Source organism: Microplitis mediator, chromosome 5 (genome assembly GCF_029852145.1).
Source record: "Microplitis mediator isolate UGA2020A chromosome 5, iyMicMedi2.1, whole genome shotgun sequence".
Taxonomy (NCBI): Eukaryota; Metazoa; Arthropoda; class Insecta; order Hymenoptera; family Braconidae; genus Microplitis; species Microplitis mediator.
The window spans coordinates 6742940-6815028 of record NC_079973.1 but is presented as its reverse complement, the minus strand read 5'-3'; the positions used below and the strand labels follow the sequence as shown (position 1 = coordinate 6815028).

The following is a 72089-nucleotide window of genomic DNA, read 5'->3' as shown; positions in this document are numbered from 1 at the left end:
AAACGCATTTTTCTATCTCTCCTCTTCTCATCCTCTCTCACAACGTTTCACTCTTTGGTAGTTGGCGACTTAGGCAGTGATTATTGCAATCTAATCCTAAAGTATTGTCGCCAAATATATACTGTTTTTAAGATAAACGCACTCAATCATCACACATTTAACATATTAACAGTTTCGATTTAAAAAGAATGAAAAACACCCGAGTCAAAATCTAAGACATAATTCGAACCCAAATGAGCATTGAATGATATACCTACATTATACTTTTCAGGACATCATAATTATAAAAGCTTGAAATGAACCGACTTAGACTTACAAAAGCATGAATTAGACCTACAAAGACATATATCGTAAAACGAATGAACTCAGAATTTTTTAAGTCGACCCTCTGTTGGTCCCAGGCCTGCGGGACCCAATTCACCCTTGGGTATCATTAACCCACTGGAGAGATGACTGGATCACTTGCATCAATTTCCTAGTAGTCCGCGAATTTCACAATTCTACCTTTTTCTAGTATTCCTTGCAAGTCCTTCCTTCTGTTGCCTAGTTACGTTCGTTTTAAGACTTATGTCGATGTAGGTCTAATTTATGCCGTCATAGTCTAAGTTGGTTCATTTCAAGCTTTTACAATGATTATGTCCTAAAAAGTCTAACGTAGATTTTCAATGCTCATTTAGGTTCAAAGTATGCTTTAGATTGCGACTCGTTCGCCGAAATTCTCGAAAGGTAGGCTGCGGCGTACAATTTTCAGGTAACCGATTCCAGGCTCTTATAGCACAAACTATAAACGATTTATCATACTTAGCTGTTCGATAATAAGGTAGCTCACGGGAATCGTGACGTACATTCTCCTGTGTCCCCTCGGTTCTATTGAACGTAGCTCATCTCTAAATAGCGGTTTTTGAAGCAAAAATAAAGTCTTACAAATTATTGTAGTCCATGATTTAATTACTGGGACAATAAAAGAATTTGTTGGTTACTTTCATTTATGTTTGTATAAATAGGAGACAAAGGGATAATTTAAACAAGTACTGATGTGGTTACCTGGATTGGTGAGCTATAAGAATAAGAAAGAGTGAGAGGTGAATAGAACTCATTATTTGGTTAATGACTATTCTGAGAGTTTAACGGGCGAAGGTAAGCAGGAGGTAGGCAGGCGTGCTTCGGCGTGCATGGAATACAAGATCGTGTTTGAGATGGGTAACGTGGCGTGTTGGTAAGCCCGTAGGATCCGGCTCGACGCTACTGCGCTGCATACCGGACACAGAGTGAATTCGCTTCAAGGCATGTTCGCACATTACATCGCACACATTGGTCTCTGTTGGTCTCTACTGTTGTTGTTGATGTTGTTGTGTTGTTGCTGTTACTGTTGTTGTCGTTGTTGTTGTTGTTGTCGTTGTCGTTTATGCTGCGACTGCTATTAGGGACATATACACCGTCGACTCATTGCCGTATTCAATTAACAAATTTTAACGCTTGGCTAAAGCGATCCCCGGTATAGCTACGGACGATTGGAGGACGCCACAATTGGCATTGTTTGTAGTCAATTTGTATATCTCTCACGATGGTGCTCACGAAGTTCTCGAGTGAGAGAGCCAAAGAAAAGTAAAGAAGACGAAGAAGAATAACTATCGGCGCTTACCTCGATGCAGCATCTCGAGACGGGGCCAGAGTGCAGACGGGCGCCAGCAATATCCCGATTCTTCTTATTCTTATTCTTCATTTTGTTATTCTTGATCTTCTTGGGGACTGCAATAAGTCGAGGGTCATTCTCTCCAGAGACTCGAGTGTCCGGGAGGCGCGAAGAAGACCAGGAAGGTCGTGGTCTCCACGTATCCATGTCTCTTATTGTTAATGTCTGGTTGATGACCAAGAAAAAGATAATATGTATAAAGTAAGTAAGTAAGGAAGAAAGAAATAAAGAAAGTAAGAAAGAAAGAAAGCAAAAGACTAAAGACTTGGTCTCTTGGACAAGGGACTAATATCGCAGTAGCATCGACGACCCAACTCGACTCGGCTCGCGGGATTCGAGCTGGATGTTTAATTAGGTGGGAGCGAGCTATCGAGTGCCAGTAGCAGTATCCGCATCAGGGGGTCGAACGAGATGAATAAAAATAAAATAAATAAGTATAATAAATAAAAAAAAAAGTATTCAATCGACAGAGACGGAGAAAACAAAAAGAAAAGACAAAAAATTAATGGAAACAAAAAACAAAAAAGAAAGATAGAAATATAGACAATCCCTCTATTCTTATCCAGCTTCATCAAGCTCGCGAACTTACTGAACCGGAGGGTGGGGTTGAAGAGGGTGATGGTGGTGGTGTGCCAGTGATACAGCGTCGAGAAGCAAGAGACGAAGGACAAGAGGATAGAAAGCAGCAACGTGGCAAGAAATTGTCTGCGATTTTGTTTTACCCGGGCTACTACTGGTGCACTGGTGGTGATGCTGATGCTGTTGTGTGCTTGGTTCGTCTCTACTTCTCATACCTCTCTTGGCCACCTTGATCGTACTCATCGATTTCTCACACTCGACTGTCCTCCAACTACCATCCTGTCTCTCGCTTTGGCCTCCGATACTCCGGGTTGTAACCTCTACTCTTTTGCTGCTGCGGGGGGACCACGGGAACGCAAAGTAGCTGAAACGACGCGAGAAAAAAAAGGACCGAATGAGAATGAAAGAATACAAGAGCCTGCTGCTGCAAGTACTGTATTGCGATGCTTGCATCCAGCTCTCTCTTAAGCTATATACTGTTTTATTTTATTATTTTTATCTTATTTCTATCTCGCTGATGCTCCGTACCCATAGCACGCTGTATCGTTTCCGCGAGAGGTGAGGGACGTCGAGTGCTGCGGGAGACAGATAAATGCTTGGAATTAGTTCCCCGTATTGTATCCTTCGCAGATCCAACGATCCCTGATCATCCCCGCGATGTTTCTTCTTTTTTTTTATTTATTTATTTTTTCGTTACTCTTCATCCTATTCTTTTCTTTTTTCACGAACTACTCTACTTCTTCTTGCACGGGTATTCATCCGCTCTTCAATCGCCTAAGCGAGATTGCTTGATTCATTACACTTATATAAAACTCCGTTTCGCTCTGCGTTGCAGTAATCGTTAATTCCTAAGAGAAGAAGACCAAAGCACCATAGCTCTCCCTCGAAATTTGGCCCAATCAGAAAGAAAATTGTCAAAACAACTCGTATCCGGTGCTCAAAAGCCAAAAATGAAATTACTCACCCAAGATCCCCCTAAATTTGTTCCATTCTGCGCAGCAATACTAATCCCTACAATAAAATTTATGAATAAATGTTTCGAGCTTTTTCGCGGCCATAAACCGTGAAAGGGTTCGAAAGTAAAAAAATGTAAAAGAGCTATAGATTATACAAAAGATGGAGATGGTTAGAGTGTGGCTGTGGCTCTTGTGGAGCAACTGAACTCTGAACTGTCTTTTTTATTTTATTTTCATCCTTCCAGGCAAAATGTATGAATCGTGTTGCAGAAAGGCTTTGGGAGTGTGTGGGCTAATGGCCACGCGGAGGAGTTTCCTTCTAGCCTTAAATCTACTACCTACTTCCTACTACCCCTTGTATGTATGTTACTCGTCAGCAGGCTACTCTGGCTTCAACTCGCTGCTAACTCACTCACTAAAATTTTCCGTCTCTCATTTTCGTCTGGCTGTGTATCTGTGAATTCTCATATGTATATGAGAACGAAGAAGAGAAAGAATAAAGAGAATAAATGGATATAATAGGATGAGAGAATATACATCTAAATGAGTGAAGAATATATATATATATATATATATATATATATATATATATATATATATATATATATATAAGAGTGCGTTATTCGATGATGATGGTCACACTCACAAAATATCCGTTTTCCTCAGTAGAAATCTCATTTCATGCCGGAAACCCCAAAAGGGATTAACGCCAGCCATTTTGTGAGCTACGAGAGAATGAGAGAAAAAGAGTGAGAGACAGAGAGAGACAGAAAGTGGCTGATTTTAACTTTTGCGACGGCTAACACTATGATAAAGCTCTCAACGGTATAATGGTGGATACTACCATATCTTTTAAACTGATTACCTACGGACAACCAGACCCGAAAAGGTTTCATCACCCTGTACGCTACATGAGGAATTGTATAGACAGAGATAGTATAGGTGTATCCACCCGCGCTCGCTTCGTTAAAAAGGGGTAAAAGCTTAGCCGACAATTTTACTACGTTCTGTCTGCTCAATTGAAACAACTTTTATATCTTTTACGTCGCGGTTACTTTATCTCACTGATAATTTAAATGTTGACCATTTTGTAAAGTAATAAGTAAAGTATTAAATTGAAATTATTTAATGTACAAAATAATTGTCAAAATTTTTCTTCTTAATTACATCAAATATATAAAACAGTATTCAGCTATCGAGTATTATTGTAACAAAAAAGCTACACTCTCCAATTCAATCACGATAGATAACACGACAAGAATAGAACGCGTGTGTTTTATCACTAGTGTCTACATATAGTTGATGATCTAATGACAATAATAATAAAAGGAGCTAAAGGTATTTTTAAAAACTTCCAATAACTGTCGAAATAAAATGTCACTTAGTCAATTCCAATAGTTGCATGAAAAAAGAATCACATATGCCCATATGTGGAGCATCAAAGGAGTACGTATAAAAATCGGCCACATATGAAGCATATCCTGGTTTAGAAAATCTCATAGAATCCAATAGCTCATAAATTCCTATAGAGATTTTATAAGAATGAATGAGTTCTATGAGAAGTGTTATAGTTAAATATAGGACCTTATATATACAACTATAAGAATCCATCGGATTTTTTAAGCAAGGATATGGATCATACATATTCTACACATGACTCATATATTTTTCTGAATTGATCTATAACTTGTCTTATTGAGAAGGTTACTTGGAAGTTTAGGTTTTACTATATTTAAAAAATTGGTGTATTACCGTACGATGGACGGTGTGGCTCAATAAGTTATAGATCAAATCTAACGGAATATAGTATAGTACCGGATAGCTCAACTGTTAGAGCACTCGGCGCGATACCGAATTGGTCTGGGTTCGATTCCCAGTTCGGGCTGTCTATATTTTTCTCAATTTATCTATAAATTGTCTTATTGAGAAGGTTTGCATGTTTAGGTTTCCACTATATTTAAAAAAATTAGACATATATCGATCATATATAAATTATATATGGCGCTTTTCTACAAATGGCCATATATCGTCAGTGCCAGAAGAAAACAGCCAAACTACATTATTTAAAAAACAACTTTTTTGCAGTTCTTGTTGGTAATTGTCGTAACAAGCCCTGCTGATGATTGAATTAAATTTTTTCACACGAAAACCACCTAACTCAATCAAAAAATGTATGAAGGAACCGATACATTTATCAAGAACGCTAGAGTGTGTTCTATCACTAGTGTCTATATATACTTAATGATATAGTGACAATAATAATAATAGGAGCTCAAAGTATTTTTGAAGACTACCGATGATTGCCGAAAAGCCATCGGTCTTACTCGATGATGCTCTGTGAGGACGTCACATATAAAGTATAGATACATGTATTACAGCTATTATCATCGTATTATATATAGTTATTAACAATATACAGAACGTCAGACCTTTGAACCGAACATAATTTTAAAACTATAATGTTTATAAATATTAATGACTTTCTTTAATGAATTATTGACATCCTTCAGTGCCACAATTCGGTTATGGAAATTTTTTTTTTCGGTTTTATTAATATTTTTATTTCAAAAAAAAGGTCAACGTTCTGTAACAGATATGCGTTATAATTGAGTTTCAATGATTTTTATTTGAGCACATAAAAAATAAATGTTTTTAATAAAATGTTTAGTTGGTGTGATAGCTGTTCGTTAAAATACATTCGAAGCATAAAAGAATAAAAATGATAAATTTTATAAATTATTTGTTACTATTACAATTATGCAGTTACATTGTTTCGACGGTTTCAAAAACAAATGGTTATTTTTATTTTTTAATTTTAAAAAATTATCAAATCTATTTTTTAAAATTTATGTTCTTTTTTGTAAGTAATCTAATTATTTTTGAAAAATTGCAGCTGAAGAGATTGATGATGAGTCCATTGAATCAGAGTTATTAAAAAAAGATAATCTGCAGTGGATTTTACCGGTTTTTCAACTAAAATACACTAATGAGTCATCTAGTCTGTATCAATATGTCTTCAAATGTCAGGGAATATTAGTCAAACCTGATGCAGCTCTTACCGCCCGTCTTTGTATTGAAAAGTAATTATTTTTAATTAATAACTGATATTGAAAAATGATTATAATTATTTTTTAACGATAATTGATTATGGATAGTTCACCTTAATTAAGATTATTTGGGATTGAAACACCAGATAACAGTCGCTTTACTTGTAAATGAAAATAAACATATTACTTTACTAATGACCATTAATGACGAAAAAATCTTAAGCAAGCATGAACTCAATCATATTAATCAATATATATTACTCCGCGTTTGAGATGGAATTTAATATTAATCAGAGTAAAAAGAAGTTGAGTAGGTTTGCTGGAATGAAAAAAAATTTTTGTACGACATTATTATTAAAGTCTTAGAATAATTTTTTAAAAGCTAATTATAAATAAAAAAAAAAATTTCTATTAAGCAATTTTAATAGCTGCATGGAAAATGAATCATATATGCCCATGGTAAAAATATTACTACACAGAACACTTATTGGATGCATGTTTGATTCTAATGCACAGTTGAAATCTATAGCGAATTTGGTGTCGGCGAATTCAGGTCGGAGTTTAGAGCAGTACTCGTTCGCTGCACTAATCCAAAACATTTGTCTTGGCGTATAATGAAGTTTAGAAAGTTTTGGTTCTTGGTTATGATGATCAGCCCCATTTCTGTACGCTAAATATGCTTGTTTTATACCTCCATTGTCAGCAATATTTTCGCCATGAGTACTAAAACCTTCCACCTTCACGGAAAAAACGATGTAATAGTGGCAACTCTCTGGGATAGTACTAAGTACTTTCTGTAAAAAAACAAATTCAGACAGTTATTCAAATACATTTGAACAGCAGATTTAGCTTATCCTTCTTTTTCTATGTTCTCTATAGAGAAAAGTATATAATTATCAATTTTTCCCGTTCATGTCACAGTACAGAATCATACGCTATCGGGATTTTCTATGGAACCTCAAGTACAGATGGATTGACTAAATCTCTATATCATCTTCGAAAAAGTATCTCAGATTATGATAGCACTTCCTACGAAGCAGGATCCTTTGTTCGTAGTAAGTTTTGCATGAATTTTAATTATTTTTGATAATTCGTCATACAAAACAAATTATTAATTGTATACAGCTGTGCATGGCGTTCAATCTTCAGGCAAAATAACTATACGAGGTATAAGTATTTTGTTCCTCAAATCACCAATTAATAGTATCAATCCTATTACGATAAATAATTCACCAACAATAAATGATATTTATAAAAATATAAACAAACGCAAGTGCTTACGTATTTCAATTACAAACGATCAAAATCCTCGTAAGTATTTAATATTTTGTTTTTATATAAGTCAAATTTCTATATTTGAATTCTAATAATTCGATCATTGTTCCGATTTTAGAATTATATTTATCGTATTTTGATGAACAAGTAATTCCTTATTTTGAATTTATTAATGGTTGGTTAGATGCTCACTCTGTTTTTGATTTAGATAAAAATTTGATGAATATTTTTATACAACATGAACTAAGTGTATTTGCTACCGTGAAAAATTCGACATTGGCAACTAAGGTTTGTAAAAAAATTGTCATTGATATATAATCTATATGATTGTTGATCAAAGAAAAATATGATTTATAATTATCAATTTATCTAGAGCTTGCTTGGGAGTCCACTAATTTGTAAAATTGATGAAAATGAATATGCATTAACAGGATTACTGATAAATAATCATTACGATAGAATGCTTTTATACGCAAATATAGCGCAAGACTCGCCATGGTTAAACGGAAAATTGAATAATGTTTTTGGCCCTATGATACATTCCGAGTCAAGTACTCACTCCATTAAATATCGATTTTAATTATTATGACTTTTTCTTTCAAAATAATCAAGATTTTAACATAAGAGACTCAATTAATAGTAATGAAAAAAATGTAAAATTTAATAATAATGAGCCGTTTAAAAAAAATAATCTGTTTGAAAATTGTTCTTAGGTTTTGTTTTTTGAAATTTTGGTAGTTTCGAAAATTAAAAAATCGTTGATTTGTATTCTGTGTGATTGCATTTTTGAAATTCAACATTAACTATATGGTTGTACATCCAAGCAAAGAAAGTAAATATTATATTTCTTTTCGAATAAATTTCTTTTACAAAATGTATAATTGATTAAAAATAATTATTGAGTCAAGAAAACCAGTCCTAAAGAGTTAAAATTTTTTCTTCTAGTGCAATAATGCTATCCCAGGCCAAAAATAAAACTTGATTCAGGCTCGCTTCGCCTTATTTTCTTTTGAAGTTATCGATTTGCCGACGATTTTATTAAAGATCCCAACTTTTTTGACTTAAATTAAACTTTCAGAGCTTTTTTCATCTGAGTTCGATCTTATTCGTCTTCACTTCGAGCACGTTGGTCTGGATAAAAACAAAAGAAAGCAAAATATTGTTGGAAAAAGTATATTTTTGATCTATAGGCGACCAAAACTAGACTAAAAATTACTGAAAACGATTCGTCTTCAGTTCGAGCTTGACAGTCTTTCGTCTTACTTTAGATTTGCTGAACCAAGTCAAAAAAAAATATTTATACACCTTATTTCAGACTTGTACAATTGAGTCAAAAGCAAGCAGTATTTTTTAGTGTAAAATATGTTTTTCGCGTTTCTCTTTAGTTTTGATTTCTTCACCTTATCAATTAAGGCCATTCTCAAATAGAGCCCCCCCCCACTTTTTTAAAATATTCAATGACTTTCAAGTGTAATGACTGCATTAAAATTTTGATAATTAATTAAAAAATAGTATAAGCATTAATTGAAAAAAGGGCAACGCAGTTACAATTTCGCCGAGACATAGATTTGAAAAAAAATTATTTATAGTTGACATCAATTAGGAGTTAAACAAAATTTGTTAAATAAATTTTAGTAAAATCTTCATGTCAATATTATAATTTGGAATGTCAAATTTTTTAGCCTAAAATTTATTTAATAAATTTCGTTTAACTCCTTATTGATTTTAACTGTGAGTAATTTTTTAAAAAATCTATATTTATGCGAAATTGTAACTGCGTTGTCCTTTTTTCAATTAATCCTCAATTTTTTTTAAATTAATTAATAAAAATTTAATACTGTTATGACAGTTCAAAGTCATTGAATATTTAAAAAAGTGGGGGGCTCTGTTGGAGAAAACCCTTAAGTATATGAAATAAAAGTGTAACGATATTTTTTTAACTTCCCGCTAAGAAAATTGTAAATTTTCAAAAATTCGGGAAGTTATTGGTTTCGGTCCGATTTACGAAAATCGAATTTCCATCAGATGTCGACGTTTCGAGGTCCTAGGAAGCTATCCTGACTAATTTCACGATGATGTCCGAGTGTATGTATGTATGTAAATATTCATAACTCTTGAACGGATGAACCGATTTTGATCGTTGAGGTGTCATTCGACGCGGCTTGTTAATGTCTTGAGGCCGTATAAATTTGAACTTAATCGGTAGGGTGCGTTCAGAGATATTTCAAAAATAAAATTTTTTCGAAAATGTTTTATTTGGATAACTTTTAATTTGCTCGATGGATTTATTCCAAAATCTAATCAGCTCTAAAACTCTATAAGCCGCGTCGAATGCCACCTCAACCATCAAAATCGGTTCATTCGTTCAAGAAAAACCGTTGACGAAAGAATTCAAAAAAAATTTTTTCCTTGGTTTTTTTGAAATTTCTCAAAAACGGCTGAATAAATCAATTTCAAAATTCGACCAGCTTTAGAACTTGATAAAACGCGTCGATTGCCACCTCAACCATCAAAATCGGTTAATTCGTTCGCGAGATATCGTGGAAGAAAGAAATGCTAAAAAATGGTTTTTTACAAAACAATGGCATACAAAAGTAATTGCGAGCTCGAAAATATATTCACAATAATGTTTTCGAGCTCAGCGAGCTCGGAAACAGCGGGAAGTTTTGGGGCTGGCCCGCAGGGTCAACTGACAGACCGATTTTTTTTTTTCGTTTGCTTATACAATTAGCTTTACGATTTGAAGTCATTTAATTTTGATAAGATTTATTTTTACCATCCATTATCCCTTCTCGCTTATTATAAAATTAAAATCATTATCACACGAACATTAAGTGTTGAAAGTAATTAGTTTTCATTTTTTAAAAATATTATTTCCCCTCCAATAATGTATGATAAATGTTGATGTATTAATAAATCGATTTTATCAATAATAAAAAGTGGGAAAAACCTATAGCTCTATTCTTACTATAAAATACCTAACACTCAAATGGTTCTCTCAAATCTCGAAAACTCTACAGAGAACTCATTTTTATAATAAAAAAAATAAAAAAATAGAAAATAGTCCAAAAATGAATAAATTAATTAATTATCTACCAGCATTATTATTTTTATCATTCAATATTGTTTCGAATTCTGCTACAGATGGTAATTATAAATTTTTAAATATGTTTCAATTGTAAAACACAAAAAATAATTATTGTTATTAGTTTGTAATCAATACTGACAAAAAATTGGCAGATGCTTCCAATTGTATTATAATTTTTATTAAATAACCACAATGGTAGTAATTATTTTCTATTCCATATAATTACAAACAGTGGAGTCACATTTATTTTAACTTTAGTGCACATAATCTCTAGCTTGTTGTTTACATTTAAAAGAAATCCCCGATGAAAAAAGATTTTATACAATTGTATAAAATTATATACAAAAAATGGCCCGATCCAATTCTATACAACTGTATAGAAATTGTATACAACTCTATACAAATTGTATACAAGTCTATATAATTATATACAATTTTATACAAATTATATACAATTCTATATAATTGCAATAATAGAATTGTATATAATTATATAGAATTGTATACAATTTGTATAGAATTGTATACAATTGGATCGGGCCATTTTTTCTATCCAATTATATATAGCCTATATATAATTATATAGTCTATATATAATTATATATAGTCTATATATAATTGTATAAAATCTTTTTTCATCGGGTCAGAAAAATTTTGACTTAATATCGAAATATATATTTTTTTTTTTCGTTAATTTTTTGGGAAAATTTGAGGATCGCCAAAAAAATGGTAAAATTTTTTTCTCGAAGCATCAACAAAATTTGTAACATATAACGACGCATTTAGAATTTGTCCATGAACATTTGTAGGCATCCGGTTGAGTCTGATTTTTTTTGCAAATTTGATAATATTTTTTTTTTTTTTTTTTTTTGGACAAAGGTCGGATAATTAACGAAAACCCACATCAAGGAATCGACAATATAGTAAATGAATCGATGAAGTGGATAAACAAAACTCGTTTTCCATACGCACTGCCAATTTTTCAATTAACGAATTCGAGTACATCATATAGACGTTATGACCGCACATTCAAATGCACAGGAGTTTTGGTCCATCCTAATGCAGTTCTCACTTCTTCGCTTTGTATAAAAGAGTAATTATCTTCAAATAAATTTACACATCAAACAAATAAATGTATTATAAAATATATAGGGTAGAATCACTGATTTTGACGTTACACAATTTTCGGACACTTTATATTTCATTTTGAAATATGAAGTGTATTAAAAACGAACATTCCCACTTCAATAAATATCATACACGTAGTTTTGTATACGGTAGAAATATCTGTGTTTTTCGTACTGATTAAATCACTATCCAATTAAGACGGATTATGCGGCAATTGATGCACGTTATTGAGTTTTATATCTGATTAGATTCTGAAATCGATTAGTTAAGTCGTTTTTTAGAAAAATTACAAAAAAGTACGAGAAATTTTTTTGTTTTTGTTTTTCTTATACATATCAGAGTCGATATCTGATCGATTAATATCAAATTTACAGAAAAGTCCTTCCGATTGCGGCTGAAAACATTCGAATTGATTGATTAGATAAAAATTTATAGAGATTTTATATACATACACACACTCAGGCATCATTCTGAAAATATTCAGAATAGTTTCCCAGAACCTCCCCATCTGATACGAAATAAATTTTCGAAAATCGGAGTAAAAACAGTAACGTTCCGAAATATCATAGTTATAATAAAAATAATTAAAACATTGCTCCTAAATATTTAATTTGACAAGTGATAAAATATTTATAGAAATAGTTACTTACCTTTAGCGTTGTATATTAGGTATATCAGAGTAACATTATTTTCTTCAATTAACGATAATTCTAACAAATTATTATTATTCTATTATAACGATTACTATAATAATCACAATTTTTTCATAATCATGGGAACTTTTCCCGGAAATTGCGGGCTTATATCCCATGATTCCAAGTAACTATCACAGTAATAGTTTGGGATGATATTTCGGACAACGTAATAAGAACGGATATCATAATTATCTCTCCGTATATCTCACTTAAAAAATCAATTAATTTTTTTTGTTTTTAATTATGAATAGTGATGAATCGTATGTAGTCGCATCTAATATGGTACGTATAAGCGCAGGCAGATATGAAAGACTTCCTTATGTCAGCCATCACAGACTATATCCTGCTGTACATAACGCATTCTACGAATTAGCATCTATTACAAGTGGTAAAATTTTCTTTTCATTCTATTCAAACTTTTATTGAAACTTTCATATGCTCAATAAATTAATTTTCTCTTAATTAATTTAATAGAATATAAAAACATTACTACGGTTGAAAAGGAAATAATACCTGGTATGGCTATTTTATTTTTTGACAATGCAATAAGAAATGTTCGACCTGCTGCAGTTGATCAATCACCAAAAAGATATAAAATATATTCAAAAGAAATTGATAGAATGTGCGTGAGAGTTTCTTTGATAAAAGATTCTAAAAACAGTAAATATCTTGTGTCTTTTGTTTTTTAATGTCAAATTTTAAACTGATTTGAGTATTCAATTGTGTGAATAATTATAAATTTAAATTTTACAGAAATATTTTCTGAAAAATTCCCAGAAAAATTTTCGTCTTATTCTGAATTTGAAGGTGCATACATCCGTTTTGAAAATAATTCAATCGACAAAAACATTTCAGACATAACCGTTAATGATTTTGTGACTGTCATTGCTACTTTAAATAATGAAACATCGAGCTCAGAGGTAAATGTATATATATGTATATAAATGTATACCTATATAATAGGATATGTTATCTACAACCTTGTAATGCATTGATAAAAAAGTGTGGTTATCGTAACCATCTAAAGTATTGCTATCCCTTATTAAAAGAAGCGATTTGAAACTACTTGCAATGTTAAATGTCGCTTCTTGAATAAGTGATGGATTTTAAGAATCTATTCACGGAGATATTATTCTTGTTTGAAACGCTATGGTGTCATTGTAATGCCAGACTATATTGGTCACCTGTCAGAAATTAAAATAAACACACGCAGAAATTACTATGACCAGAGTAAAGTTTCGAATGGTTACAGTAATTTGTGATATAATCATCGTTGATTTTACTAAGATCATAGTATTGTTTGGATGTGTTTATATCATTTTCCAATAGCTGGCCAACATTACTACACGAAAAGATTGGAACCCGACTGGTTACTGATCTGCACCCGACTTAATACGGTGGTGGAAGGAAATGCTCAGTTGTGATGCAGCGCCACACTTGTTACTGTGCGGAACCTGATTGAGTGATATGCGCAGACGATTCAGTCAGGTTTCGCACAGTAATCAGTGTGGTTCTGCACCACAATCGAACATTTTCTTCCAGCACCGTATTGAGTCGGGTGCAGAACAGTAACCAGTCGGGTTCTAATCTTTCCGTGTATGACATCATACCATTTTAACCAAGAATAATTTCTCCATAGTAATACGCACTGTAAATATAGCAATATATATTGTTAATATAGCAATCAAACCTTTGGCAATTAAAGTATTGCTATACTAACAATCTACAATGATTCAAACTTTAGGTGGTTAATTACAACCCAACGGTATTACTGTTGCAGTAATATCTTTTTTTGAGTGTAGTTATTTATTACAAATTATCAATTTTCTAAAATCAAATGAATTTGTGTAGGCTCTCTTAGGAAGTCCTCTTGTTTGCCGAGGTGAGGATAATGTTCCGGTAGTAACTGGATTGTTAATAAATACTTCATATGATGGATTGAAAATGTACGGAATCGTCGGAGATATGGAACGGTGGATAAACTCTAAAGTAAATGAATTTAGAACCCGCACTGAGCATTTACCTTATTCACAGTTTGACGTACAAGAAATAATGTATGAATATGATTTGTAGTCATTTTTTCTGTACTTTCATTCTGGTATCATGTAACAAAATCAATTAATAAATTTTATAATGTATTGCATTACACAAAAAAGAATCTGGAATATGATTGACCTTGCGGGCTTCCCTAATCTTCCTGCTGTTTTCAAGCTCCTTGAACTCGAAAATAGTATAGTAAATACATTTTCGAGCTCTCGGTGTTCAAATGGTGATATGTCTTGCCTTTATTGTAACATAATATTATACAGTTTCTGATACCCTATGAATCGTAAAGTAATATTCATTATTCCCTGGTAGAAAGTGCCCGACAACCGCCCGACTGTCGACCAGCACCCGATTGGGGAGTCAAAGTAAGGCCTGATGACATTTACCTGAGAAGGTGCTAGACCAGGGACGATTTTGTTGCCCGAACTATCGAAAACCCAGTTAGGTAACTAGTCAGGGGGAATCTTGTTAGCCTTATTTCTTATAAGTTTGGAAATATATATATCCCGAAAACCATTAACCCGATCGGGCAACTAATCGGGCAAAATTTTATGGACCCAATTATACCAGCCCGCTTGGGTATCCGAATTGATGATCCTTGTGGCGACCCGACCTATCTACGTTAATATAGAGAATTTTTACATATTATAAATATGGTATCTAAGGTACCGGTGGGTAATAAGGCCTAGCTAAGGGAGATTTTGAATAGAATCGAAAATATTGCATTTAATTATCGAAATGTATTATTAATCTTTATTTCAATACATTAGCCATAAAATATAATGAGGTAATGGTAATTTTTACCATAAACAAACAAAAAAGTAAAGTTTTACAAAAACCATACGAGCAGGCCTTATTTTACTACGATAGGGTAATAAGGCCTACGGGTTAACCAAACTGTAGTAGTTGAACTGTACTTAATGAAATTTGTATTAGAGATAAATCATCACTTAAATTTAGCAACAATACTTTTTTAAAGACAGAAGACTAGATTGCTTTGCTCCACAGCACTTAAAACTATCAGTATCCTTTTTAAGAGTCAAAAGGCTAGATTGTTTTTTTATAATTTCTTTTGCATTATGACAGCATATGACGGATGATGAAATATAGAAGGCAGGGAACATGGTATCGGGGCTCTATAAACTTGTCGTAACATTTCTATGCAAGACCCTTCTACTAGAGTTGCCTTTAGCGGAGGCGATTATTTTGAATATCATTTCTGTCACTTAGGGCTTATTACCCGACAGGCCGCATTACCCGCGGGTACCTTACTTAAATTATAAAAAAAAAAAAAAAAGTAAATAAAGTAAAAAACTATACTAACTGTATAAAAAAAATTTTCCTCAAATCACCTATAGATTATGTAGAACAGCTAAACTCAGTTATTAGGATCGGTTGCATAGCCAAGTCTTTAAAGCGTCGGTCTTTCGTACGTAGGGTCCCGGGTTCGAATCCCACTAATGTCTGTGCGGTCGTTCATAAGTTTAGTATTTTTTCTCCGAATTAAAATTCCCCCATTCGATTAGAAATTAAATTATCCGCAAACCTGATAGTCCCTGCATCGTGAAAACGATTGAATGAAAAAAAAAAAAAAAAAAAAAATTGTTTTTTTTTTAATTTAGTTAAAATTTATATACATCCTTTCAAAGCGCATTGCATTTTGACCAGGTAAATAGTGGGGCAATTACAAAAAACCCAATCAGGTTTCTACATTCTTTCCTGATCATGTAGTAAAACGTATGCCCTATCGGATGATTAACTGTCTACCCGATTATTTACCCGACCGGGCTCTTTTGCCGAGGGTATCTCGAAACGCATTACATTCTAACCGGGGCGATTTCTCGGGCCCTTATTTCAAATCGGGCAAATTATATAAAGCCTGGTCAGGTACCCGGAATCATTTCTACCAGAGTTGAACACACTTTTAATCATCAATTAACGGCTTATGAGTATTTAAAAGGAATTGAAACGTTTTTAAGCTTCACCAAACATATTTTTTAATCTGAATTTAAGACTTTTCAATTCTCAAATAAGTAAATATTATTTTACGATTATAAACGATTTGTGAGTATTAATAGTATATTACACACCGAGGGAAGTAAAGTAAGAAATGTCTCAGATCACATGTAATTGTTGGCCGAGGCGAAGCCGAGGTCAACAAACATGTGATCTGAGGCTTTCTTATTTACTTCCCGAGGAGTGTATGCTATTTTTCTCCTCGACGGAGGCGGAAAGCGCCAACTTCGTTTTGCACAGCGGGACGAAAGTTGACGCTTTCCGCCCGTCGAGGAGAAAAAATATTTAACTCTCACCAATACTCAGAAATCGTAAAATATTGTTACAATGTCCGATGACGCACGAGAATACAAAATGACCGATTCGTGAGCATTAAAAATATCTGGTTATCACGAAAACTCACTAATCGTAAAATAATATTACAATTTATGATCATGCGCAAGCATGTTACATGACTAACACATTTTTATTGCTCATTAATCGTATTTTTCAACCAGTATATATACATATATATCACGAGTTTTTCGTTATCTATATCTTAAGGCAGAACTTTTTTGATATAAATTCTTATCTTGTGTAACGGAAAGTTATTTTTGTCAAGAATGGTAGTAGGGAGAACTCAAATTCTAATCATTTCTTTCCCTACCACCCTGACTTAGTCTTAGAAGGGGGTTATTATATAAAGCACCAGACTTGACACGCTGTCATTATAACTATAAAAATCTTCGATCATCCGGCAATTAAGCTAAAAACAATTTAAGAAATGAATAAATTGATTATATGTATACTGTTATCAATTCTGTCATTTAATATTGTTCTGTGTGATGATTCATGGGGTAATTATCATTTTTTCTTATATTTCAATTGTAATATACAAAAAATAATTATTCTGGCACTAAGTATATATCGATGAATATCAGTGAATATATAGCTATATTATCTACATTATTACGAGCGAATAAGAGCATAAAAGTCTTGACTCTAATTTAGGCTTTAGTTCCAAATGTTTTTATGTTATTGTTAGTTCAATGTCTTAACGTTTTATAAATACTTATGAACAAATAAAAATTCCGTCGTAAAAGATGTCAATATGTTATTATAAGATACTGACATCAAAATTCTTAAATATTTTGAGATGAGATACTTCATTTGTTTCTGTCAATGAAAGACAACACTCTTTTAGAGAACCAACAAAATTTAATTAGCTTTTTTTTTACAGTTTTTCGTAGTTGGTACGTTTAAGAAAAAAATATATTAGTCCTCCCGTGAAAAAATATTCTGATCAGACTATATCAGGCCTGATATGGAAATTGGCCATATCAGACTATATATGCTTTGATATAAATTGTCTATAAATTGACTGTAAAAAATTACATCTGTAAAAGACCAAATTTATTTAAAAAAAATATGTAAAAAATAAATATCAATAAACTTTTATTGTGTATAAAAAAATCTATCGTGTTCAACTTTCATGACACATCTTTTCGAATACAATTTGAGGTAACTTGATATTTTTAACCTCTATAAAGGCTTATCAAATTATATCAAGTCTGATCAGGATTTTTATTCACAGGTATATCAATTTATATATACACTGGTCACAGAAATTAAGGGATAGAAAAAAAATCCGAAATTTTTAGGTGATTTTCAACATGCTGTAACTCGGTGAAAAATGGTCGTATTAAAAAACTAAAAAAAATCAAATTGTAGCCTCAAGTTTCTAGTTTTCAGATCTGGACCTCAAAATTTTTTATCATGTACGGTTCCGGAGTAATCATATGAAAACCAACGAAAAAAATCGGTCTGTCAGTTGACCCTGCGGGCCAGCCCCAAAACTTCCCGCTGTTTTCGAGCTCGCTGAGCTCGAAAACATTATTGTGAATATATTTTCGAGCTCTTCGAGCTCGCAAATACTTTTGTATGCCATTGTTTTGTAAAAAACCATTTTTTTGCATTTCTTTCTTCCACGATATCTCGCGAACGAATTAACCGATTTTGATGGTTGAGGTGGCAATCGACGCGTTTTATCAAGTTCTAAAGCTGGTCGAATTTTGAAATTGATTTATTCAGCCGTTTTTGAGAAATTTCAAAAAAACCAAGGAAAATTTTTTTTGAATTCTTTCGTCAACGGTTTCTCTTGAACGAATAAACCGATTTTGATGGTTGAGGTGGCATTCGACGCGGCTTATAGAGTTTTAGAGCTGATTAGATTTTGGAATCAATCCATCGAGCAAATTGGAAGTTATCCAAATAAAACATTTTTAAAAAAATTTTATTTTTGAAATATCTCTGAACGCACCCTACCGATTAAGTTCAAATTTCTACGGCCTCAAGACATTAACAAGCCGCGTCGAATGACACCTCAACGATCAAAATCGGTTCATCCGTTCAAGAGTTATGAATATTTACATACATACATACGTACGTACGTACGTACGTACACACATACATACACTCGGACATCATCGTGAAATTAGTCAGGATAGCTTCCTAGGACCTCGAAACGTCGACATCTGATGGAAATTCGATTTTCGTAAATCGGACCGAAACCAATAACTTCCCGAATTTTTGAAAATTTACAATTTTCTTAGCGGGAAGTTAAAAAAATTTTCAAAATTTTTGCTGGTCTTTCAATACCTCTATGGGCGACAGTAAATTTTTTTGAATAATCCGACTGTCTGACTTTTCTCGGAAATTTTATGCCCTTTAATTTGGTGGGCTTAAAAAGTCTCTACGACGATTTGGCGCCGAGTTATCATTGATCAAAGCAAAAAAGTCCATTTTGGCTTTGATAATCAATAACTCCGGATGTATTGGTCGTACAGAGAATGGAAGCAGGGTTTTAAAAACTGGAAAACATTCTCTATAAGGCAAAATTAGTGGCATTTGATAGAAAAATTTTTTTTAAAGCAATATTGTTTGGTAAAAAACAGGTCAAAATTCACAAATTTAAGGATATTCGGAAATCTTGCTATAACTTTGGGTAACTCTAATGCCGGCGGTAAAAAAAATTTTAGGAATTTTTTTTGACAATGATAAAGCATTGCGGATACAACAAAAAAAAAAATTTGAAAAAAAAAATTTTTGAAAAAAAAAATTTTGAAAAAAAAAAAATTTTTTTCAAAAATTTTTTTTTTTTCAATTTTTTTCGATAATCGATCTTTTTGATGAAAGAAATGAAGATTATCGGTAAAAAAACCATTTTCAAATCGACAAAATGAACAAAAACCGAGAAACTACCAATTATGGTGATTTTTGACAAAATCGATAAATTTAATAAAGCTTCGGGGCACTAAGAAAGAAAAATCGCAGCGATTTGAAATTTTCAGGGTTTTTTCAGGACACTTTGAGGTTGAAAAAAAGTCGAAGTTATCCTTTGTTCATCCGTTATATCCAAAGTTATAGCAAGATTTCCGAATATCCTTAAATTTGTGAATTTTGACCTGTTTTTTACCAAACAATATTGCTTTAAAAAAAAATTTTTCTATCAAATGCCACTAATTTTGTCTTATAGAGAATGTTTTCCAGTTTTTAAAACCCTGCTTGTATTCTCTGTACGACCAATACATCCGGAGTTATTGATTATTAAAGCCAAAATGGACTTTTTTGCTTTGATCAATGATAACTCGGTGCCAAATCGTCGTAGAGACTTTTTAAGCCCGCCAAATTAAAGGGCATAAAATTTCCGAGAAAAGTCAGACAGTCGGATTATTCAAAAAAATTTATTGTCGCCCATAGAGGTATTGAAAGACCAGCAAAAATTTTGAAAATTTTTTTTTCGTTGGTTTTCATATGATTACTCCGGAACCGTACATGATAAAAAATTTTGAGGTCCAGATCTGAAAACTAGAAACTTGAGGCTACAATTTGCTTTTTTTAGTTTTTTTATACGACCATTTTTCACCGAGTTACAGCATGTTGAAAATCACCTAAAAATTTCGGATTTTTTTTCTATCCCTTAATTTCTGTGACCAGTGTATATATATCAGACTATATAAAGTCATATCAAGTTATATCAAGCCTGATCAGGGATTTTTTTTTTAAGTATATCAAAGTATATATAACTTTATAAGGTTATATCAGGCCATATCAGGACCTATTAGAAATAAATATAACATTATATATGAGCTTATCAAGCTATATCAAGTCTGATATAGACATATTAAATTGATAAGGCTTGATCTGGCCTGATATGGCCAATTTTCATATCAGGCCAGATCAGGACCTATCAAAAATCAAATATGGACATTAGGGTGCTCCGTTTGAAACGAAGATTTTTTTTTTTCGTTCCCCATCGAAAATCTTGTTCTACATGTAAAAATAAAAATTCAGTGAAATTTTGAGCTCTTAATAACAATTTTAAGAACTGGAACAACGTCGTTGAAGTTTTCCCATGCTAAAAGCATGTAAATTTTGATTTTTTTCATTTTATCGAATAAAACTCAGCCCCATATTCACGTATCTTATCGGTTCAAAGTTTTCTTGGAAGAGAATTGTATGCTCTTTGAAAAAGCCTGTATGTGCTTAGCAGTACCTTCAACTACAGCCCTCGTGGAAGCCTTGAAAGTCTAATTTCCTACGAAATTAGTGGTTTTTTGTTGTTAACTTGTAAACGGTTGACTTTTGGGAAAAAAAGTACATGACATTTTTTGTAGGAAATTTAGTCTTCTACAAAAAAGTTCTTCAAAGTCAAATCTCTGAAATCAATATTTGAAAAGATATGTGAACTTTAACTAAGTAAAATTCGAAATTTTAGCTAAATGTCAAGATTAACGGTTTTATAATTCAAAACCATTACATAAACCATGTTTCTTTTAACATAATCCATCTGTTAGGTCCCGAGGACATCGAAAATTCGAACGAGATTCTTCAAACCTGTGTTTTAATCATTCAATATTTCAAAAGAATTACAAATGAGGTTAGTACTTAAGAACAATTTCGATGAATAATTACGGGCATTTTATATTTTATATAAATATATATTAATTGATACTTACCATAAATTAATAACTGAATATATTGTATAGTATTGAACATTGACATTTAGCTAAAATTTCGAATTTTACTTAGTTAAAGTTCATATATCTTTTTAAATATTGATTTTAGAGATTTGACTTATGAGAACTTTTTTGTAGAAGACTGAATTTCCTACAAAAAATGTCATGTACTTTTTTTCCCAAAAGTCAACCGTTTACAAGTTAACAACAAAAAACCACTAATTTCGTAGGAAATTAGACTTTCAAGGCTTCCATGAGGGCTGTAGTTGAAGGTACTGCTAAGCACATACAGGCTTTTTCAGAGAGCATACAATTCTCTTCCAAGAAAACTTTGAACCGATAAGATACGTGAATATGGGGCTGAGTTTTATTCGATAAAAAGAAAAGAATCAAAATTTACATGCTTTTAGCATGGGAAAACTTCAACGACGTTGTTCCAGTTCTTAAAATTGTTATTAAGAGCTCAAAATTTTACTGAATTTTTATTTTTACATGTAGAACAAGATTTTCGATGGGGAACGAAAAAAAAAAAAATCTTCGTTTCAAACGGAGCACCCTAATGGACATATCAGATCATATCAGGCCAGATATGAATATATCAAAAATTTTGATATGGCCTTATCAGCTCATATCAAGCCTGATCAGAATATTTTTTCACGGGCTGGTGGCTCCGAATTACGGTAAACTACCGTAATTTACCACATGTGGCCGTAACTTACCGTAACGTACTCTCTTAAAATGAACCAGTGAAATTTCACTGATTTTCCAGTGAAATCCACTGATTTTCCAGTGAAATCCACTGGTTCAACCAGTGATACGCCGGTGTACTACATAAATATAAACACAATAGGTTAGATTAATTTTATTTTATTATAAACGTTTATTTATAAACAAAGTGAAGTCAAACAAAAAGAGTCTTAATAACAATTATATTTAATTAAAAATTATTTAGTAATAAAATAAATAATATTTATTAAGATTTATAAATATTTAATTTGTTTCCATTTTCAATGGGCTTTTTATATTGTTCAATTTTAAAATTATGTCATTCATTTTTGAGGTTAGCTCCAAGCTATTGAAATTACTCCAAAGTTATTTATTTTTAAACTCTGTAAAAATTGTGTCATATAATTATTATTGTTATATAAAAGTTAGTTAAAATATTACATGAAGACAATCAATAAATATTACTTATTTATTGACATAATAAAACACTTAAATATACTCATGTGTAGAATGCTGCTGTACCCGCGCGCTTACATATTTTTAGTTCACTGGTTGAAACCAGTGAGCGCGACGTTCACTGATTCAACCAGTGAAATTCACTGGTTCAACCAGTGAACTTTTAGTCACTGGTTAAACCAGTGAACTTCACTGGTTGAATCGGTGGAATTTCACTGGTTCATTTTAAGAGAGTATGGTATTTCTACGGCAAAGTTGCTGCATATAATAATTACTATCTAAACTAATAAACAATTTAAATATCGGCGTTACAGATCGAATGATGGCCCGGGTCAAAAAAATAACTTGATTTTGGCTACACTTACTATTTTTAACTTCATTATGACTTTTTTAACTCAACGACTTAAGTTCGAAATCAATAAATTTGCGGATTAACGACAAGATTTGTCTTATTTAACTTTTATGATCGGCTTCGCCTCGGCTTTCATATCACATCCGCCAGGAAATTCAACTTTCTGGTCTAGTGTTGCAATATACTATTTCTTGCTCTGACTGCACCATGTGGACTTTAGACATTATTTAACGAAGTTTTTCTTTACCCATTCATTGCATTGTAACTATTCATGATACAAGTCGGATAAGTAACAGATTATGGCATGGGTCGGTTCGAAAATAAACCAACGGGTTGCGCTGTGACACAACACAACCATTAACTTAATTTGGAAAAGTCGTGAACTTATCAGAAAATCGTCGGCAAATCGATAACTTCAAAAAAAAAAAAAAAGGTATTGCGAAACTGAACCAAGTTTTAGTTTTGACCCGGGTTCTCTAAAATTTTGTTATTTAAATATTTGGGTATCCCATTTTGACCGATTTTTCTTACAACTTTGATCATTTTTTCTGTTTTATGAACAAAGAGACAGTATTCAGTGTCGGAGACGTTGAAGATTTCGATGAACCAGTGAATTGGTTAAACGAAGATCGTATACCATGGGTACTGCCAATTTTTCAAATAATAAATTCGAGTATACCATCTAGGCGTTACAACCGCACATTCAAATGCGTAGGAGTTTTGGTCAATCACAATGCAGTTCTCACTTCGAAGCTTTGTATAAAAGAGTAATTATCTTTAAATAACTTCACACATTAAAACAATAAATGTATTATTAAATATAAAGGGTAGAATCATTGATTCAGACATTATACTATTTGCGGATACTTTATATTTTATTTTGAAAGTCATCGTGCTTCCAAAGATTCGTACCGGACAATTGATAGCACTAATTTTTTGGATTAAGGGGTTAGGGGTAGTCAGAATTTTCAAAAAATCGATTTTTTTTTTTTTGCATTTTCTTAAAGTATAATATTTTAAAAATATTGTGTGAAAATTTGAAGTGAATCCGACAAATTCTTTTCGAGTTATTTAACAATGACCAAAGGACGCTCGGGTGCTACGTGGCATTCGAGTGCAGGTAGCTAGAAACAGCTGCAAGCAACCGACCTTTCGGGTTTCATTGTCATGAATATCTCCCCATTTTAATGTATTTATAATTATATATATATATATATATATATATATATATATATATATATATATATATATATATATATATATATTCACAATTTGTAGGTAGTACAAGAACTGAAAAATAATTTTTGGTTGCCAGTATACCTGTAGTCGTTGCACTGATCAGTCGATAGTTTTGTGATAAATTATTTCTCAAGTGAATTAAATTATTAACCATGGGACGTGATTCTAGAAAGGTTTCAAGAGAACTTCGGAGTTCTGAAAAAATTAATAAGTCGCGTTCAGTCAAAAGAAAGAATGTTTTTAATCCGAAAACAGCCGAACGTGATGAAAGTATTCAGAGTACATCTTCTAAAAAATTAAAACAAAACACTGAAGATGATGTACCTGAAGACAGCAGTACTGAATTTCGAATAATAAATTTTATTCAGGTATTCACTGCAATTTCTGCTCTTATAAAATGTAAAAAATGTGATGGAAATGTAGTGTTTCAAACAGCAAGTACACGTGGGCTGGGATTCAAAATTGTAGTTGCATGTAATAACTGTGGAAATGAATATATTCCTTCCTGTTCTTTCGTTGGGCATTCTTATGAAATAAACAGACGTTTCATTTTTGTAATGAGAATACTAGGAATAGGATACGAAGGATTGTGCAAGTTTTGCGGCCTGATGGACATGCCGTCTTTTTTAGATAAATCTACGCATACAATTTTACTGAAACAGATTTTGAATTGTAGTAAAGCCGTCGCAGAAACCTTCATGACGAAAGCTGTGAATGAAGAAAAGCAAGCAATGCCAACAACTGAAAATGAAGATATAAATCATCTAACTGTATCGGGAGATGGAACCTGGCAAAAACGGGGATATACATCGTCATTTGGAGTTTCTTCTATAATTGGCTATTTTACTGGAAAGATTCTTGACATAAACATTAAAAGTGCATATTGTAAGCTATGTGAGTATTGGAAAAAAAAAACAAATACTGTTGAGTTCGAGGAATGGTATCAATCGCATGAAGATGTGTGTTCTGCTAATCATCAAGGGTCTTCTGGGAAAATGGAGGTGGATGCGATGGTCGAAATGTTTTCGTATTCTGAAACTAAATATGGAGTTAAGTATGCCAACTATATTGGTGATGGTGACTCCAAGACCTATTCAGGAATTATAAAATCAGATCCTTACGAAAATACAACTGTAAATAAAAAGGAATGTATAGGGCATGTCCAAAAGCGGATGGGGAGTCGATTACGTACGCTGAAGAGTAAACAAAAAGGTCTTGGTGGTCGAGGTAAGCTCACAGGAAAATTAATAGACAAACTAACTGTGTACTATGGTTTAGCAATACGCCGGCATTGTGATTCTATTGAAAATATGAAATCTGCTATAATGGCAACCTTTTATCACTACGGCTCGAGTGATGAAAAACCGAATCATGATATGTGTCCAAAAGGCGAAGAATCTTGGTGCTCTTACCAGCGCGCTGAAGCAAGAGGAGAGCTTGATACCTTTTCTCACGATTATTCTCCTTTACCTTCTGATGTTTTAAAAGCTATCAAGCCTATATACGAAGATCTTAGTAATGAAAATTTACTTTCAAGATGTGTAGGTGGATTCAATCAGAATAATAATGAAAGCTTTAACCAACTAGTATGGAAAATATGTCCAAAAACGGTAAATACTAGTTTTACTATCGTACAAATAGCTGCATACGTTGCTATGTGTATATTTAATGAGGGTATAAATTCATTATTAGTCTTGATGAATACACTAGGACTTAATTGTGGGCCTAATTCTCATCGGTATGCAGAAAGAATGGATGCTGCACGTATCAAAGTAGCAGATAAGCGCGCTAATGATAACACCCGAGAAGGTCGATTGCAACGTAGGCACCAGCAAATCGATATTTTGGAAGCTGCTATGTCGGCTGAAGAGCTATTATATGGTCCAGGAATAGATGACTCAGTGTAAGTTATTAAATAATTCTTATAATTCGACATAAATCCATAGCAAAACTTTAAATGCGTTTTTCTCAAAACTATGTTTTCTGAACTGGTGATCACTGTAACTTAAAAACTGCTCGGTAGATTTCAATAAAATTTATTGTACTTTTGAAATACATTAAAAACTCGTGCCTGATCGAAGGATTTTTTTTTTTTTCAAAAATTTCGATTTTTTTTTAACAATAAACTGTCGGTTTTTTTCTCGAAAATTTGAAAAAAATTTCCTGAGGCCGCCATTTTGTTAATTTCGAAAAAAAAAAAAAAAGCTTCGATCAGGCACAAGATTATCTATTAATAAAACTAATTTTTCTTGTCCGATTGATTTTAGATGAATCTCCAAGGACTTATGATGATCACCGCAAAGGACTTCGGGAGGAACGGGCTCTACAAAAACAGCGATAACTTTTTGAATTATTAATTTTTTTTTTTGAAATTTTCGTGAAGTCAAATCGAAACGTGTTCTAATAAAGCTATGTTTTTATTTTTGTCAAATAAAGTAATTAACTACAAAAAAAAAATTATTGAAAATCATCATTTTTTCATACCCCTGAGTACCCCTAACCCCTTAAGATAATTCATTGTAAATCAATGAAATAATGGATCAAATTGATACCAAGTCAAAATAATTCTTTCATAAATCACAAATTCTTTTTGTACACGTTGAAAAAAAATGCTAACTATCACCATCTTGCAATGGGGAATGATTACCATCTGTATGTGATAATCATTATCATGCTTTTATATTAACTATTCGTTTCTCGTATAGCAATAATAACTATTGCCAATAGTAATAGTTACCATCTAGATACACTGAAAAAATAAATACTGTTTTCAAGTATCTGCGTGTTTGAATCCTCCCGATAAAATTATTTGTTTAATCTTACACGGAAAGAAAATTATGGCAGCGGTTCCCATAATTTTGTGAAATTTTTTCCTATACCATAATAGAAATTACGACCATAAATTATGGGAGCGGTTCCTATAATTATAGGAATGTTTCCCATAATTATAGGAATAGTTCCAATAATTATGGGAATGATACCCATAACACTATAGGAATGGTTCCTATAATTATAGGAATGGTTCCTATAATTTATAGGAATACTTTCTATAATATTATAGGAACCATTCCCATAATATTATGGGAATGGTTCCCATATTATCATGAAAAAATTAATTTAAAGAAGTGCGGTAATCACTTCTACAATACACAGAAATATTATTAAACATAAAAACAAAAATTCAAACATTGAAAAAAAAAATCGTATTTGGCAAAAAAACATTAAGATTTTTAACAAGAATTTTTTGTCAGCACAAAACATTCGAGAAAATTCAAATTTTGGGAAATTTCTACACTATTGTGCAAAAAAAAAAATTTAATGATATTATAGGGATGGTTCCCATAACATTATGGGAATAGTTCCCATAATATTATAGGAATAGTTCCTATACCAATATGGGAACCATTCCCATATCATTATGGAAACCATTCCCATAATGGTATGGGAACTATTCTCATACTATTATGGGGATGGTTCCCATAATATATGGGATCCATCCCTATAGTAGTATAGGTACTATTCCCATACCATTATGGGAACCATTCCCATAGTGCATAGAAAAACTTCCCATAATTTTCTTTCCGTGTAGTAACAATGTACTCCAACCAAGAATATTTTCTTAAAATAAGTATAAAAATTCTTAAATCAAGAAAATATTACTTGGTTGGAGTATATTTTTACTATGATTAGATAAATATTTACTCGGGAGGATTCAAACACGCAGATACTTGAAAACAGTATTTTTTTCTTTCAGTGTAGTAATATTTCTTATGTCTGAAACATTTTGCCTTCTAAGATAGTAATGATTATTATCACGGATATGAATGGTTACCATCTTCGATAGTGATAGTTACCATCTAGATAAGAATGGTTACCATCTCCAAAAGGAAAAGTTAACATAAAAGAATAAGAATCATTAAAATGTTAGAATGGGAATAGTCACTTCGTTAAGATGGAAAGTATTACCCCGAGTCAAAAAACAAATTCTAGTTTAGTCCTCAAAAGCCTCAATTCCTTTGATGTTTTATTTACCGCCCAGAAAGTAACTTTATTTTAGTATTAAAAATCCTCAATGAGAACCATGAGGTCTAAATGCGAATAATTTATCGATTTTAAATTATAATTAAGACCTAAAAATCCTCAACGAATAAAAAGTTATGGTTCGGACTTTGAAAAATTTTAGATAGAAAAAAAGAAGGAAGAGAATACGTCGAATGAAACTTTTGAGGTTCAAATGCGGATAAAATTATTCCTGTATGTTTTGAGTATTTTGAGGCCCTAATCTAGATTATGTGATTCTAGTTTAGTCCTCAAAGTGGTAAAATTGACCGTAACTACTACTTTAAGGACTAAAATAGGATAACTTTCTACACTGTTGTCAATCCCAAAATTCTAAGTTGATCCTCAAAAACCTCATTGAGAACTTTGGGACTTGAATCCGAATTTGTTTTTTGACTAGAGACCTAATTTAACGTGAGTGAATTTGTCAAAAAAATAATTTCGATCGTAAGATACACAGCGCATTCGCGCTTGAGGTGTGCAATTGAATATAAAAAAAGCAAATTTATGATCACATTTATAATTCACATTTCTGACTGATTTTGACTCGTAAATAACTTCGTGTATTTTGCTTCAAATTCTGCACTGAGAAAAAAAAATACTATTTTCCAAACAAGAATTTCTTGGTTCAAGAAATCCGTTCAAAATATTTATTTTATTATTATTAATTATTAATTTCTTGAGAAAAGAGCATCAAATTTATTTTTGTTGTTATATGAATTTGATATTATATTATGAATAAACAAAAGAATAGCTTTACTTGAATTAAATAAAAATTATTTCTTTCAATCCTACGAATTATTGAGACAAAATTATATATTCTTGAAAATTATCAAGAATATACGTTCTTGTCTCAAGTAAATGTTCTTAATAAAAGTATTTTTTTTTCTCAGTGTGAAGGAAATTTTTAACAGTAATTATTAGCCAATTAATTTTTTTTTCAATTATTTATAGTAATGAAACATATGTACTCGCAAACAATATTACAATCGGAGGTACACCCGTAAAAGAATACCCTTATGTCCTTCATCACAAGCTGTATCCTGCTGTCCATATGACGTCCTATGACATAGCAACTATTACAAGTGATAATAATTTTTTTTTTCTTTAATTATATCGTTTATTGAAATTTTGATATCTTCAATACGTATATTTTCTCTTAATTAATTTTATAGAAAATAACAACACTAGTTCGGATGAAAAAATAACAATTCCTGGTTTGGTTATTTTATATTTTGATATTCCGATAAGAAGTATTCCATCTATATCAGTAAGACACTCACCAAATACAACAGAAATATATTCAAATAAAATTGACAAAAGCTGCATGCGAATTTCTGTGATAAGAAGTCCTAATAAAAGTAAATATCTTGTCTCTTTTATTTTTTTAATGTCAAATTTTGTACTGATTTGTGTGTTAAATTGTGCAATAATTATAAATTTTAATTTGACAGATATATCTACTGAAATATTTCCAGAAAAAATTTCTTCTTATAGTGAATTTGTCGATGCATATTCTAAATTTGAAAATAATTTAATTGACACAAGTATTTCAGGCATAACTTTTAATGATTCCGTAAGTGTCATTGCTACTTTGGATAATGAATCATCGAACTCAGAGGCAAGTGTATATGTATATATTTATTAATATATTTAGTTTGTACACTATAAATATTTATTAAAAATTATCAATTTTATGCAAATAAAAAAATTTTACAGACACTCTTAGGAAGTGCTCTTCTTTGTTCCGTCGAGGATGATATTCCTGTCTTAACTGGAGTATTAATAAAAACATCTGATGGATTAAATATGTACGCAGCCGTCGGAAATGTAAGACAGTGGATAAAATCTACAGTATATGAATTGAATAGACCATATAGATATTTATCTGCTGAAGTGTTTGATATCAGAGAAACAAGATATCTAGCTGATTTACAGTAATTCTTTCTTTACACGCTGAAAAAAAAATGCTAACTATCATCATTTTGTAATAGGGAATAATTACCATCTATATGTCATAATGATTATCATGCTTTTATATTAACTATTCGTTTCTCGTATACACTGAGAAAAAAAATACTTTTATTGAGAATATTTACTTGATACAAGAACATATATTCTTGATAATTTTCAGGTATATATAATTTTGTCTCAAGAATTCGTAGAACCCGGGTCAAAAATAAAACCTGATTCAGGCTCGCTTCGCCTTATTTTCTTTTGAAGTTATCGATTTGCCGACGATTTTCCGATAAGATCTCGACTTTTTCGACTTAAATTTAATTTTTTTCAACTTTTTGAACTTTTTTCATCTTAGTTTCAACTTATTCGTCTTTACTTTGAGCACGATAGTCATTCACATTACTTTTGACTTGCTAAACCAAGTCGAAAAAAAGTCATTTATTCGTCTTACTTTCGCCTTAATATATAAAAATTATTTCACTTTAGTTCTGACTTTTTCGACTTATAATTCAAGTCGAATAAGTCTACATCAAATCAGTTTCGACTTGATTTAGACTTTTTCGTCTTAAATCGTGACTAAGTAAGCCAATTAAGTCTAAACCAATGCGAAAACTTAATATATTTCATACCTTCGTAAAAAAGTCGAGTTTATCTTGTGAAAAACGGCTCCAAATTTCGACTTGGTAAACCAAGTCTAAATCAAGTTTTGTTTTTGACCCGGGAATTGATGAAAATAATTTTTATTTAATTCAAGTAAAGCTATCCTTTTGTTTACTCATAATATAATATCAAATTCATATATTTACAAAATTAAATTTGATGCTCTTTTCTCAAGAAATTGATAATTAACAATAATAAAATAAATATTTTGAACGGATTTCTTGAACCAAAAAATTCTTGTTTGGACAATATTATTTTATTTTCTCAGTGTAGTAATAATTACTATTGCCGATAGTAATAATTACCATCTAGATAAAAATGCTTACCATCTTCGATAGGAAAAGTTAACATAAAAAAATGAGAATCCTTAAAATGTAAGAATGGGAATAATCACTTTAGCGTATACTTTCACGCTGTTATTATGTAAAAATAATCGATTAATAAATACTATAATTCACTTGTTCCATTCTGGCTTATTTATTAATCAGACAGAATATTTTTAATTTGACCAGGTTGACGTCGTTAGGGTGTCAATAGACCCCAGGTGCGTCAGCTGTTGACCTTCTTTTATTTTATGCAAAAAAAGTTTTATTGACTTACTATGATGACGATTTTGGGCACCATAACTTGCCCCAAATAATCCCTTTGATGCTTCCTTTCAGCGCGAACAAGACGATCCCCGAAGACTCGGCTCCTTCGTAGAGGAAAGCAATTTCAATTGGTCGATCAAACCACCAGAGCTCGAAGGCTCAACAACACAAGAGAGAGTAGAAAAGTAAACTATGTTATGAAACTAATTATTAATTAAATGATGTTTCGTTCATTCATTACAATGTCATCAGTCGTCTTAAAATAGTAGTGTATTGTGACTTATTAAATTATTGCAGATATCAGTTTATAAACTCGTTTTGACAATCAACAAAATTGAAGGATCAAACGAGCCCGCTGAACACATAAATAGTAAATAATAAAACATGTGGTCACAAATATTTCCATAAGCATGTGCGAAAAAACCCCAAAAATAAAGTATACAAGAGCAGTCTCATGGGTGCAACTTCGCTCTTATACTCTTAAATATTTAATCTGCCAACTTTCCCCATCTACTGATATTCTTATTCACGATTTAGATCGCGTTACGTTTGAATGCTTCATAAAGTTATGTTCTTAAAAAAATAAAAAAAAGCTTTTCAATCGAGATCGAGAATCGGCAGTGATCAACATGAATTTTAAAAGATATCTGATAGCAAACACGACGCTTTTTAAATATTAGATGAAACACTCGAACCGCAATATGAACCCCTGACGTTTCCGATAATATATATGTATTCGCCGTCACGTTTTTATCTTATACAGATATATATCTATTACACGGTATGTATACTGGATACATAGAATATATAAAATAATCTATAATACACTAGTCTAACTCAAATGATTTAAATTTACCGCTGAGTTTTTGCTATTACCTTGATACATCACCTCTCTCTTATTCTCATATTCTATACATGTACGATGTGCGCCATGTAACATTAGATTTATATCCATATGACATATTGAGTACATTATTGATGTTGTAAGACATAATAGTATTTTAACCTTGCCATTCATTATTGTTTTTATTAATAAATGTCAACCATATCATACATGCATTCAATAATATCACTGACTGTATAATTTATTGATTTAATTTTTTATGTCCAGCCGATTGATTTAATTATTATTTATTGCAGTTGATTATAAAATCGATTAATATTCAACTCACAGTAAATAAATTTTTAAAAATGACAGTTGGGAAAATAGTTTCAACTATTTGTAAGTAATAACGCGGCTTGGTTTTATAGGGAAGAATGGAACAACCCTGATTACAAAGAATGATTCAAAACGATTAGAAATGATTAAAAACAATTCAATTTTAACATTCATCATTCCCTTACGAAAAAAATCTGGAATATGTCGCATATATGCAACGTATATATAAACATATGTCTCATATATGCAGATTTGCCCGGATATATCCGGATATATATTTTTTTCGTATGGGTTGAGTAAATCGCTTCGTCTAATCAAGAAAATGAGACACTATTTTTTAGGCATGCATGCAACAAAAAATTTGTTTCTACACACAAAGAATTTTTAAGTAAAAGTTACATATAAAATTTGGTATTGTAAAGACATCTAGCCAGTAATTACATTTTTACTGTATGTTGTTAGTAAAAACTGCACTTCATTTACATGCTATTGAGTAGTATATTTTACAATGTACATGGGAACAATTGAGGTATTTACCACATGTCCTCACAGTATCATACTTTTTGAGTAATTTTTAGTAAAAATTTCTCTGCGTCTATACCCACCCATACAAAGTCGCCGAGCTTCGAAATTTTCCCATAGATCGGCCGATGCCTGGTTTGAAATGATTGGCCAATAAATGGCTAACTATACTGGCCCGTGCATGGTGAATCAACGGCAGTTGTCTTTTTGCTTATAAAATCGTCTTACAATTAACCGCCGTTCGTTGGCCAACGGTTTGATCGAGTGCTCTTGATACCAAGCTTTGGTCGATGATTTATTGCCACGATTGGCCAGTGCTTGCGACTGCCATATTAGCATACTGTTATCATCCGATATTTAACCGATCTTCGGTCGATGCTTGAAAATTGGCAGCCATTCATGACCCAGTAATGGGCCGATTCTTTTTTTTTGTATGGGTATAGTAATAAAAGTTTCTTTTTGCAATCGTAGCCAATTTCACTTCTGAGTCAGCTTTTATCAGTTCTCCACAAAATAATACAGACAATAAACCCTTGCAAAAAAAATAGACATTTTCGATACATTTAACTGAAAATTTTAAATTAGCTGCGCTTTACGGACTGATCAACTTGCCCTACCTTTTTTAACCAACCAAAAAAAAAAGGAAAAAATTTCTTTGTGTTCAGAATGTCTCATTTTACCCCAGTCTCTCCTTTATATCCATAAGAAAAAGTATATACAGTTTGTATATACACACTAAGGCTTTTTCGGATTTATAGAATCCTTTACGTCTTCACCCTATGACATGTCGAAATAAAGCTGATTTTTGTGTTCGGAATATTGATAGGGAGGGGGGGGGGGGTCGCGAATAGAAAGGGTGCTACTCAGGGGACAACACCCTTTTTTTACACTTTAGAAAAAATGGAAAAAAAAATAACAGGGACCGACAGTCCATCATGTAAATGATTTTTCGCATCAATTTAGTGTTTTGTTGGCCATATATGCAAAGTGTTAGTCATTTTTTTCACATATATTTGTATGTGTGTATACCTATTTTTGTTCTTTTTACATTTTTCAGTCACTCTTTGGTATGTTAGTACGAACTCTCGGGAATGAAACGCGATCGATCAAACAGCAGCAGTAACAGGTGTCGCGAAATCTAATCTTGTGACAAGTACAAGTTTTTCTACTTTCGTGTATTTCTTTTTATTTTTTAAATTTTTCATCCATTTTCGTCATCATTTTACTAGGAACTTCATATGCAAATCTATATTGCGTCATTTTTTTTTTTTTTTAAATAAAAATAAGAGCTATACTCTCATATCTTTGCCGGGCATAATAACATTTTATAATAAATATCGAGAAAAAGATTAAAACAATAAAATTTTTTGGTTTCAATTACTTCTATTTTTTTAACATAAGTGGCGCAAAAAAAAATCTTCATTTTTTAAATAAAGATTTTTTAACTCCCTACCAATTTTGTCAATCAACCAGACCGTAATTAAAAATGTAACTAAATTTTTTTGATAAATTTAAATTCAGAAAAAAAAATAAATTGTCCAATTAAAATTACAATATAAAATATAAAAGCAGTTGACTTAAGTGACTGTAGGTTTAAAAGATGAGATAGACGGGTAGTTTAGCCGAGGACATTTATAAATGACAGGAGGAACTGTACTATAACTGGTCAACAATATAGCCGTACCGCGAGGTCAAACTGAGCATAGTAAAGATAGTGGATAGGAGGTGTCAAGGGTAGGAGAAGTAAGGGGAAAGGGGAAAGGGGTAGAGTGTGGTGTGGTGCGGTATGGTACTGCTATGCACGCTGTAGGGGTTGGATTTGGTTCAACGAGGGAAACTCTGAGGATAGTGGTTTTAGATAGCCCATGTATATCCAAAAGCACAGAGTAGAGTACATACAGGGTTGTTATATGTATAGTATAGCATGCGTACATGAAGGTAGCCTGGTAATGGCTCCGGTTTATTAATGACCGGTCAGCTGGGTTGCCAACCGACGTGTATACGTGTTCCGTGGCAAAATGTAGCTTCGCCGCCTCGGAGTTGACGCCCGCACAATCCAGTAGTCTATTCTCACACGGACATTTTGCCATGTCTCATGACAGTGTAAAGTCTATGACTATGGACGTGCTTGTCAGGATGAACTTGCTGAATTACAATGCAATGAGATTGTTATCTTTAATACCTTACTATATACAATATACATATATTATTATGTACACTTGCTGACTAATTTTGTTATTCAAATTTTTACTAAGCATACCTTTTAATTAATACTTTATTGTTATTTATTTAAATTATTTGCAGTCAACTATAATTGATATTTTTTTAAGTAATAAAAATTTGACTGTCATGTGAGATAATTATTTTTTATTGAATTAAATTCAATGTGAAAATTTGACGGAGGGATGAGTCAGGTCACTTGGAGCTAGGCCACATTAAAATTTTTATTCAAAATTTGATTTTAAAAAATTTTTTTGGAGTATAATTTTTATAAAATTTAGCTGTATCTAATTGATATTATATCGGAGGGAATTATTTTTACTTATTAATCGTCACTAAAAAATCAAAATGCCTGATTACTGTGCGGGTCCTGACGGAGTCGTGTGCGCATATCACTCAGTCAGGTTCCGCACAGTAATCAGTGTGGTGCTGCACCACAATCGAGCATTTTTTTCAGCATCATACTGAGTCGGGTGCAGAACAGTAACCAGACGGCTTCCAATCTTTCCGTGTAGTCAAAAAAGAAATTAATTTCTTAGAAGTTCAATAAAAATTTTACAAGTAGGGGAGAGTGGGGCAGAGCGGCCCCCCTAAGCCAATTATTACTTTTTGTGGCTTTCAACCATAAGATCACTTTACTTTTGTCCTATTTCAAACAAATTTATGGACATTTTGCCAAAATTCTGAAAAAAAAAAATTTTTTTGTGGGGCAGAGCGGCCCCCATCCAAAAAATGATAAAAAAATTTTTTTTTTCGTTTCTTTTTTTTTTAAATTGTTTTCATCATTAAGAATGTATTTCTTTCTCTTGACAGCTATTTTTGGTTTTATATTACTCGAAAAAAATTTTTTAAAGTGTAATAAATCGTTCACTCTCGATCACCTTAATTACTAATTGTTATTTAATAAAAAAAAAAATCAATTCTATAGTTTTACTTTATTTCAAAAATTTATCAACTAAAAAAAAAATTTAATTTTTATGAATTTTTAGTGACCAAATTTGCCTCTTACATAGAGAAACGGCCGAAAAATATGAAAAAATAATTTTTTCGGAAGTTTCGGCTGGTCCATTTTGCCCCAGGTGTTATGCGTAGGGCTAGAAATGTGGAATTATAATAATTTTTTTTTAATTTGACGATAAAAATATGAAAAAATCACTTTGTCAAAATTTTGGGCTTGTCCATTTTGCCCCAAATGTCATGCGTAGGGGTAAAAATGCGCAAACATATCGGATTTATAGTAATTAGTCGAAAAAAAAAAAAATTTTTTTTTTGATCAAAATTTCAGGGGGGCCGCTCTGCCCCACCCTCCCCTATATTGAAGAAGAATGTCGAAAAACAAGAAAACATTTCAAGGTATCCTCAAGTACTCACAATAATTTTCAAGCTAATGAATTACTACCTAAAATCATAAAAAATAAACGTTTTTTTCTGCCTAATTTTTTTTGTGTCTTTTTTTTCTTCCCTATTTATATCCAACTTCCCTATATTTTTTATAGGCAAAATTACTGAACACAATTATTTATTTTCTTACAGACTTGATAGAGTTTTTGCTAAACTAATTATTTTTAATAAATCAAACAATTTTATCATTTTAATGGAAAAATCGAGGGAAAATGGGTTCCAGAAATTTACTAGTTTCTATAATCTATTTTTTAATATGTTATTTTATCAACAATTACAAGCATAAAAATAGTTTAATTACTCTCTAATCAATAATAAAATTTTTTTTTATTTTCAAGGCATATCAAAAATTTATAAAAAAAAATTGTTTTGGGTGACGAATTTTCCAAGGCACGAGATACTGATTACTGATTCCAATCAACAAAATTGATAAGTAAATTGAAATTTGATAAATGGATGAAAAAAATGAATTTTTTTTTTTTGAAAACCATAAACAAAAAATTGTTTTTCATTTGTCTTAATTTTTTTTTATTGCAACTTTTTTTTCATCTCAAGTTGTAAAAATACTTAGAAAACCCGTATACCATCAACGAGATTCCCACAGTTTCACATCGGTCAGATATTTCTTCGTCCAGTGTGATTAATGATTATGGGTAAGGTATATTAGAAGTCTGCAGTAGTCACCCTTGGTTTCACGAGAAAAGCACTACTCGTATACTCATCCCCTTCAAAAGTACCACAAATTACCGTTGTCGTAACATACACTGCATCTCACGCGAAAAAAATAAAAACAAAAAAAAAAGTAACTTGGAAATAATTACCTACGATATTTCCTAAATTTATTTCTTTAGTACCCACATATATACGAAATATAAAAAAAAATAAAACAATGTCTAACTACTTGTCAAAAAATTATGAGTCTACAGACAATGATGTTAATCGTTAACACGTTGTCTCTCAATGAATTCTATATACCGCTCATCCGACAACCTCTCGTGAGAGATTTCTATCGAGTGATAGTAATGACATCGCTCGAAGAATCACCAATGAATAACCTTGCATCGTGACGGCACAATGACACGACGACTGTTTGCGAACGGAGCTACATCCCGTTATGTCGTCTCTCGACGTCCCGCATATCAATTTTTTGTGCATACTTTTCTCCCTATAAAACCCAACGGATAAATTATTTTTAAACATTATTATGTATAAATATATCTATAAACAGTGCACGAAATCAAGTTTTTTTATTTTTAATTTATGTTAACATACCAATGAATATGCATTACATTTATTTTATTTCCGGTTATATTCATTAGTTATTAGAAAAATTTATTATATTTATTTTTTATTATTCTTATTATTATTATTTATAAGACAACGATTTGATAAATTTTATTTGAATATTTACAAAGTAGTCGTAAGTTGGAATTATAATAATGGACAAGAATCTTCATACTGGCGAAAGTAATGGGAGAGGTCAGGGTGCAATGGGATGTTCTCAAAAAATTAAAAAAACAAAAAAGATTTTTTTTTTTTTCTATTTGCAATTACTGTACTTATTTGTTTTTTTTCCTTCGGGCGGCTTCCTAGAGAGGCAGGGGAAGAAACCACGTTTTCTCTTAGCCAAGTGGTACGTTGACCAATTCATTGAATTGGTGCTATGGGCAAATTCTCTCCAAACGGACATAAGGGATACCGAATGCTTAGGATTTACTGGGATATAGACTCGTAGTAGCTGTTGGTTCGACACCTACACGCAAAAGGATCTTTGGTCTGATCATCGATCCTAGGGTAATGCTAATAATGAGCTTATACTCAATATTTCGCTATAATTATATTATGATACAAAAGGCGGGAAATTCGCGGTGCATTTAATATATATGAAATAGATGAGGAAACGGCCTCCCGTAAGACGGAGGTGGACTTTGGTCCCGTTACATTTATTAATCGTACGTATTGCTATTTCCCTTATACTTGACGTGCCTGTTATGATTTGTCAATTTATTTTTAATAAAAAATTATTTTCCCTCGGCAAGATGATTTTTTTTTCATTTTTCTAGATATTTACGGCCCTCATTTATGACATAAATAAAAAATTCTTGATAATTTTTTTTTTTTTTAATAAATTTTTAAGATCATCCGTTGCGTCCTGAGTACTGTATGTAAATTTAATTGGGAGAACTCAATTTTTTATTGTTAACGAAATTTTTGAGCTATTCTCTGAATGTTCTATTTTAGACATATGTATAGACATAAAATTTTGATAGACATTATTATCATTAATCGCCAACTAATTAAATATTTCTTTCAATAATTTTCATTGATCACATGATTTTGTCTAGTATGATTTACAATATTGTAATGTAAGTAAAAGTTGTGATTTTTTGAGAAAACCGGTTTGTTAACGACCTTGACGGTAATCGATGAGAAATTTGATAATTAACAAAAGAAAGATAAATATTTTATCAAATTTATGCAATGAGCTTTTTCCAATATATCAGGAGAAAAGTTAGTAGATGTATTTTAAATACAAAACCTACTTGAAAAGCTTTCAAGGAGATCACTTTCTTTAGAAATGACGGAAAAATCGACTTTTATATTCTCCATATTCTTCAAAGAAATTTTATTCTGGATAAGTGTATACATATACTATACATATATTATAATGACGACAGATAACAATGTTAAATTCTTTTAACTTAATAAGAAACAATATCAAAATAAAATTATTATTCAAGGAAATTGTGGAGCGAGACAACCTTTTAGCTCAAAATGACCATTTCAAAATTTATGTTAAGAAATCCTTTTTCTCTTCTTTCAAAAAGGTATTAAAATTTTTTTAGCTAAATCACCTGACTATAAATCGGTACCTACATGAAGATTCTTCTGATTTTTATTAAGATGGTTCAGAGATTCAATGAAATAAATATACATTTTAAATTAAAAATAATTTGGTTGCCTGAAATAATTAATCATTAAAAATTTTTGATGCAAATTTTGGGGTGATCACTGTGCTCTACCAAAACATAACAATGCAAAAATCTTTGAAAAGTTATGGAATTTAAAAAAAAATAGTATTCACGGAAAAAAATAAAAAAAGTAATGAAAAGTTCTTAAGTATCACTTGTACACGGAAGAAAGTGATACTAGAATGGTATCAGCAGACACAAATTTTGTAATTAATGTAGGGGTAGAGGGGGCAAAACGGGGTACTTACGGAAATACTAAGTTTTCGAGGACCCAAATACGCTAAATCTATTTGTTTTTAATGATATTCAAAATAAATAAAAAAGAATTTCAGTTGCCGGTAGCACAAAAAAATTTTCACTTTTGCGGACAAAATGTGGTACCCCTTATGAAAAGTAAAAAAAAAAAATGCTACGCATTAAATAAATTCGATTAAATTAAATTTTCTTGTAAGTAATTTACATGAAGAAAAATTACATTTTACACAATTATTGGATGCAAAAGAAGAAAAAAATTTTTTTAATGGTTTTTATCATAAAACAAAAGCCATTAACATTTTTCGACTGACAATCGATTTTTGAAAAAGTTTAACAAAAAATATTAAAAATAATACTCAATTATATTTACAAAAGTGAATTAGGAATGTTTAAAAATCATTTAAAAAATAAAATTTTTTTATAAAATTTTGGGGTACCCTGTTTTGCCTAGCATACCTCATTTGCCTCCCCCCCTCTGCCACCATTTTAAATGACGTTTAAGCTCAGAAAAAAATCTTTGAAACATTGAGATCATTACATTTGAAAGCATAAATTAACAGCGAATGCTCAATGGTTTTACTTTTACTGTTTAAAAAAATTTATTGTGTGTAAACATAAACATAAAACTATTTAATAAGCACATAATAAAATGGTATGTATTAAACATCTATAATATTAATATCAATAATAAAAGTGAACGACAATTAATTACCCAGTGACATTGAAAATTCGAGTGTTATTAAAGTACTTTTATATTTGCTATTCAAAAAACACTTGTCAAAACATTACTTGGACGTAATTTTGTTTAAAAATTAGGAAATATTTTGTTGTACTTAAATAGTGCTATCAGTTGTACGTCATGACAGAAGTATATAAAGTTATTAAAATAAAGAAAAAAAAACACAGAAAAGAGTTGAACGAGTGTCTATTCGTCAAAACATTAACGTAAAGCAGTGAGTTGTAAAATTATTAGTTTGTGTTATTAAAAAAAATAATACTAATTTATAAGTCTATTTTAATGCAGAACAATGAAAGTAAATATATTGACAACGTTGTTAATTATTTCTGTCACCTTCAGATTAGGTCAGAGTTATGTTTGGTCTATAGTAAATTACGATATTAAAAAAAATAATACAGACAATTTACCATGGACGGTGATAATGGTAACGGAATTAAGTAATCCAATAAATCCAATAAAATTACATATTGAAAGTACGTACGTCATCAATAATGTTTGTAATGGAGGCTAGATTTAAAAAAAAATTATTTTTTATTTTAGAAATTCATTACGGATCCTTAGTTCATCCACAAGCCGCTCTAGTCACATCAACCTTTAAATTACAAACACGGTATTTATCAAACTGTTTATTATATTTATTTTTATATAAAAGGTCATTTCTTCTCCACCAACAGAGAATCAATTTTTTTTAAACGATTGTTATTCTATCATATTATAAAACTGAGTATGTATATAATTATTTTCTCATTTTGAACGATACAAAAAATTCTATTCGCTGGTTGTGGTGCGCATAGTGAGGAGAAGGGGGAGGGGTACAATCCAAAAACTTGATTTTTTAAAGTCAAAGTATAGGATAGAAACATAATTTCTTTTGTTATGACACGGAAAGAAAATCATGGGAAGTTTTGCTATGCATTATGGGAATGGTTCCCATAATGGTATGGGAATAGTACCTATACTACTATAGGGATGGTTCCCATATATTATGGGAACCATCCCCATAATAGTATGAGAATAGTTCCCATATTGGTATAGGAACTATTCCTAGAATATTATGGGAACTATTCCCATAATGTTATGGGAACCATCCCTATAATATCATAAAATTTTTCTTTGCACAATAGTGTAGAAATTTCCCAAAATTTGAATTTTCTTGAATGTTTTGTGCTGACAAAAAATTCTTGTTAAAAATTTTAATGTTTTTTTGCCAAATACGATTTTTTTTTTCAATGTTTGAATTTTTGTTTTTATGTTTAATAATATTTCTGTGTATTGTAGAAGTGATTACCACACGTCTTTAAATTAATTTTTTCATGATAATATGGGAACCATTCCCATAATATTATAGGAATGGTTCCTATAATAGTATGGGAACTATTCCCATAATATTATGGGAATGATTCCCATAATGGTATACGAACCATTCCAATTTCATTATGGGAATCATTCCCATAATATTATGGGAATAGTTCCCATACTATTATAGGAACCATTCCCATAATATTATGGGAATGGTTCCTATAATATTGTAGAAAGTATTCCTATAAATTATAGGAACCATTCCTATAATTATAGGAACCATTCCTATAGTGTTATGGGTATTATTTCCATAATTATAGGAACTATTCCTATAATTATGGGAAACATTCCTATAATTATAGGAACCGCTCCCATAATTTATGGTCGTAATTCCTATGATGGTATAGGAAAAAATTTCACAAAATTATGGGAACCGCTGCCATAATTTTCTTTCCGTGTAGTACAATAAAATTATTCTAGTTCGAGTTGCAGAACAAATATTCTGCACATACACGCTGAGAAATTTTTAGTAAGAAATAACCAAAAAGTTTGATACTGTCAGGACATGTAGTAAATATCTAAATTTTTTCCCATGTACATTGTAAAATATACTACTCGATAGCATGCAACTGGAGTGCAATTCCTACTAACAGCTCGAAAATTCTCTACATGTAAATAAGCTTAATTTTTTTATGTCAAATAATTACCGCCAATGTTCTCATTTGCTCTGAGGCGACCGGAGTCGAAATTTTGGCCCCCATTTCAACTTCAAAAAACCAACTTTGTTGAGGTTGTGTGGGGCCAAATGAGGGTGAAATTACATACAAATTTTGCTCCTCATTTGACCCTCAATGCAGTAGTTATCGGACAAAATACCATAGTGAGGACGATATGAGGGTGAAATTTTGAGCCCCATACAACCCTCTTCAGCCTCATACCATTTTATTTACTTTTTTCTATGTGTGTATGTGTAGTTATGCGTTCAGTTATATATATATATATATATATATATATATATATATATATATATATATATATATATATATATATATATATATATATATATATATGAATGAGTTAATCACTGCGACTAGAAAAAATATCTTGCTGCAAGTAAATTTTTTTTCGCTCTAAGAAAATTTTCTTTTTCAATTTATAATGTAAAAATTTTCTGTGAACAAGTGAAATTTTCTTGAGAAGAGTAAAAATTTTTTGCGCCAAGAAATCCTTTTGTACTGTGTAATGTCATCAGTGAAAGTATACAACTTTTACCATAAAAATTTTTTTGTTATGTTTAAAATGGTGTCTTACTTTATCTCAGCTTCTCCAAATAATTACAAAACTTTTTTATAATATCAATACAATTATTTTCAAAAAGCATAAAATTATGATATAGCTACGGAAAAAAATTTTAAATATTAATCTCGCGGAAAAAATAAATATTCACTCAACTTAATTTATTTACAGAGATATGCCTTACATTATCGGTGGTTGTCAAAATTTTGAAATTGATATCAAAAATCATACCTTGGCATATAATTGTCAAACGAGAAATGTATCAAAGGTATTTGAAGATGAATATGAAGGCTACATTAAAGACCCTTCAAGAAAAGTCTACTATAGTTTATTGATAGTAAACAAACCATTTGAGTTAAATGAAAAAATCAACGTTATTAATTTAGAAAAAGAGCTTTTCCATCTTGAAGATAATTGTTCTATTTCAGTTCTAAAGAATTTATACAGTCAGACGAACGAACAGAAAGGTAAAATAATTAAATCTTCACAATGAGATAAAAAAATTTTGAAGAATTTGAATTTTTTAAATACTTTAAGAAATTATATTATAGTAACGAAAATTGGCTCATATAAATTACAAATGGTTAGTGACAATGAAACCATAGATTTATCCGAAAATGGAAAATTTATGGATAAGGAAATGAGAACAGAAGTATTCGGCGTAGTAGGAAATGATACAATCTTAATTGTAATATTATTTATTTGTTACAAAAATTATAATTTTTCGGGTCAAAAATAAAACTTGATTCAGGTTCGCTTCACGTTATTTCTTTTTTAAGTTATCGATTAGCCGACGATTTTTCGATAAGATCTCGACTTTTTCGACTTAAGGGAGGAAAAGGGTCTGAGATACAAAAAAAAAGAGCGTGTTTTTGTGTTTTTTGACTTATGAATTAGAAAAAAAAAAATTTTTAAACTGCATCTGTGGCTTTTTTTACTTTTCTACGTGCGCACATTTTCATTTTTTATTTTTTTTTTCGTAATTGATTTGTTGATAAAAAAATTCAAAAATTGTTAACTGTCTGCTATAACTATAGGATCATGTTTACTCTTACAAAATAGTTCAATGTTAAATTATAATTATTGATACTTTTGATAACCTACAAATAATTCATGGTACAAAAATATAAAATGTAAAAGTTAATTTAGAAAATGTTGAAGTTACCTCTGATATTACTCAAATTGCGTGTTGAAATTTTAACACAAATTTCGTGTTGAAATTCAACACAAACATTCTGTGTTGAAAAATGATCCAAATATTGTGTAAACCGTTTCTAACATACAGATTGTGTGGATTTTAACACAATATTTTTTACTGTCTGAAGACGTTTTTTTTTAAGTGACTTGGTTTACCCCACTACCACCGGCTTATTTTTCAATATTTTTTTATGATAATTTAGCAGAACATTTTCGGAATGATGCTTAATAATGTCACAAATTTTAAGAATATCAATACAGAATGTACTCCGAAAAGAAAAATCACAAAAATATGTTTTTTTTTTGTATCTTAGACCCTTTTCCCTCTTAAATTAAATTTTTGTCAACTTTTAGAACTTTTTTCATCTTAGTTTGAACTTATTCGTATACTTCGAGCACGACCGTCATTCACCTTAATTTTGACTTTTTTGCTTTATAATTTGAGTTGGATAAGTCTAAACCAAGTCAATTTGGACGACTTAGACTTTTTCGTCTTAAATCGTGGCTAAGTAAGCCAGTTAAGTCTGAACCAAGGCGAAATGTACTTCGTAAAGAAAAGTCGACTTTGTCTTGTGAAAAACAGCTCCAACTTTCGACTTGGTAAACCAAGTCTAAATCAAGTTTTATTTTTGAACTGGGTTGCTGTAGTGTGTCGTAAGAATTATAATTTTATTTGCATGTTGACAGGAAATACTAGGAAGTCCAGTAGTGTGTGCACGATCTGATGAACCTGGAAACTATTCACAAGTTGGATTTTTTGACGCTAAAATGAAATTTGACCCTCCAGGAAATGTGCAGAGAGTTTATGAATCGTTTATAGGTTTGACCAAAAGCAGCACTTTAATATATCAATGGCTGAACGAACATTTCAAATCAGTTCACGTTGAATCGAGTGATGGAGATCTAAATAATAGAAAAAATTCATCGAGTACTAAAGATGTAAATTTAAAAAAAAATGATATTGGCGAAACCGAATGTCCAATAAGTTGCAGGTGTCATGAACCGAAAAAGTTTAACATAACAATTACATTTAAAATAAATGGCATTGTAACGAAATCTGATAAAATACTGTTGGAGAACTATGTATGAACACATGTATAATGAAAAATTATCAAAATAATGGACCTCACAACACTATATCTAATGATGTGTCTGATGTTTTCAAAATTTTTTTAAATTTTCCGCTAAGAAAATTAAACAATTTTTAATAATTTCGAAAGTTTTTAATTCTTTTTTTAGTCTTAAAATAAGATTATTTATTTTTTTCAATTAAGATTTCTTGAATTTTCTTATTGCTTGGTTGAGAGATTATTCCCAAGCTTAAAAGCAAGAAATCCGAGTTTTCTCTATAATTAAAAAAATTTAATCATTATTTCTGCATAATTAGTCTCCTAGGTATGGTTATTCAAAATGAAATAGTGCAAAAATTTTCTTAAGTGTTTGTCAAAAAAATTGAATATTTGTTATAGTTAAAATATTTATACGTAAATAAAGTCACGACTATATCACCAAGAACGTTATCAAAGTAATTATTGTCATTGATTGTTAGTTTTTCAGAACGTTGATAAAATTCTTTTGTCTATTATTTTATTTTTTAATGCATTCTATAATTAAAGTTCACGTGGAAAGAACTACAATCAAGGTAAGTTTGTCTTTAAATTACCTATATAATTCTATGATTTTCAGTTCCTATAAAAACTGTAACTGCCTTACATTATTAAATTGTAAAGTATGCGATGCAAATAATTTATTCAACTATTTTAAGTATTTTTAAAATTAAAACGGGTCTAATTTTAAACGGCTCACTCTTGGAATAGACCCATACCATAATCCGCTTTTCTGTTTCGTTATTAGAAAAACTTATAACAATTTTTTAATTTATTTTATTGTAGCACAATGGAAGCAAATATTTTAGCAACGTTGTTCATTGTTTTTGTGACGCTAAAATTAGGTCAGAGTCATCTTTTATCTACCGCACATTACGATCTTAATGAAGCTGTCATTGAAAATTTACCTTGGACTGTGATGATAAAAAGAAAAGATGCGTATAGTTATCCTCCAATATTCGCTCCGGAAGTTTTGTAAGTAATTATGGTTTCATGATATCAGTATCAAAACTTAGTTTCAGTGTCTACATAGCCAGTCGAAACAAGCTAATTTCAACCTAATGCTTTCAGTCAGCGGTCAGAAACTAGTAGTTTATCTATCGAGTGCGATCGTGTTTAAGACGCGAGTGTGAAGATTGGTGCCCGAGCCGAAGGCGAAGGTACCAACACACGAGGGTCTTAGACTCGATTGTACTAGATAAATACATTAGTTTTTGTTACAGATATTTGAAATTTACTACACTAGACACAACATGCTCGCTTCGCTCGCCTTCATTCTTTCAAAAATCCCGCCACTATCTCAGTCGACCAATCGACAACCGAATAAAATAGTCACAGAAGTGACGTAAAACGATACGACATCCGGTCATCAACTTTTTAGAAGAGGATTTAGTGCCTACACTGAGAAAAAAATCTGTCTATCGGTTGACCCTGCGGGCCAGCCCCAAAACTTCCCGCTGTTTTCGAGCTCCTTGAGCTCGAAAACATTGTTGTGGATGCATTTTCGAGCTCTTTGAGCTCGAAAATACTTTTGTGTGCCATTGTTTTTGAAAAAAACCGATGTTAGCATTTCTTTCTCCCACGATATCTCACGAACGAATAGACCGATTTTGATGGTTGAGGTGGCAATCGGCGTATTTTATTGAGTTCTAGAGCTGATAAAATTTTGAAATTGTTCGGTTCAGTTGTTTCGAAGATATTCGCAAAAAACCGTTTTTTACCATTTCTTTTGCCCGCGATAACTCTCGAACGAATTATCCGATTGAGATGGCTAAGGCGGCAATCGACGCGTTTTATCAAGTTCTAGAGCTGATTAGATTTTGGAGTTGATCGTATAAGTCGTTTCTGAGAAATCAATAAAAAACCAAAAAAAAAAAAATTTTTTTAATTCTTATTCTTTGTATAACTTGTAAACTACATGATCGATTTACCCCAAAATCTAATCAAGACTAAGTTTTGGTGAGCTCTTTCGATCGCCACCAAGTACGTTCAAATCGGTTCATCCGTTCCAAAGATATCGTCGGACAAAAAAAAGTTCACACACACACACACACACACACACACACACACACACACACACACACACACACACACACACACACACACACACACACACACACACACACACACACACACACGGACGTCCATCCGGGAATAGTCAGAATAGTTTCCTAGGACCTCAAAACGTCGACATCTGATGAAAACTCGATTTTCGAAAATCGGACCGAAACCAATAACTTCCCTTTTTTGAAAATTTGCAATTTTCTTAGCGGGAAGTTAAAAAATACTATTTTCCAAACAAGAATTTCTTGGTTCAAGATCCGTTCAAAATATTTATTTTATTATTATTAATTATCAATTTCTTGAGAAAAGAGCAACAAATTTACTTTTGTTATTATATGAATTTGATATTATATTATGAGTAAACAAAAGAATAGCTTTACTTGAATTAAATAAAAATTATTTCCTTCAATTCTACGAATTCTTGAGACAAAATGATATATTCTTGAAAATTATCAAGAATATATGTTTTTGTCTCAAGTAAATGTTCTTGATAAAAGTATTTTTTTTTCTCAGTGTATAAATGGCAGGTTATAAGTCCGCGTTTATTTATTTGGTAAGATTGTTTTGAGTATTTGTTGAAAATTAGAGAGAAGTCGGTAAGTGGACGAATTAAAATGATGATAAATTTTGTCAAAAGATGGATCGTTAAGTTACTTCGATATATTTTGGTCGTTTGCTATCGCACATGTAACCAAAAAATATTTTTTGATCCGATGATGACGTCACTATTAGAACGATTAGGTATCTTTTTTACCAGCTGTATCTTATCTAGGCGCTAAATGTCGTAGATTTCGAGTGTCTGTCACAAAAAAAATCGTTTCGTCCCTTGGGAAAAAACCAATGATGTTTCTGCCCGCTGAAAGCCAGTTCACTCTGAATTTCCGCTCTGATACTTGTCATTTGTTCATTAGTAATTTCGGATTGTAATGGGTCCCACTTATTTTATCAGCTTAATGTGGTCGTAATAAAATAAGGGCTCACACATGCGTAAAACTTAAGGTGTCTTACGTACCTGTCCAGTTATGCTCAGTAATCTCAGGACAAGGATAACCCCGTACTGGACAACGAAGTATTAAAATTAAAAGAGAGATCTTATACCTAACTTTTCAGGAAGGTTGTTATTAAATTAATTAAATATGTTAAATCAAAATATGAAACTATGACATTTATTTAAACGAAGTCACTTTACAAATAATAATGACCCGGGTCGAAAAAAAATCTTAATTATGACTTAAAATTTAAGTCAAAATCCTTCAAATTTCATCTACGTTAATTTTTTTAGTCAGTGTAAAATTTCCATAACACTTGACTTAGATTTGACTTTTTCTGGCTTAGTTAGGATCGATTTAAGACAAAATAAGTCACGTTTAAGTCAAAACTGGTTCAGTTTGACTCTATTTCTTTTAGATTTAAGACAAAAAAAGTCACATTCAAGTCAGAATTGCGTCGATTTAAATACATTTTACTTAGATTTAAGTTAAAGAAAGTCATATTCAAGTCAGAATTGCGTCGATTTTAATACATTTTACTTAGATTTAAGTTAAAAAAAGTTACATTAAAGTCAGAATAAAACAAAATTAGACAGTTACAACGCAATTTTAAAAAATACTTACAATTAGTAACTTATAATTAATGATAGTAATAATTATTCGAGGTGTTTATGGTTTAGAATATTTTCGATTATTATTAAATGGTATATTGTTTATATCAAAAAATTATAAAGAAACATTAAAAAATAATTCTTCTTATGTACACTGTAAAAAGAGCGGTGTTAAAAATGGACTCATTTTAACTCCGCCCGGAGTTAAAATAAACTTACACCGGTGTAGGAGGAGTAATTCACCGGTGTTAAAAATACCGGTGTTAAATCGGGGTAACCAGTGTAAAAGCGGAGTAAAATCGGTGTAAAAGCGGGGTAAAAGCAGGGTAACCAGTGTAAAAACGGAATAATATCGGTGTAAACGCGTTAAAGATTATAAAACACAAAAAATGTCAGTTCTTCATGAAAATTAATAAAAAATATTATTTATTAACAAGTTTATAGTGATCGAGTAAGTAAAAATATTTACAAAGTAAAATATTTTAACACCGGTAAAGAATATTTACACCGGCAGCGGCGTTATTTTAACACCGAAGATTTTTTTTTAACACCGGTACAGAATATTTACACCGGCGGCGACGTTATTTTCACACTGCTTTTGGTGTTGAAATTTAACACCGCCGATTTTAACACCTACACCGCTTGGACTTACCCCGGTGATTTATTACAGTGTATAATTATAAATAATTTAAATAAAACTTAATTAAGAAATAAGCTTCCACCTGAGGTGGGCTTATATGCTCTTGGTCCATTATCAGTATGGCTAGCAGCACGTGTAGTAGCAGTAGATGGTAGTTGCACTTGTAATAGAAACTAAGATGACAGTGGTAGTAGTGGTAGAGCACGTCCGTCCACGGCGGTTGCTGCGAGCCAAGAGAGCGACCACTCGTCGTCTCTGGGCCTCGTACCTCTGTCGACTCAGGTTGGCCAACCCCTAAAACCAAATGTCGAGGGACTCGACCGTAGCGACCCCGGCGGATCAGTGACTGTATTTTCCTAATTGTTGGCAGTTGTTGAAGAAGGAGGCCGGTTCTTTTGGCGTGAGTTGAAATAGAATATAAATTAAATGCGAGAGCATTCCGCCCCGTTACAGGATCACTACTTTATTTATGTAAGTCATATGTCTGACACAATCTACTATTTCATATCGACTGCATGAAAACTGCGAGTTTCAATGCCTGTTAAGCAAGTCAAAGCAAGCTAATTCTGTACCAATGTGATTTAGCGGATTTAAAAATAAACGTTGATTTTTTCTTTTGGAAAGAAAATGTATTTTTCACCCGTTTCTAATTTATTATTCTTGGATCTGGATAACCTAGGTTTCTCCGTAGGTGTTCATTTTGCCCTAGGTGTCATGCGTAGGGCTAAAAATGCGCGAATATATCGGATTTATAGTAATTGGACAAAAAAAAAATTTTTTTCGATCAAATTTTCAGGGGGGCCTTCTTGCCTCGGTTTCCCCTACATGCGAACAAACATACGTACGTACGTGCATACACATATACATACACTCGGTCATCATCTTGAAATTAGTCAGAATAGCTTCCTAAAATATCAAAACGTCAAAATCTGCTAGAAATTCGATTTTCGAAAATCGGACCGAAACCAATAACCTCTTCTTTTTTGAAAATTCTCAATTTTCTTGGCGGGAAGTTGAAAAAGACGACCTTATTTTTGCTGAACAGGACAGGAATTTGAACTTTTGGTGCAGATAGCAAAAGATGTATATAGCGTATAGTACACAATACAAACATTATCAGATTTCATGTGATATCAACCTCACCAATGTCTGAAATTCTTTTGTTTTATCTTTTGCCAAACGAAATACTATTATAAATTATAATGAAAGAAAAATTTTCAAAAACGATTTATTGTTTCAGATTTTTATCACATGGCTCTTTGATACACCCAAAAGCTGTTCTGTTCACAACGATCTACTGGAAGAATCCCATGTATGTTTCTGAAACTGATAAATTTAACTTTCTCTAACTTAATTTGTTTCCAGATATCAAGACTGCAGTAAAACTTTTATCATAATTGGTGGTTGTCAAAATTTTGAAATAAATGGTAACAACAATACTCTAGCAAATAATTGTCAAATAAGGGAAATAGCGAATACGCTCATAGAAAAACGTAATGATTACAACTACAAAGGAAATTCTTTTGTTATTCGTTTATTTCGAAGGCAATTCTATTATTTATTTATACTAAAAACACCATTTGAATTAAACGATAAAATAAACGTTATTGAGTTAGAAAGCTATAGTTCAAAAATCGAAAGTAATTGTTTTATACCGGTATTAAAAAATTTATACAGTCATGTCAACAACCGGGCAGGTAAACAAAAAATTATTATATAATAAAAGAACTTGCAGATTATAAACCTTGTGAATTATTTCCTAAATCATGTTTTAGTATCAACTATTAGTTCATATCAAATCAAAATGATAAACGATTCAGGACAGATTTATTTAACAGACGAAGGATACTTTGTGGACAGAAAGCAGAGAACTGAATCGGTCCTCCCAGAAGGATACGTAAGGGGTTCTGAGGTAAAATAATTTAATCGTTAGAATAATAATTTTACGCTGAAAAAAATAAACATTTGAGTTAAATAAAACGATTTATTTTGTATCAGTGTACACGGAGAGAAATGTAAAGTAACCAATACAAAATTTCATGAGAGTATATAGTTCCTTATCGTATGGGAAAAGGTTAATTTTTTCTATATCGTTTATGGAAATTAGACCCATACGAATTATAGTAATTACTTGGTAATCGGTCTATAATCGGAGCTCCATATGTTTATATCAAGCAAAATTCGAATAATATGCATACACGGTTAAAAATTTCGGGTGTGAAAATGGTCCTCGAGGACTTTACACGGTTTTATCCGTGTGGATTGAACGCGAGATTTATCAAGAGGTGTATTTTAAACATGGTATGAGTGTTATCTTTAACAGAGTTCGGTGTTATTAGCTCAAAACTCATACGTTGTCCGATCATAAGATCTGTAGTTTAAAATAACCCAACAATGTTTTTATTATTAAAATGCCCGGTAATAACGAATTATAAATAGTCATGTATGGCCATACATGGATCATATATTGCCACATATGGCTCTAACGACCATATGTGGCCATATATAGTGTCTAAATGCTTTCATATATGACTATGTATGGTCATATATGAAGATATACGGCCATGTATGCCCATATATAGTTAAATATCAGAGTACACTATTTACTTTTTCTCGTCTCGGAAAATATATATGGCCATATATAGGCATACATGGTTTTCGAGTAATTCTATCCATGGCCATATCTGACTATATATAACTGTATATGCCCGGGTCAAAAATAAAACTTGATTCAGGTTCGCTTCACCTTATTTTCTTTTGAAGTTATCGAATTGCCGACGATTTTTCGATAAGATCTCGACTTTTTCGACTTAAATAAAATATTGTTCAACTTTTTGAACTTTTTTCATTTTAGTTTCAACTTATTTCCACTTATTCGTATTTTTTTATCTTAGTTTGAACTTATTCGTCTTTACTTCGAGCACGATAGTCATTCACCTTACTTTTGACTTACTGAATCAAGTCGAAAAAAAATTATTTATTCGTCTCACTTTTGCCTTAATATATAAATATTATTTCACCTTAGTTGTGACTTTTTCGCCTTATAATTTAAGTCGAATGAGTCTACATGAAGTCAATTTCGACTTGATTTCAACTTTTTCGTCTTAAATCGTGACTAAGTAAGCCAGTTAAGTCTAAACCAAGGCGAAAACTTAATGTATTTCATATCTTCGTAAAAAAAGTCGAGTTTGTCTTGTAAAAAACGGCTCCCAATTTCGACTTGGTAAACCAAGTCTAAATCAAGTTTTATTTTTGACCCGGGTGGTCATGTTCGAGCAAAGGTATTTATTGCGTTATTCCATATATAATTATAAGTAATTATTGTTATAACGGTATTTGGATAATATTTCATAAACTTACCAGGAACGGTTACCATAATTTTCTCCCGTGTAAATTGTATGATAAGGAATAAAACTAGATGATTCCGAACCCGAGTAAGATCGATTGTTCGAACTGAAAGTAAAGGCGGTCATTACACGCAGTCTGGAATCACGATTTATTCTATGCCACGCACTATTTTTTTTTTTTCATAATTATTTGCAACTAAACATAGAGTTTAAATGTCTGGAGCTAACTGAAACGAGACAATTTAAAACCAATAGTATTTATACAAATCGGACTATGCAATTTGCTGGTCAAAATGTACTATAACGGGCAGAAACTAGACGTTTTCGGTCCTAAAGAAGAAACTGGTGATCTCCAATCTACTCAATCGCATTAGTCTGAATTTGTTTTGTTTCAGCTTACTAAACAGGTATTAAACTCGTAATTTCAATACAGATAATATGAAAAAAAAAAAAAAAAAACGTTGATCTGGGTATATTTACTACCCTGTTTATTATTAATGTCATAACTCAATTTTTATGTTGACAGCATCATATAGAAAGTCCAGTGATATGTCAACGTATCTATAATCCTAATAAATATACACAAATTGGAGCTCTAACTGTTGTTATAAGTCCTGATGAAAAGAAAAAAGAGCAAATCGGTAAACAATATTATTTTGATGTTGCTCGAGTGTACGATGCAATTTATAGAAAGTTGAACGATTATGTTAAGCCAATTAACAGCTCAGGAGAAGGAAAATTCATTCATAAAAAAAATAATTTTAGTGATACTTCATGTCCAATAAGCTATAAGCGTCATGATCCGAAAAAAGTTAACGCGAAAATAACAGTTAAAATTAATGGCAATGTAAAAAAATCTGAAAATATTGTTTTAGAACTATAAGCAATATATACTAAAGAATATTTTGAATATTAAAGACCAAAATACTGTACGTGAGTAAGAGTAAACTTAAAAATATAGATTCAAAGATATGAGTGTATTTTATCTTTAACTAATTGCGTGCACATTACAGTGCAATGCTTGGAGGTCACGAATTTTATGCTACAGATTTAAATGATTTTTTCTATTTCAAATGAGATGATAAGGTGTCAAAAATTGTATTTGTCTAAATAAACAAAACAAAAAAGTATTGAAACACTGTTGTAATATAAAAAAATTTATTAATCAAAATAACCATCATCTTTTGAAATTATCAATATATTGTCTTCTCCGATCGAAAATCGTTATCTGTTTTAAGCCAAATAAAAATTTTAAGTTATTATCTATTCGAATTTACTGTATGTTTGTATTTATTGTTGTTAGTATATGAAATTTCATCAAATTTTGTGCGTACTATCCCTTAATTAGACCATTTTTAGTCTGGTTTTGGTCGCCTATAGAGCACCCGAATCAAAAAACAAATTTTAGTTTAGTCCTCAAAAGCCTCAATTCCCTTGATGTTTTATTTACCGCCCAGAAAGTAACTCTACTTTAGTACTCAAGATCCTCACTGAGAACTATGAGGTCTAAATGCGAATAATTTATCAATTTTGGATTTCAAGTAAGAGCTCAAAATCCTCAGCGAATGAAAAGTTATATTTCGCACTTTGAATAATTTTAGATAGAAAAGGAAGGGGAGAGAATACGTCGAAAGAGACTTCAGAGGTTCAAATGCGGATTAAATTATTCCTGTATGTTTTGAGTAGTTTGAGGCTCTAATCCAGATTATGATATTCTAGTTTAGTTCTCAAAGTGGTAAAATTGGTCGTAACTACTATTTTGAGGACTACACTAGGATAACTTTCTATACTGTTGTCAATCCCAAAATTCTAAATTGATCCTCAAAAACCTTATTGATAACTTTGAGACTTAAATCCGAATTTGTTTTTTGACTCGGGCAAAACTATACTTTTCTCTCACAATATTTTGCTTTCTTTTGTTTTTACCCAGACCAACGTGCTCAAAATAAGATCAAACTAAGACGAAGAAAGCTCTAAAAGTTGACAAAAATTTAATTTAAGCCGAAAAAGTCGAGATCTTTCCGAAAAATCGTCAGCAAATCGATAGATTCAAAAGAAAATTGAAGCGAGCCTGAATAAAGTTTTATTTTTTACCCGGGAATTCACTTTTGGTATACAATCTACTTCTTTGACATTGAAATTGTATGCGCAGTTGTTGATATAATATAACAGTGACCCCCCAAATATTTTATTTTTAAGGTTTGAATAGTAACGATCTAGGTAAAAAAATCTATTATTTATAAACATAATGATAAAGCTGTTCAATAAGAACATAATAGATTCAAAATTTATAATAGTAATAATAGTTAACTAACATTGTATACCCAGTATTTTAAAAACATGTTAATCTCATTAGAAAATATTTGGCATTTTATATGAAAAAAAAAAAAAAACAAAATTAAAACACACTTGTCAAAACACTGTTTACAAATAGTTATTAGATTTCCATAATGTTATTATCTGCGTCAGAACTGTGGGTAAATAAGTTTGTTATTTCGATGGAGTATAAAAAAAAATTAAGACAGTGTCTAGCAGTAGAAGCAGTAACATGAAAAGTAGCAAAGCGTGAAATTTTTTGTTCTTGTTATTGAAAAAGTTAACATTTATTTTTTAATTCGTTTTATAAAGAACGATGGAAGGGAATATTGTCGTCACGTTATTGCTTATTTTTTTTATGTTCGGATTAAGTCAAAGTTATGTTTTGTCTGAGATAAATTACGACGTTAATGGAAATAATGCAGAAAATTTACTTTGGACAGTAATAATGGTAACGGAATCAAAGAAGGTTGTAGAATTAAATGTAGAAAGTAAGTAGTTAATAATGTGTTCATATTACCTCCGAGTTTCAATCCCTTTTTTGCCGGTCAAAACAGCAAATTTTATACCAATACGATATAGCAGCGGAAACTAATCTATTCCTTCCGTAGGGAAATTTCCCTAAAATTTCATAAAATTATTTATTATTTCAGAAATTCATTACGGATCATTAATACATCCACAAGTTGTTCTACTCACATTACCATTCAACATACTAACACGGTATTTACAAAATTATTTATTAACTTTCATAGCTTAAATATATAATTTCATATACACATGTATGTATATATATAATCTTAACTTCCCGCAAAGAAAATTAAAAATTTTCAAAAATTCGGGAAGCTCAAAGAGCTCGAAAACAGCGGGAAGTTTCAAAGCTGGCCCGCAGGGTCAACTGATCGATTTTTTTTTTCACGATTTCGTAAAATTTTTACTCTCCACATTTTTTAAACCCGTAGGTTCCAGTACTAAAATTACAATTATGTTCTTCAACTTCCCGCTAAGAAAATCGATGATTTTCGAAAAATTCGGGAAGTTATTGTTTTCACCCCGATTTTCGAAAATCGAGTTTTCATCAGATGTCGACGTTTAAGGACCTAGGAAGCTTTTCTGACTATTTTCAGAATGATGTCCGAGTGTCTGTATGTGTGTGTGTGATTGTGTCTGTGTATGTAGACTCTTTGTAACTTGTTAACTATTGAACCGATTTGGATGGTTAAGGCGGCAATCAAACGAGCTTGTTGGCCATAACTTTCCTAAAAATTTCAGATCATTTAATCAAGTAGACTCGAAAATATTGGCGAATTGCGAAAAAAAAAATTTTTTTTTTTAGTTCTTTATTGATTCCTCAGAAAAGACTCAGACGATCGACTCCAAAACCTAATCAGTTCTAGAACTTAATAAAACGCGTCCATGGCCGTCTTAGCCATCTCAATCGGTTGATTTGTTCGAGAGATATCGTGGGAGAAAGAAATGCTAATTAACCGTTTGTTTCGGAAACTATGGTATACAAAAGAATTTTCAAGCTCAAGGAGCTCGAAAACAGCGGGAAGCTTTGGGGCTGCTCCACAGGGTTAACTGTTGGACGGATTTTTTTTCGTTGAATTGAAAATTGAATCGTAGATTTTTCAATTGATCTTTATTGCATGCCTTAAGCGCGAGCGTAGGTATGCTCTACTCTCGCCTAAAAATGAATAAACTGGAGTCCGTCAGAGTTTTACTTAAATAAATAATAATATAGTGGTTAAAATAGATCGGTCTTTATACCCCAATAAAAGAAAACATGAATGGTCATTTTTCTAAACAATAAACAGCTGGTCCAACCCACAATTTGGATAAAAAATGAATTTTTTAGAGAAAATCCTGTAAAATACATGTAACACTCTTCTTGTAATCTCCATAACTTTCGAAAAACAAAACTAATTCTTTTAAAGTTTATTTCAATATATCCGTAAATTCGTTCTAACAAACTGATTAAAAAACCACAACTCTATTATTATTCGTTTGATTATAAAATAATAAAATGTGTACTGTCGAAGCTAAAAAATTTACATCTCAGGCTGCCATATATAAAAAAAACATATAAACAGAGTTAGTGAAGACCTGCTTCTTCTATCGGAGCGTACTAGATGGCGTTAGCAAAGATTTCCATTCTATCCGCCGATATTTTTTAATATTTTCTATAATAATTTTCTATTATAATAAATTAGTTTAATAGTTCCTTAAATTTAAGCAAAAAAAAAGAAAAAAATAGGAGTCTTTATGAAAAAATTAACAAATCGTAACGTAAACATTTAATCTAAATAATTCGTGTATGACACGACCGCTTAAGGCATGCTCATTTGGATTTTCCAAACTTTATTTTATAATTATTTATTTTATTTACAGAGGTAAGCCATATATTCTTGGTAGTTGTCGAAATTTCGAAATTTCGAATATCATTACAAATAACACCTTGGCAGAAAATTGTCAAATACGAAAAGTATCAAATATTCTCAATGACGAAGTTTACAATACTAATGCAATAACTACAAAAATAGTTCATTATAGTTTATTGATGTTAGATAAACCATTTGAGTTGAATAAAAAAAATGACGTAATCAATTTAAGTTACCATGATCCGATAAATCAAAATAATTGTTTTATGTCGGTTTTAAAAACGTTTGCCAGTCGTGGAGTCTATCCGACATTAGGTAAAAGAAAATTTTAATATAACATAAATAGTATATTGTGTGACGAGGGACGAAACACGACGATTTCAGATCAGGATTGAGTTGACTACCTGAGCCACAGGCGAAGGCTGACATCATCCGCAGTCTGAAATCGTGTTTCGTCCTGTGTCACATACCTTATTTTCCATGATTATCTGCATTGGAACTTGAAGTTTCAGTGTTAGCAGCCAGTCAGAAATGTTAATATTAGACCAATGGTATCATCAACTATTGGCGTAAAAGTATAAATTGTCATTTGCAATTTACGTTTAAGCAGAAACCATAAGTACTATTTATTATTAACACTTCTCTTTATAAAATTTTATAAAATCAAAGCGGAAATCAAAAATGAAACTGACTTTCATGCAGTTGACTTTCTTCCCAAGGGATGAAATAAATTTCTTTTTGCTCACTGACTAAAGGCATTTGAAATTTACGTATTCACTAATATTTTGCGTTATTCATTCCTAAAGGACATAATTTTTATACCCTTTTGGCTTTGAAGTTTGCTACACGGAAAAAAAATTCGACGAAAAATTCCAATATTACTATCGTAATCCTGGACTATACTTTTATTATCTGTAACTTTCAAATATATAATACGAAAATTTACAGTTTGTAAAAGATTTTTTACTATTCACTATCGTAATTTTATTAAGAGTTTGTTGTATAAAATTCAATAAGAAATATTACAATGTTACTATCGTAAATAGTAAAAGAATAAAAAATGAGATTTAATTAAAATATTTATTCTTTTATTCTTCCTCTTAATTTACAGTGCTGCCTCTATGTTTTTACAATACAAGTCACAAAAATTACGATAGTTGAATTGTAAATTTTATGATTTTTTCTTTCTTGTAGTAGTATTAATTATAAAACAAAATTTACGATAGTCTATTGTAAAAATTATGATATAAAATTTATAGTCCAGCGTTACACTGAGAAAAAAAAATACTTTTATTAAGAATATTTACTTGATACAAGAACATATATTCTTGATAATTTTCGAGAATATATAATTTTGTCTCAAGAATTCGTAGAATTGATGGAAATAATTTTTATTTAATTCAAGTAAAGCTATTCTTTTGTTTACTCATAATATAACATCAAATTCATATAATAACAAAAATAAATTTAATGCTCTTTTCTCAAAAAATTGATAATTAATAATAATAAAATAAATAATTCGAATGGAATTCTTGAACCAAGAAATTCTTGTTTGGACAATAGTATTTTATTTTCTCAGTGTACGATACTATGTAATGAAAATTACGATAGTTGAATCGTAAAAAATCCGTGAATTTTTTTTCCGTGTAAAGCCAAAAGGGCGTAAAAAATGTAAGTCCTTTTGGAATTAGTAATGCGATTTTTCAGCTGGCTGTACAAACACTGAAGAAGTTTCAATGCTAGTAATATAATAAATTTAAATACAATAAAATAATTTTTAAATTATATTCCACCATTAGCTATGAGTTCATATAAAATAGACATGACATATAATATGGGAGTAATATATTTAACGGAAAATGGAGAATTCATGGACAGTCAACAGAGAATTGAATCACACTCAGTATCAGAAGATAAAATTTTGATAGTAATATGATTTCATTGTTGGAATAATAACAAATTTGTCTAGTTTTAATATAGATGTTGTAAATAAAAAATTCGAATCACTATGTACTATATCATTATAATTGCATTTTCATATTTTTAGGAAAGATTCGGAAGTCCAGTGATATGTCAACACCGCTATGAACCTGATAGATTTATACAAGTTGGATTTTTAGACTCTAAAATTGAATTTTATCGTATTGGAGATACCCAGATAGTTTATGAATCTTACTTAGACATTGCTAAAATTTACGATGTAATTCAACAAAAGTTAGAAATATTTTTGAGATCAATCAACGTTGAACCAGGGGATAAGGATGTAAGTTATAGACAAAATAACATTAGTGACACTGAATGTCCACTAAGTTGTACGCATAATTATCCAAAAAAAGTAAATGCAAAAGTAACATTCAAAATTAATGGCGTTGCAAAAAAATCAGCCAATGCTATTTTGGAACTATGAATTTAATAACAAATTTTTACTCACCCCATTACTTGGGGGCGACAAATTTCACGTTTCATGCTTTAAATTTAAATGTGTTTCGTAATTAAAATGAAATATAATGTATCATTCTAAATCAATAAACAAAAAAAAAAGTAACCAAAACACTGTTTGAGTAAAAACAAATCTACTGATAAAAAAATGTCTGCTTTTTATAATACATGCGCTTTAATGCGAAAGTTTGAATATTTTTTACATGTATGAAGAAACCTAATTAGTGACGATATAGCCGTACGTATACGTACGTCATCGTACTCAGTCGTATGTAAAAATTACCCACCCCTATTATAACGAAAACTACTAATATGCCAAGATCAGTTCCTATACATACACTGCAAAAAGAGCGGTGTTAAAAATGGACTCATTTTAACTCCGCCCGGTGTAAAAATGAAATTACACCGGTGTAGGAGGAGTAATTCACCGGTGTTAAAAATACCGGTGTTAAATCGGGGTAACCGGTGTAAAAACGGAGAAACATCGGTGTAAAAGTGGGGTAACCGGTGTAAAAGCGGAGTAATACCGGTGTAAAAGCGGGATAAACTGCGTCCGCTTGGAGTATTAACTTGAAAGATTATAAAACACAAAAAATGTCAGTTCTTTATGAAAATTAATAAAAAATATCATTTATTTATCAGTATAGTGATCGAGTAAGTAAAAAAATTCACAAAGAAAAATATTGTAACACTGGTAAAGAATATCTACACCGGCGGCGGCGTTATTTTAACACCGGTCTAGAACATTTACACCGGCAGTGGTGTTATTTTAACACCGGATAATTTTTTTTAACACCGGTACATAATATTTACACCGGTGGCGGCGTTATTTTCACACCGCTTTCGGTGTTGAAATTTAACACTGGCAATTTTGACACCGCTTTCGGTGTTGAAATTTAACACCGCCAATTTTAACACCTACACCGCTTGGACTTACCCCGGTGATTTTTTACAGTGTACTTTACGATCATTCCTGTGTAACACAGTAACTTTTTCCGTGCAGTTGGAACACGAAATTACACTAAAAAATGTAAACTCGAAAAAAAATTTCAAGTATATCATGTTTTACCTCCGACTGTACGTAATGACATGGGCGGGGTATTATGCATTTATAGAACTCTTTATGCATTTGTACGGTAAGAAATGCATGGCATTCAACACCATGCTGGGATGGTCTCAAGACAGATACTAAAATAGTATGTAAAATATTTCAATTTCAAAGACTATTATAACGAGTCCCAGAAGTATGGCGTTATTTACTATACTGTTTAGTACTGGAGCTATTGTATTGCTCACACGTATGCACAGTAGGTACGGCGAAACAGCATGGCCCTGAGACCCATACTACAGTGCCGATGGCACAATGCTACTAGTTTTTCCGGCCGTAATTTCTGGCGTGTCAATAAATGTATACTATCGTATTACCACCAAAACTATATAGATGTCGTTAGAGTAGGTTTATCGGCCAGATGCATTGTGGATACGGCAATCCAGTATGGGCCCGACGGCCATACTGATATTGCGGCGTCCGCGACAACTATCGCCAATGTTACACTGTAAAAAGAGCGGTGTTAAACATGGACTCATTTTAACTCCGCCCGGTGTTAAAATAAAATTACACCGGTGTAGGAGGAGTAATTCACCGGTGTTAAAAATATCGGTGTTATATTGGGGTAGCCGGTGTAAAAACGGAATAATATCGGTGTAAAAGCGGGATAACCGGTGTAAAAGCAAGATAAACTGCGTCCGCTTGGAGTATTAACTTTAAAGATTATAAAACACAAAAAATGTCAGTTCTTTATGAATATTAATAAAAAATATCATTTATTAACAAGTATAATAATCGAGTGAGTAAAAATATTTACAAAGTAAAATATTTTAACACCGGTAAAGAATATCTACACCGGCGGCGGCGTTATTTTCACATCGCTTTCGGTGTTGAAATTTAACACCGCCGATTTTAACACCTACCCCGGTGATTTTTTACAGTGTACTATTCCCGCAATGGTTGAATCATCTATGCATACAATTTGATAACCTATAAAAATTTTCGATACCATACAATATGGCGTTGACGCTCATACTGGCATAGTGATATCCGCAAAATATTTCTTACCGTGTATATTCCTAAAAATAGAATCGATTGAAAAATTATCTGGTAAAAAATCCAGCTCTAAAACGAAATACCACTATTTGTTTTTATATTTTATCATGTTAGCATAATATATATTATAACTAATTATCACACTGGAATTAATTATCCAGTCTTAAGAAAAAAATTTAACAAAAAAAACAATAATAAATCTAATATATGAAATAAAAAAAAAACAAAAACTGGATCCTTAAAACGAAATTATCCTTTCATTTATCTTTATCTAAATAAGGAAAACCCAAAATTAATGTATCTCATATAAATTTATTGAGCGTGAATGTTAATACACGGGGTTGGTTGTTTGAATCCATGGAATGGACAGACAGACGGTTGGTCGTCGAGTGTATTTGTGAGAGGATGAGAAAAGAGAAGGTAAAGAGGTAAAGAGGAAGAGACCAAGGGGGAATCCAAGAGATAAGTTTACGCGACTGTGCTATGCAGTGATCCCGGGAGTGTCGAGGGGGAAATCGCGCGCGCTTCTCGTTAAGATTAATCCCAAGCGCGGATAAACCCAGGCGTTGAATACATTAGCTCTGAGCATAAATAAACCGAAATTTAAGGGCACAGGCGTTACGTGGAGAGCCGAGGGCGACCAGGTAAAACACCAACTGACTGCAGACTTGTATTCTATCCTGGTTTATGTTATATATGTTTATATGTTGGGGTAAAAGCAGGATGGAGTGTATAATTATCGTTGCGCAAGTTACCGTAGTTGTGTGTGCTATGCGTTTCGTTTGGTTCCAGTCTGTCAGCTTGAATTATACAACTTACAAAGGAAGATACAAATTAGGTAACTACACCCTGTGAAATACACTTTACAAATATATAAATTTTTATTTTGTTTTTCATTCATTTATATTTTTTTTTTTGAAATCAACCCAATAAATCCACTTTCGTTTTAAATAAATACGCGTATACACTTTAGTCAGAGAATAAAAAAATGATGTAATTGATTGATTTAAAAAGCAAATAAAATAAAATGAAACTGAATACACGAAAAGTCACAATCAATTTGGGTGGAAAATTAATCAAACGTTTTGTGTTGCATAAAAGCGCGAAACCTCGTTTGAATCTGGGGCGCTAACGAACGAAAGTCTACTGACGGTGAGTGACTAATTAATCGACGATAGCCTTTCACCATAGAGTTATTAATGTTCCTGAAACTAATACATGTGCTGTAGTGGACTATTAAAACGCCAGGACTTAAAATTTACAAGTCGCGCGGGCGCCAAGTTTACGACGTTCTGCCACACGACTTGCTGCTGCTGCTGTTATTGTTGCTGCTGCTGCTGCTGTTACTTTAGTCGTATTGTTGAGGAAAGATTGTATGGAAATGGCTGTAATAGTATAGCAACTATGTCCATCCAGCACCCCTACGCTCGCGATACACACTTGACATGAGACTCTTGATTAGTGTTTGCGTGCAACCAAAACACTTATATGTATAGATAATAAACATAAACTATTTGTCTTGTTTTATTGTATATATAAATGAATTATTTCAATGAATTACCATTATTTTTGTTTTATTAGATAATTGTGGGGGGGGGGGGGGCAAAACGAGATACTTGAGAAAATACCAAGTTTTCGGGGACCCAAATACGATAAACCTTTTTTTTTTTAATGATAACAAAGTGAATTGAAAATTTTCAAAATGGGGTACTTGTAAAAAGGGTGAGAATAAAATTTCTCGAAATTAAACAAATTTGGTTGAATTAAATTTTCTTATGAGTAATTTACATAAGGAAAAATTACATTTCACATAATTATTGGATGCAAAGTAAGAACAAATAAATTTTTAATAGTTTTCATCATAAAAGTCGTTAGCATTTGTCGAGTAAAAATTTCGATTTTTGAAAAAGCTCAAAATTAAGATCAATTATATTTACAAAAGTAATTTTTGAATGTAGGAAAAGAAATTTTGAAATACCAAACTTTTTTTATAGAATTTTGGGGGCACCCCATTTTGCTTCCTACCTTGATTTGCCTCTCCCTCTCCTGAATTAGAAAATATAAGAAAAATTATGTAAATAACAATTTTAAGTGTAAAATGAAAATATTTTCACTTTCACTTGATAACTAAAAATTTTTTAATTATTATTCAAGATTTCAAATGAGATCTATAAAAAATATGGGTAAATAATGTATACGGGGCAATAATTAAAATATCTTGTGGTAAAAAATTTTAAGTGATTATAGATTTTACTGTTATCAGAAAATCTATCAAAATAAAAAATAAATTCTTTTTCGAAAATTAAAATGCAGTTTTTATTGATATATTCATGAAATTCAGATAGCTCCGTTGATACTGTGAATGCGATGGTGATTTTCAACTGAAAAATATTCTCTACGTATTCTTGACTTAGTCAATAGTTAGCGACTTGGTAATAAAATTTAATTTTAAAACAAAATATAAATATTTTAATTATTATTAATTTTACTCCGATAAACCATTTCGTTCCTTATATGCTGGGAAGGCATAATTTATTTAAACCCTGCATTGTACTGAGATCTGTGTAGGTGTAATTGTCGTATTATTTAGATCTATATAAATTAACGTAGCCCTAAGAAAAAAAACTATTATCTTAAAAATTTTAAATTCAAATTAAAAAAAAAAAGTATCAGATTCTTATTAATGAAAAAATTAAAATTCTCAACAATTTGAATTTCGAGATCGACATATATCTGAGTAAATTTAAACAGATTTATAGAGATTATAGATCTAAAGTTGAAAAATAGATCTATGTATCCTTATTATTAGACTGCAATTATTTTGTGGATAAGACTAAAAATCAATCGAAGTTTTTCTCGGACATCCCTCAATCTAAAAAAAAATAATTTCTATAGAATTATTATATAAATATAACTTTTAAAAAATAAAATTAAAAAAATTATAAAATCAATTGTTCAAAATAACCAATATATTAGCATGACAATTTAAAAATAAATCTTTTATATATAAAACAATAAAATAAAATTACCATAAATCGTAAGAAATGTGAATCTTATTTCCGTACAACCAGTAGTAACCGACGTGACCAAGAACCTCGAAGAATAACAAGACAGAGAAGAGACAAAATCACAACTACATACGTAAGATATAAGTTAAATCAACATAAAGAACTAAGTCCAACAGCTTATACACAACCCCCTCCTCTCTTCTTAGGGTTAAAGAGCTTACCGTAGATTCCTGTGGTTTTTACAAAAAATAATAATAAGAATAATAATATAAAAGGTGCAAGAATAAATAGTATACTATAATACAGTGGAATGAAAACAATGACATCCTGGTTGTTTACTATGCAAGCAAAGGCGCCATGCTCTATCGATATATATCCCTACTCTAACACACTTTGTACACACGATATGTACATACATATTACTTAAAAAATAAAAATATATATGCATGTACATATATATATTATCATGAATTACTTAGTCTGATGTTCGCAGTACCCCTCCTAGATTATACGTGGGTGCCAAGTGCCAAGAAAACGTCCTCGTTAATTAGAACATACAGCACTCTAGAATATACAACGTTGTTTGTTATTGTTGATTCATACTGTGACAAATAATGTTTTTTTTTTTATTTTCATTTTTTTTAGCTCTTCTATATACAAGTTGGATTGAATAATAAATATAAAAGTACTCATAAATATCAATTATAAATATTTATAAGTTATATTGTTTCATCAAAGACATTAACTACACTGTAAAAAGAGCGGTGTTAAAAATGGACTTGTTTTAACTCCGCCCGGTGTAAAAATAAAATTACACCGGTGTAGGAGGAGTAATACACCGGTGTTAAAAATACCGGCGTAAAAGCGGGGTAACCGGTGTAAAAGCGGGGTAACAGGTGTAAAAGCGGGGTAAACTGCGTCCGCTTTGAGTATTAACTTTAAAGATTATAAAACACAAAAAATGTCAGTTCTTTATGAAAATTAATAAAAAATATCATTTATTAACAAGTATAGTGATCGAGTAAGTAAAAATATTCACAAAGTAAAATATTCTAACACCGGTAAAGAATATCTACACCGGCGGCGGCGTTATTTTAACACCGGTGGCGCGGCGTTATTTTAACACCGGTATAGAATATTTACACCGGTGGCGGCGTTATTTTCACACCGCTTTCGGGGGTAAATTTAACACCGATAACTTTAACACCTACACCGCTTGGACTTACCCCGGTGATTTTTTACAGTGTATGAAAAAATTTCAATAATTTAATGACAAAATTGAGAAGCAAAAATTTTTACAGAGAAAAAAAGGATTTTTTGACGCAAGAAATATTTTGCACTACGAAATGAAAACAAAACTTTTTTAAAGACTAGAAATATTTTTCGTTCCAAAAAATTCTATGTTTCTGTGTAAATTTATTTGGTCATGAAATTATGACTGAATTGTGTCATGAAAAAAAAATACTATAAAGTCGTTAATTTATTATGCGTGAATGTAGCGGATTAGTTTTTAATTTCATTGCTTTCATTAAAAATTCATAATGGAGTATATCATCAAAGCTACAGCTTGCATGGAATAATATGTTATTGTGAGCGAATATAAATTTTATTGTAAATAAGGAATATTATTTGTAGAGAAATATCTACCTCTAGCTATTGATGGGTAATTCTGATATTTATTCAAATTTAAATGAAACTATAGTTTATATAATTATTGTAAGATGTTGGTTTTTATCAAGTCACTACCGACTAAAAGTTAATAAGCACATAAAAAACTATCTTCAAATACATACAAGGCCTCGTAACGTTGGTTTATTGTGTTACTTGGTTTTTAAATGTAGTGTATTTTACTTTTATAGAATCACTTAGCAAATTTCCGAATTTAACCCTAGTAAATAAAATATTTTCGAATTTATTAATTCTATAATTGCCCATAGGGTAGAAGTATCGTTTTTAGCCACTTTAGAGTCAGTTTTTGACATTTGAAAAAATTCAAATAAAATAATTTGTAAAATACGCAATAACATAATTCATTTTTTAAATTTCTTCAGAGATACTTTAATTCCACTATTAAAATGGAAATTTTACTCTACACTTTTTCGTTAATTATAGGAGAAGGGAGAGGGGCAAAAGGGGGTAGGGTAGGCAAAACGGGGTACCCCCAAAATTTTATATCTTAAATGGTTTTTAAACATTCCAAAATCACTTCTGTAAACATAATTAAGCGTTACTTTGAATTTTGGTTGGTAAACTTTTTCAAAAATCAATTGTCAGTTGAAAAATATTAATGACGTTTGTTTTCTGATAAAAAATTTTTTTTCTTCTTTTGTATCCAATAAACATGTAAAATATAATTTTTCTTCATGCAAATTACTTACAAAAAAATTCAACTTAATCAAATTCGTTTAAAATCCAGAAATTTTTTTTTTTACTTTTTTTAGAGGGTACCCCACTTTGCCCGCAGAAATGAAAATTTTTTTTTTTCAACGGTAACTGAAAATTTTTTCTATTTACTTCGAATATCATTAAAAAAAAAAAAGATTTAGCGTATTTGAGTCCTCGAAAACTTGGTATTTCCTTAAGTACCCCCTTTTGCCCCTCCCTCCCCTAATAAAGTATTAAATGTCCAAAAATGAAGCAGTGGCCACAAATGGTACTTCTACCCTACTTAGATTTTTTTTTTAATTATTTGATTTTTTTATTTATTTGTAGCATTTTTTCTCAAAATTATCAAAAAATCGGAAATGACAAGTCCAGTGACAAAATTATAGATTTAAATATATGAAGAAATCGCGATATTCACTTTAATTACTAAAGATGTCATTTTTTCCCGTGAGTCGATTTTCTATAGAAAATAAGTACTGAGTAAGTCTTATTCGCTCTTAATTTTACAATTTCTAGCCTCTAGAAAGGTTTAAAATTTTGACTCGGGTATTAAAAATTTCCAATAAGTGTTATAATTTTAACATACATTTGTCATAAATAAGATTTTAAAGTACTGAGAAAAAAAATAATTTTTCGAAATATTGTATAACGCATTGTAAAATTAAAAATATTTCGAGTAATGGTGATAATGGTTTATTGAATATACTTTGATATATTTGAAGAAAGCTATGCTTCCTGGAATATAAAATAAGGCCCGAGTTTAACGATTACAAATGAAATGGAATAAAATAAAATGAAATGAAATGAGTGGCTGACCCAATCGAACGGATAGTCGAAGTGAACGCCCGTGGAATTCCGTTCGCTCCATATTTTCCTGTCATGTATATATCGTCGAACGTGTGCAATTCTATGCGCATTTTTTTACTTAGTATATATTTGGTCACTACTGGTTACATATATTACACCTACATATTACATATTATGTATATATGGTGATGTGTCGCTATGTATATATAGAATATGTCTATATAGAATATACATGATATATAACATGAAAACATGGATACTTTGTATTAACGGTAGATATCACGCTGGGAGGTCTTTAAAGTTGAGCCAGCTTCATTAGCCAAAATAGTAGTCTTTGATCTTATAATATGGTAGTCATAAATAGTTCTAGAATTCCATGTTTATTAAACGCAGAGAATAGAAAGTTTAATTGAATAAATATAAAAAAAAATTTAACTAGTGTAATTTGACGTTGTTTCTTTATTAAAATATTTACGAAAAACAACTCAATCTTTTGTGTAGCAATTTGTTAGTTTTTTGTGGTAACAAAATAACTTGCACAGTAAAAAATTTTCGGAGTGAACACGAAGCGAATTGTATTTTATTTATTTAAAATTGAATTTGAATTAAAATAAAATCCACGTTACTGTGCTGAATAAAGAACTTCCTATTTATTCTGTATATGGGGAGTGATTTTTTGAAACTCCGGAACTCCGAGTGACGGAATGAAGTTGGATTAACATAAAATCCATATTCACTTCAAATTATCTCACGATTTATTAGTGTGTTAGATGATTATTGTCAACATAATACACTAATAAATATTTCTTCAGAAATTAACTCAATTAAAAAGAAAGAAAAAAATTCCATCGAATATTAATTCTGAGTGGAAAATAATGAATTAGTCAATTAATTAGAAAATTTTTGATTTCTGATAAATTGGAATAAAAAGAACTGAAATAAAAATTAACGGTCTACTTTTTTTTAATTTTTTTTTTTTCTAAGATGGGTCTGAATTTTTTCTCTGTCACACTCGAATCGACGAACTGTGCTATCCTTGTTGCACTTGCGCAGTCAATGGTAACATTGTCCACGTTTGTCTTTTAAACAAATTAATATTTTTAAAAAATGGAAACGTAGATTGCTATACTATAATGTATCGAGCCTCATTCTTAATTTTGCATTTAGAGCACGGAAAAAAATTAACTATAAAAATTGAGAATGATAAGTAATAAAATGATAAAGTGATCAGTAAATACCATCATTCTAAATAGTAATTTTTTTATTTATGATTAAAACGTGAATAATTACAGGATAAGTATAAAAATTTATTGTCTATGTAAGAAAAATTACTATTTGAACTTTAAAAATCGTAACTGATATTGACAACTGAGTTCCGGGTTATAATTTCAAATAGTAATTTTTAAAATATTTTTCCATGAGGCTTCACGTAGAAAAATGTTGACTCTAAACCTACCAATTTTTGTCATGCAGTCCTGCAAACAGGAAGTGAAGCATCCAAAAAATTATTGTGCTCATACGAAAAATGATTATACTGTATCACAATACTTACTACGCGAGAGAAACTTATCGATAAACTTTAATAACAATTACTTTCATACATTGTAATAATTGTAATGCGGCATAATAATTTTTTATGAAAGCATATCAATTTTTTGGATGCTATATTCCTGTTTTGAGTTTGGTCGACTGCATAATAAAAATTTGTAAGTATCGAGCCAACATTTTTCTCGTGTTTGTTTGAGAGAAAAGCTTGGACTAAAATTACTATACTCTCTTTAACTAAGTAATCAACAAATATATCACACGATTTTATTGAAACTGGATGAATTTGAAAAAATGATGAATTTTAACCCCATTAGTTAATTATGATTTTAAGGCTAATAATTGACTAATTACACTAAGCATAAATTTTGATCGTTAATTAATTTCAGAAAAATTTGATTACCTATTCTTAGATTCTTCTTAAAAAACTTCATACCGTCTCAATTACTAAATCCTGTTCCTGCTATTGCTCCCTTATATATTTTTCAACAGAATTCCTATAAGGACTATTTGGCACAGTAGATATTTTATTTTCCGAAAAATTTTATAGTAGTAATTTTACTCCATCCCTTAACAATGATAATTAAATCATCAATTTATAAAATTACGAATCAATAAAATGGTAACCTGATTAAAAGTAATTGATCTAAAAATAATAACTTCAGTAAATATAAAACATGAAGTAAAAAAAAATCAATATCAATAAAATAAAAATAAATTCCATTATAAATTTATGGATATTACAGATTTCATGATTTCTGAAAATAGAACCAATAAAAATGTTTGAAATGTTTAGGAGTGGCTCAAGTCACGTACTGTCTATTTGAAACATATGATATGATTGCAGGTAAGGTACGTGACACACCAACGTGTAAAAAGACGAACAAAAAATGCCAGACGATAACTGAATATCCACATAATAAATATATATGAAACCAAAAAAAAAAAAATATATATATATATATATATATATATATATATATATATATATATATATGTTACTTATCTTCACCAACTACCAACTACATACTACTCCACTTTAATAAAAATAAAAACAAATATATAACAAACGTATAAATATATATACATATACGAAATAATATAAGAAAATGTCTTTAGGTATTTATATTATGTATCAGACTTTAACTCACGATCAAGTAAGGAATATAAATTTTGACGTATCCAACAGTGGATACTGTCGAAGGCCGTGGGGCCCTCCTTTTCCATAAAAGTCCATATATTCCTATTTAGTAAGAACGAGGTTGAATCCGGTGAAATCTGACGAATGCCGATCAATATCGGACATATATATTTATATATATACATATCGAGTTGTAGTTTATATATCAACGACATAACAATAACAATAATAATAGTTACGATGTGATATGCTTTGTGCCTGGATATATTTATTCTCAGAATATATATACCGTCTATCTCATTTATATTTACATCATATATTTGTGAGTTTACAATACAACAATAATAGCTTAGAGATATAACTGAATAAAAAATAACTGCTACTATATTTATGTTTGTATAAATTGTAGAAGTATGTATGTATATAATATATAATATATAATGTATATATAATCTGTAGATATCAATAAGTCGGAAAAAGCTATAAAAAAAAACATAAGCTAAAGAATATTGGATATGGTCATAAATGAAATAAAATGATATTTTTGATGATAAGAAGTCGGGTAGTGGAAAAGCTGATGTGAGT

At 31.0% G+C, this 72089-nt stretch overlaps 3 protein-coding genes and 1 long non-coding RNA gene across 6 annotated transcripts; all 4 read left to right on the top strand.

Moving 5' to 3' along the window:
* Positions 1 to 6112: 6112 nt before the first annotated feature.
* LOC130668843 (uncharacterized) lies at positions 6113 to 7568 on the top strand. The gene is made up of 3 exons (XR_008990079.1): positions 6113 to 6308; positions 7197 to 7330; positions 7401 to 7568. It is a non-coding gene; the product is annotated as an uncharacterized LOC130668843 (long non-coding RNA).
* A 4005-nt stretch (positions 7569 to 11573) lies between these two features.
* On the top strand, positions 11574 to 14565 carry LOC130668648 (uncharacterized). Its single transcript, XM_057471034.1, has 5 exons — positions 11574 to 11731; positions 12713 to 12849; positions 12936 to 13121; positions 13200 to 13381; positions 14313 to 14565. Exons 1-5 carry the CDS (start codon positions 11574 to 11576, stop codon positions 14532 to 14534), a joined length of 885 nt encoding a protein of 294 aa, XP_057327017.1. The 3' UTR covers positions 14535 to 14565.
* A 2638-nt stretch (positions 14566 to 17203) lies between these two features.
* On the top strand, positions 17204 to 31437 carry LOC130668442 (uncharacterized). Its single transcript, XM_057470740.1, has 6 exons — positions 17204 to 17359; positions 23620 to 23821; positions 29307 to 29437; positions 29528 to 29713; positions 29807 to 29973; positions 30072 to 31437. The coding sequence occupies exons 1-6, from the start codon at positions 17287 to 17289 to the stop codon at positions 30291 to 30293; spliced, it is 981 nt and encodes a 326-aa protein (XP_057326723.1). The 5' UTR covers positions 17204 to 17286; the 3' UTR covers positions 30294 to 31437.
* Positions 24327 to 26768, top strand: LOC130668441 (uncharacterized). 3 transcript variants are annotated; one of them, XR_008990016.1, is made up of 3 exons: positions 24327 to 25903; positions 26004 to 26196; positions 26561 to 26768. XR_008990016.1 is itself a non-coding variant. In XM_057470739.1 (2 exons), the coding sequence occupies exons 1-2, from the start codon at positions 24446 to 24448 to the stop codon at positions 26562 to 26564; spliced, it is 1755 nt and encodes a 584-aa protein (XP_057326722.1). In that variant the 5' UTR covers positions 24327 to 24445; the 3' UTR covers positions 26565 to 26765. The 3 variants fall into 3 exon arrangements, 1 of the variants encoding a protein (XP_057326722.1); XR_008990017.1 differs by having other exon boundaries at positions 25986 to 26196; XM_057470739.1 differs by having other exon boundaries at positions 24327 to 26196; positions 26561 to 26765.
* Positions 31438 to 72089: the final 40652 nt, after the last annotated feature.

Bases quoted from the DNA above. Each gene is read 5' to 3' on its own strand.
- LOC130668648 (XM_057471034.1), top strand. From the start codon at position 11,574: ATGAAGTGGATAAACAAAACTCGTTTTCCATACGCACTGCCAATTTTT. The intron at 12,850-12,935 runs GTAAAATTTTCT...TTAATTTAATAG, and splicing joins ATTAGCATCTATTACAAGTG to AATATAAAAACATTACTACG. The intron at 13,382-14,312 runs GTAAATGTATAT...GAATTTGTGTAG, and splicing joins ATGAAACATCGAGCTCAGAG to GCTCTCTTAGGAAGTCCTCT.
- LOC130668442 (XM_057470740.1), top strand. From the start codon at position 17,287: ATGAATAAATTGATTATATGTATACTGTTATCAATTCTGTCATTTAAT. The intron at 23,822-29,306 runs GTAATTATCTTT...AATTATTTATAG, and splicing joins TCGAAGCTTTGTATAAAAGA to TAATGAAACATATGTACTCG. The intron at 29,974-30,071 runs GCAAGTGTATAT...AAAATTTTACAG, and splicing joins ATGAATCATCGAACTCAGAG to ACACTCTTAGGAAGTGCTCT.
- LOC130668441 (XM_057470739.1), top strand. From the start codon at position 24,446: ATGGGACGTGATTCTAGAAAGGTTTCAAGAGAACTTCGGAGTTCTGAA.